We start from the raw sequence: 70,464 nt of genomic DNA, 5'->3' as shown, positions 1-70,464 counted from the left end.
AGGGCCTTGCTCAGGGACCCAGAGTGGCAATCTGTGGGATTGGAACCTGGCCCCTTGTGTCCCCTCTGGAACACAAACCTCTTGTTTTAACCACTAGGCCACCACTCCCACTAATGTGGACAGCTACAAGTATTTTCTTCCAGACTACTCAAGAACACAGTAGTTCTGCAGTTGAGACGGACCGTATGTGATGATGTCACAATTTCCCCTGGAGCTTCAGTAAATATTCCTGTTTTATACTAGAACTTCATTATTTATAGGAAAATACGCCTGCGCTCAGTTAAATCTTTACAGTAATGAGCTAAATATTATGACTGTTTGTCACTTTCAAAAATGTGTCTAAATTAGATTCACCTGTATAAATAAAGGTGAACTAAAATAAAGAATGGCATAGAGTATGAATAGACATGGCTGAACAGCAGAGTCTGGTGGGGAGGTGAGGAAACTGGCTGAACTACTGGGAGGACTGATGAGTGGGATGAGAACCTGGTGTGATCAATCAGGGGAATGTGGAGCAGCTGTGGAAGAGGAGCATCAGGACACAAAGGGAAGTTTACCAAGGCAACGTTCACACTGCAGGTCTTGATACTCAAATCTAATGTTTTTTCGCTGAAATCAAACTACTAATTAAATGCGACTGCCATCAAACGTTAGGCTGAGCACTACGACCCCTCTAGTGGAGTAGTGATGCTGCTGCTGTAGAGACGGGTGCTTGGTGGAACCGGGACGATGACGTACAAGCTAGCCCTTCTGACTGCGTATGCTTAACGAAACTAGCTGGGTACGTATCCGATTTAGAACCACAGCGGGTCCATTCTGACTGCCATAAAAAAGTTGAATGTGGGTCGCATTTGCCTGTAGTTTAGCCATCAAACATAGAAGGAACACAAAAGGGTCGGCACAAAGGTTTACTTTAAAAGCATCTAAAAGCAAACTGCTGCTTGGGATTTGATCGATACTTGGCCCAAAATGCTGATGGCTTCAGTTTCTGTTCATTGAATCATTTCCTGTTTGTGTGCATCACTTCCTGTTCAGGCGTATTAATTTCTCTCAGTGGTTCAGGGGGTTCGTCCTGTAACCGGTGGGTTGCCAGTTCGAGCCCCTGATCCTTCTGTCTTAATCTTTGTGTCCTTGGGCAAGACACTTCACCCACCTTGCCTGCTGATGGTGGTCAGCGGGCCCAGTGGTGCCGATTGTATGGCAGCCTCAGTTCGGTCAGTCTGGCCGAGCGCAGCTGTGGTTACAATGTAGCTCACCACTGTCATTGTGTGAATGGATGGATGAATGGATGGATGTAGTTTTAGGAGCTTTGGAGTCTCTGGGTACTTGATAAAGTGCTATACAAGTTCAGGCCATTTACCATTTCAGGTGAATCCAGGTGAACCATCTGATGTTGAACTACGGTAGAATATGTTAGCTGAGACTTTTGCTAACTCGCCTGTTTCAGTACGGCCGGTACCTGCAGTACGGCGCAGAGGAGTGTCTGCAGACCATTGGAGGAATGATGTGTCCTTCACCTGGCTGTGGGGCAGGGCTTCTCCCATCTGACGCCAGCAGGAGGGTGGAGTGTGACAGGCAGCTGGGCTGCGGCTTCGTCTTCTGCAGAGACTGCAGGGAGGGTTACCATGAGGGGCCATGTGAGATCCTTGTAGCCCCGCCCACAGGGGATGGCTCACAGGTGAGTCATAGCTGCAGAATGATGATGATGGTGATGCTGAAGAGGTTGACATGAGCCCCCACTCCTTAGGGTTTTGTGGTGGGGGAGGAGGCATCTCAGAGAGGGAGGTGGGAGCAGGCGTCTCTGCTCCTCATCCAGGAGTCGACCAAACGATGCCCTCGCTGTTTGGTTCCTGTGGAGAGAAACGGTAAGAACCACCACTGATCATCATCAGCACTACTCACAGACCAGGTGAGGACTGAAAGCAGTTTCTGTCTCCCCCTGCAGGCGGATGCATGCACATGCAGTGTTCTCTGTGCAGAGCAGAGTGGTGCTGGCTCTGTGGCGATCCCTGGAATAGGGAATGTATGGGAAACCACTGGTTTGGATAGATGCTATTGCAAGGATCTGCCCAGTTCTCACCGGGTGTTTCCTGGCTTGGCTCCAGAGACCTTGATCTGTTTAGACTGTGGAAAACACCCAGCATGCTCTGGATTTATCCCTAGTATAGTGTGAATTAAATCATTCAAATAATAAAATGTTTTAAGCTTAATGTCAGGTGTATTTTTCTTCTCTCAGGATCAAAAAGTTGTAATGGCTGCAGAGTTTGCAGACCTTAAACACAATTCAGTTGAGTCGTCTATAAAGACCTCAGGGTGCATTGCTGGTGGACACATCAACCCAATAATATTAATTATGGTTTGGTCCTCAGGCTTCCAGTATTTCTGCAGCACAGTGAACTTAGGTGCCTGAAGCTTCTAACCATCAGCAGCGGAATCTGGAAGGTCAGGGGTGAAGGTGTTCAACCCGCTGCTGTAATCTACTCTCTCATCAGTAACCTCATTCCTCAAACTAATGGGTTATGGAAGGGTGAGGGAATTATTGATGAGATTATGTCTGAATAGAATGAGGAGAACTGGCTGTCTGCTGTCTTCCTGATCAGATGGACCATGAGCTGTATCCATGTTTTAAAGGCTATTTTACTTCCTTATAAACATTTGGGAAAGGTCTATGGGCTACACAAAACATCTTACTTAATTTTTTCACACAAAATCATTCTCAGATGATGAGATTTCACCTCCTCGGTTTCCCCTTTTTTGAGCTCCTTTCAGAATGAGGTGTTTTAGGGCTCTGTCACTTTTATGCAAATTAGTTGTATCTGGCCACGCCCCCAACCAGTACCGTACGAGGAAACGAAACCGAAACTTATAAAAAGCAAAACCCAGGCCCTGTCCCAATACTCGCACTTCCACCCTTGTGTCTGTTCCCATTGATGGGTTTGAGTCCGTAGTGTTTCCCAATTCTCCAGAGTGGTCCTTAGCCCCGCCCCCTTTGTGCCCTCAATCCACACTTCGACGAAGTCCGCTTAGATGCGGGCTTCGCCGAAGTATATTACCCACAATTCACTGCTGCAGATGACGTTCTGAGCAAAAACCAATCACAACCGTCAATGTAATCAACCATCAAATCAGAATAACAAGATCTGCGTAAACTTTAGACAGCAAGCAGACAAATATATTTTTTACTGGTTTTCCAGGCTCAACATTGTAAGATACCACTGGCTATTAGAACAGGGCCATAGCTGCACACATCCTCGCGAACACGGAGCCACATAATAAACTGCTCGGCGGAAAAAAGTCTCGGTTTTAGATGTGACACTCTGCTCCAAGCAGCCGGTCGTTAGTAAACGCAGCAGTATCACGGCCATGCCCTGCCTCACACTGACGGGTATATTCCTCTTCGACATCCTGCAGTCGACCTAGCTTCCACTTCTAAACGACAGTCAAGCCAGTTCTCGCGGGGTTTTGTAGGTCAAGCTAATGGTGCATTCACAGCGAACGCTGATTCTGCGATAGGAGTGGCCGATTTACATGTTATCCCTATGTAGAGCCGCGTTCAGGAGCGGCGCCGAGCAAAGGAGACAAAGGACGCGATGGACGAGTTGAAAAATCGGAACTTTTTCCTAAATTTGCGTCGCGTCAACCAATCAGGGACTGGATGTGGCTGTGACGTAGGGTGAAGGACCGCAGCAGAGAAGAAGCGGTTGTCAGTGAAGATGGAGGACCAGATCATAGTGACAGTGTGCAGCAAGCCAGAGTTGTATGACTCAACTAATTACTTTTACCGAGACAAGTACAGAAAGGATCTGGCCTGGTTATGTTTAGGCACAAATATCTTATATTTAGGAGATGTGGACAATAAAAATCAGCTGTTTTTTTTATTGAACTGAGATTTATTTACTCACCAAAGACAGATGGACAGGCGTTCAGCAGCGGGGATATAGCGCCGGTAGTTGGCGTCCCGGAGGCCGATTCGTCTCCCAACGCGGGACAGCAGATCTTCGAACTGGGTCCTGGATAGACGGACGTACCGCTGAAATCGACCGTCATCCAGACGCAGCTCCTGGAATAAGTGGTGGTAATCTCCAAATTGTTCCCGTCCCTGAAGAATCTGGTGAACCCAGAGACGCTGACGTCGGCGGCGTTTTTCGGCTCTCCACAGGTAAAACACCGTAATTAGGTCCGTGAAATCCATGTCTGATGGAAGCTCCTCCTATTTGATTACGCGGCGAAGCGTTGCTGCTTGTTGCCAAATGGCAACGCGGAGTTGACATGGAATGTGAAGCGAGCAACAGCACACAAATGATGCGAAATATTCGCAGAATCCGCGTTCGGTGTGAACACACCATAACACAATGCATTATGGTAGTAGCCCGAAGAGGACATTTTAAAATAAAAGCAGTATGCTTTACATATATCGGCTAGAGTGGGTGGATGTCATTCTTGCTGCTCTGTTCTAATTTTATTTTTCATGTCCGACTGTGAAAATGGAAATATTTTATTTTTTCACTGCTTTATATGATTGTTGGTGTGTTCATCATTTTAGTGTCCATTTATTTTACATTAGATTTAATTAATACATTTTTTTTTACTTTTTGTTTCCAGCGACTGATTTCACTTCAGGATACTTCCAGATGCTGCTCACCAAAGTTCTCCAACATCTGATACGGAATTTCAAAATTAAATCCCCTCAAAGTCTGTATTTTTATAATTTATCCAAATAGCTGGGTTTAATTATTTACATGGTGACAACCTCTACCAATTTAAACAAAATATATCGGAAGACATTTCCAGCTGGTTTACCTCCCAACTTTCAGGACATCTTCCTCTAAGCCTGGGAACTGCTCATGGAACCATCACATGTGTCATTGCTAAGAAATTAAATTTAATGTCCCAATAAAACATACAATTACAAAAGGGTTCATGTCAAATATTTGCCTAAAACAGCACATCCAGCAACATACTAGCATATTGTCATTGTAAAACCCTCGATTATCTGCATTCCATCAAGGATTGTTAGAACTGTGCGCTATAAAAATCGTAGTGTATTTGCACTTTCACTATTGTTTGGATAAGTACCTCATAATAAACCTGTTAATGATGTCCCAGTGTACAAATGACAAAATAATATGTAATGATGTTAACCCGGGTATGCAATTGGAATTACAATATTTTAGCATTTTGTAAATATCAGTCAAGTTTCTCTGTCTCGCATGTTAGCATTTCCATTAGAACTCCTTTAAATGCATAAACAATCTGATTGTTCAAATTCCGGACTGCAGAAAAATGGTAGACCGCAAGCAATTTACTCACCCAATTTGTGATTGGAAGGCCTGTTCCTGGTTGCCATGGAACACATGGAGCAGTTGCTCCGTGAATCAAACACTTCAATGCAGCTTAAAGTTTGAATTTGTTTAAAACAGTAAGAAAAACTAAATGTTTAAAGCTCACACTAATACATCTGTATTTCAGAAAGGCTGCCTTACTTGAATTTTACTGTAATAGGTTAAACTACAATATACATTTTCATTGTGCATTTCAGAATTAGTTGCCAAATCAAGCAATATAATTTGAATTTAATTACAATTTATTCTGAAAGTGAAAATACAAATAGAAATACTCCTGCTGAGGCTAGAGCTGGCCAACATGGCAACTGTGATACAACAACGGCATTTCTCAATTAGCTTTCATCCAACCTAGTGCTTGACTAAGACAAGAGTTGACCTTGAAGGGCAACCCAACAGGCGTGGTTGAAAATCACTGGGAGGGCAGCCATGTTGTATGCTGAAAGCCAAACTTTTTTTGTCCCGCTATACCAATATGTGTTAGTGTGTTGGGACCACAGCCATGGTTACAACGTGAAAGGCCAGTATAGACTTTCCTGGAACTTTCAAAATAAATTGCATTAACCTACTTCCGGCACAGCTAGGAAACGGGGTAACTGGGGACTTCCTGTGATGTCACTGTCCAAATAAAATCACAGCTCTTGCTACATCCTGCCTCTTCCACACAGCCTCCAGAGGAACCGGATAGGGGGGGAACAGCTTGCTAATGTCTCTTTTCTGGCAAACAGACATAAACTCTTCAACTGGATCCGAGAGTGTCATAAGATCATCGATCATATGCACTAAAATAAGTACTGATGAGTTACTGTCTGTGTAACCGGTAGATTCATTCATGAACGGGAATTAAGGTACAAGCCTGGCTTGAATTTCTCTCTGAGGCCTGGAGAAACAAACTGTGTTCCCGATCGGAAGGAGGACCGCATCACCATGGTAACGTACAGCTTGGTTGCCCAGCCACTGCTCCAGAGGTTAGCTGGAAGCTAACCTTTGTTCACAGAGCTTTCTTCAAACTTCATCGTCGCCCGGACAACTCCTCCTCACTATGGGTCATGAGGATAGGGTTTGGGCAGAGAGCAGTAATTTAGGATGAAATGATCTAAACATTTTTCATTTTATGAAATTTGGTTTTGTTTGTGTAGAACTCAGCAATCTTGGTGCTAGCAGGCTATCTGCAGCACACGTGTTCAGCTTTGTGTCCTTTGTGTGTTTTTAAAGTTAAGACAAACTTTATTTAAAAGGTGATTTTAAACAGAAGATTGATCATAATGCACCGTCCACGCTTATGCATTTTAACCCTTTTATTGACGATATTTTAAAGGTGTGTGTTTGATTCTGGTGCTAAGCTAGCAGCTTTTTTTATTAGCTTAACTGCTAACAGCTAAGAACATGTGCTGCTACTAAATAATATTTACCCAGAAAGGTTTAGTTTTCAATCCAGTAAATAATGTGTCCCTAACATCATTTTACTAAATTTGATAACTAAGTAAACACCATTAAGCCCCATTTCTCCAGAAAGATTTGGCTCTTTCCAAAATATTCCCTTAAATATTTTACCATTTCTTTAATAATATTTATTTAAATATTATTTTAATGACTTTCTTCATGTTCAGGAGTTCATTTGGAGACCAGATACAGAGGTCTGGCAGAGGATTATGAAGACAGTGGAGATAAAAAGGACGAAACAGATACCACAACCAAAATGCAGCACCTGAATAAAAAACTGCCTGACCACTTCAGACAGCTGGCAGCCAGCAACCAGGACACTGACCAGGTGAGACTGACTGGGTTCAATTCAGTTTATTTCTATAGCGTCAATTCACAACACATGTCGACATGTCGTCTCAAGGCTCTTTACAAAGTCAATTTAGTTGAATCAGACTAATTCTAAGTCAGGTACATCCATCCGAATCACATCCTTATTATCAAACAGTTCAGTTAGATTCAGTTTATTATTCAAATTGGTTAAAAGTTTTTCAAAAAAGATCCTGTTCCTGAGTGGTTCGAGGATGAACCACTGCCTGATCCTGTTCCTAGTCTCGCCTCTGGGGGTCCTGCCGCCGCTGTCTCTGCTTCAGCCTCCAAAGGTTTGCCAGGCGCCATTTCTGTGAGGATCAAGGGTGATTGTCCTCCACATCATGTCTCTGCCAGCCTCCAGGTCTTGGTCTTAGCTGAAGTTGCCGGCCGCCCAGGCCTTTGAGTTAAGGGTTCTGGATTGCCCCTAAACTATGTGCCTGCACGGGACGAACCCGCCTAAACTCTGTGTTTTTGTTTCTTGGCCCTACTTCCGAGGCCCCCTCTGCCCACCTTTTTTTGGGTTGTTTTTTGGTTATTTTGGACTCTTGGGGTGCCTGGTATCCGCCTTTGGGAGCCACTTCCAAGATCTAACCTGACATTTTATATATGTAAAGCAGAGCATAATAGCGTGAGCCATAATGTTCAATTTGTGAAAGTAAATCTGTTGGGTTTTTTTCTTGGCAATTCTGAGTGCTAGTCTGCCGAAAAGGACACACAAAAAAAGTTGATATCCTGTACAATCAAAGCTCAACACACGAGTTGGATTTTGGTTGTACATCCGGGAGAGGAAAATAAATGGGTTATGGTTAATGTATACTGTAATTGGCACAGGACTGTATTGTCCATAAAAACATTAATTGATTGACTAAGCAGTTTCTTTTTTAAAGACTCCGGTCCAAAGATGACAACTTCTGTCTTGTCTGAATTTAGAAGCAGAAAATTTAAAGTCATCCAAGTTTTTATATCTTCAAGACATGCTTGTAGTCTATCTAACTGGTTGGGCTCATCAGGATTTATGGATAAGTAAAGCTGAGTATCATCAGCGTAACAGAGAACATTTATCCTATGCTGCCTGATAATTTGACCTATTGGAAGCATATATATAGTAAAGAGAATTGGCCCAAGTACTGAACCCTGTGGTACTCCACAATTAACCCTGGAGTTTAAAGATGATTTATCATTTACATGAACAAACTGGAATCTGTCAGACAGATAAGATTTAAACCAGCCTAGTGCTGTTCCCCTGATCCCTACAGCATATTCCAGCCTTTTTAAGAGAATATTATGGTCGACTGGATCAAATGCAGCACTGAGATCTAACAGAACCAGAACAGACACAAGTCCATTATCTGAGACCATAAGAATATCATAAGTGACTTTCAGCAGAGTTGTTTCAGTGCTATGATGAGCTCTGAAACCTGACTGAAACTCTTCAAACAGGTCATTACTGTATAAATGTTCACACATTTGATTAGCAACTATTTTCTCAAGAATTTTAGATAAGAATGGAAGATTGGATATAGGTCTGTAATTTATTAAATCATCTCAATCAAGCGAAGGTTTCTTAAGTAAAGGTTTAATTACAGCTAACTTATAAGCTTGTAGTTCGACATTGTTTTGGCAAACTTACACACCGAAGCAACACTAACTTTGGTGACCTCTGATTGACGTAACTGGGTGTCATTACCACCAGCGTGAAAAACAATCTTACTGTATTTACGCTTATCCTTAGCCAGCAGTTTCAGGTAGGATTTGATGTCGCCCGTTCTGGCCCCTGGCAGACATTTGACTATGGTCGCTGGTGTCTCTAGTGCCAGGTTTCTGACTATGAAGCTGCCAATTACCAGAGTTGGCTTCTCAGCGGGTGTGTCACTGAGCGGGGAAAATCTGTTAGAAACGCAGACGGGTTGGTGGTGACCTGTGGGCTGGGATCTAGGACTGCTTTCTACGTACCGTCACCCAGCCGGCCTGAGGCCCCGGCTGCGCGGGCTCTGCTGGAGGACTGCTACGGGGAGCTACCCTTGGTGGCTCCAATTCCGACACCCTCGCCTCCAAAGCAACAAAAATGCTACATTTATTACACGTCCAATTATCACTAAAGGAGGCAGAGGAGTAACTGAACATCTGACACAGAGAGCAGGAGAGAGGAGGAGACTCAGAAAGAGTAGGATAAACATCGGGAGAGACAGAACAATGCCAAAATTAAGACTATTGCACACCAAGCGGTGGCTACTTCCTTGTTGCAGAAGGCTATATCCATTCCGAAGCCAGCTACTGATCTGATTGATAGGCCGGCACCGGTAACTGAGCTGCCAGCGCTGGCTAATGAGAAGGAAGGTACTCGCTTTAGAAATGGAAAGGGTAGTGACTAGCATGCCTTTTTCCTCTCTTTTTTTAACAGTAGATGGCACACTTTCAGAACAACACTAAGCCCAATATTTATACCAGTATACTAATAATTTAAGAATTGAAATTGCTGTTGTAATGGCAATAGTTTGTGTAATTTCTCATACTGTTTTCATGGACTTTCCTGCTCAGTGTTTCATGGTAAAGTGCAATTTATGGTGTCATGTTTGAAAACAATGACACTGAGTGATGCAATATCACCATTCAATGTTATTTATGTTTGAGAACCAAGGATTATCTTGAGGAACCTGGAAATGAGGTTAGATTAGTCTTAGAACTAACTTAGAACAATAATTAGTATACCTTCAAACAACTAATCAAAATGCAGGATCAGAAGAGCAGATAAAACATTATTTTAATAAGGTGAAGTTTCTTGAGACTTAATGGAGGGTTCTGAAGAGCTAAGAGGTGGAGGGTGAGCAGGGTTCGCTTGACTGAGATCTAAGGAGTTGAAGGGCTTGGGCTGTCCACTGGAAATTGATCCAAAAATGATTCTTGAAGGCTTGACGTCTTGACTTTGGCAGGAGGCAGACTGAAGCTTGAAGCCAGCACTAGTAAGTCACAGGAGCTTGGAGCCAGGAGTTGAAAGTCACCTGAGAAGGAGCACACGAAGAGGTAAGTCAAACTAGAATCAAAAGCTAGACAAAGCAGAGATTCAGGCCAGGAGAAGTTACCACAAAGGCTAACACTCAGGCACTGGAGTGCAGACAGCCCACCCTTCTTGCACTCCTCCAGATGATTGTTGATAGGCAGCACCTGTTCCTCTCTGCACCAGTTCTTCACGGTACCAGAGGCTCTGGCGGCATCTAGTGGTGAATACATGTTAGCAGCAGGCAGAGAACAACACACTAAAATCCCAGACTCCGACACCAGGTAAGTCTGGCCTCAAACGACAAAAGCAAATGTAATATACAAAATATATTTTATTTACAATTCCTTACAATATTTAAAATAGATTATTACAATTTAAAAGCCAGCAACCACAGGCAAACCATAGCTGAAGTCACTGGGGCTTAAACAAACCACAAGAAACCAAATTAATAATACAAATAACAGAACCCAAATAAACAACAAGAAGAAGGGGAAAAAAAGAAAAATAATAAATCCCAAATTGCCTAAACCAAAGTCCTGTGGAACGGTATTAATCAGCAAATTTGTAAAAAGATGCAAAATGAAGTATAGTTATGGTTGGTAGCAACCTATAGAGTTCTAAAGTGCTGGTTCTAGGGGACGTGGTTCTAAAACGCAACAATCAGCCTAACACGAACTCTGAATCACCTCACAACAGATGAGTTTAAACAGGAGAGCATCTAAAGACCAAAAATGCACATAGGTGAGAGCATAACATGCAACAGCAGCAATCTGCTTTAAACAAACGGACTATTAATAAAGTGCCGGCTAACAATGAAAACAAAAAAAACCTATAAAGATAAGAAATAAAATATGTACCTGAATCAGTTGCAACCCCCACTAGCAGATGTATTCATGGACCTGACACGGGTGGGAATTCACAGCCACGTCTACATAAACACTGTTCTAACACTAATAAACCACCCAGTTACAAATGTTTATCGTTTGCAGTTATGTGCAGCACTTTGTTCCAGCTGCGGTTGTTTTAAAGCGCGTTATAAATAAAGCTGGTGAGGTAGATCAGAGGCTGAAGTTTCAAGAAATTCCCCCAATAATACCCCTTTTTATTAGTACCTATTCGGGTCGGGTTGCATCGGGTCAGTTTAACAGTTTGATTCATTTCCATTAGAATTGAGTGCCATCTCAATTGGGGCGGGATCATTAATAGCAACTTGGCATGTTGGTCCAAAGCAAAGTGATAGAGACCAGTGATGCCAAGTCCGCTCATCATGAGCGACTTTGGGCTTGTTTTTCTGTAAAGTCACTAGCAAAACCCGTGAGTCCCAGATACGCCCAGGCAGATAAACTGATATATCATAATTTTACGGATCTATACCCATAGATGGATAGAGAGATGGATGGATGGATGGAAACATAACAAAACATAAACACGTTTATACACACACACACACACACACACACATATATATACAGAGAGAGAGAGGCTACAGATGTAGCTATACTGTTCAACTTGTCAATGCACAGTCACATATTTATTATCATTTTCAGCATTTGACATCCCCAGCTATTAATTTCCTACAGTTGACAGACTTTCTGATAGTTTTTTTTTTTTTTTTGCACCGATTAACGCTTTATTGAACATGTACATAAAACACAATGAGCACAAAGCACATTTCCTTTGTGTTTGGAACATAGAACCACCAATATAACAACCTCCACCTGCAATTACTGTGAAAGACAAAAATATCTAGCTGATCACATTTTGCAACAGCACCATAGGATAAAGTATCCTCAACCACAGGTCAAACCAAGTACATTTCAGCAATCAACAGCATAAAGGTTAATTTTATGTCATTTCATGTAGAGGATCAGAGCTGTGAGCAGAAAATGCAGGCTATAACTCTGCTGCCACTTCAGAGGTACTTTCAGCCATTTCTGTTCAACAACTGAACGGCAGAAAATGAGCCACAGGCTGGTGCAGAGCAAGAACGTGCTTTAATGGGAAAAAGTGATTTATAGGTATGAGATACCCATTAGAGTGTGCTAATTGTTTCCACACCATTAGTGACAGTTATCTAATGAAGGATATTTAACCAGGCGCTGCAGTTTATCACTGCTCCTCATGGTTTAGAGGAGGAAGGCAGTGGACCTCGTTCTATATGCCCTTTTTCCAACCTACAGCAGGAAGATCCCTGGGCCATTTTTAGAGTATAAAAGAATGGAAAGCTTTCTTTTATGCATGCAAGCAAATATAAAAGCAACTTGTAAGAACACAAGCATTAATTTGAAGCCAAAGAACAGGCTGAATGATTTAATCATGTTTAAAAAGAAACACCTTTAAAACAATGTAAAGCAAAAAGGGATCAGCCTAAAGCCTGGAAGGAAACATTTGCATTGTAGGACGATTTAATTTGATCACAGATAAGACTGCAAATGGCATACAGGGCAATTATTTTCCACTGTTATAGCTTACAGTCAAAAACAATTAGCACTGAGAGCTTCAAACACAGTGAGCAATGTTGTGTATAAACTGGTCAGGAAGCTTGTCAGTCATCAGGGGTATCAGCAGTGGTTCCTCCTCCACTATTCACTTGCAGCTCTCTTCTTCCATATCCTTTTTCAAACTTTTCAGGTAAATGTTAAACGTGCACATTATCAAAGCCATGGTGTTTAGCAAGGTAGACTAACACTCCCGTGGCACATCGGCCTTCTCTGGCCCGACAAAGGCTGCAGTTACAGATCCCTCTGCAAGGCGGACACTGCCACTGTGGATTCAGTAGAGCATCTCGAACCTCCTCTCCGTATCGGTTATGGAGGCACGGGCCACAAAACTGCCCCCTCACCCCCATACACTCTGAATCACGGCAGTTGGTTTTGGTGTCGCTCGTCTTCTATCGGCACTGGTGGCAGGTGGAACCAGTGGAGCTATTGTAGACTTTCTCTCGGATGGTATAGCAGATTCTCTGAAGCTCCACCTCTGTAATTTCCTCCACAGGCCGCACCACATGAAGGATGGTATTGGGCTCATTGTACGATCGGCGATGCAGAGGTTCATCATCTTCTTCGTAGTATGGGCTTTTGTGAACCAGGCTGAATTTATCCTCGTTATCTTCCTCTGGTGGCAGGCTGGATGATCCATTCACCTGAGAGCGGGACCGTGTGAGGAGGGGGGTGAAGCGATCTGGGGTTCTCCAGTGAGCCCATTGTGCCTGAGGTGACCCTTGAGGCATCCGTCTTTGCCATTCGTTTTCCTGGAAGAAGTTTAGTTACTTTGTTCAACTCTGTCAAGAGCTTTGCAAGCATTTCTTTGTTCTCCTTAATATTCAGAGCTCGTTTGTTCATGGCGCTCTCCTCCTCCTCGTCCTCAGAGTCCTGCACTATAGGCTGAGGTAGTGGCACAGATGCAGGTCTCTTCCTGTCTTTCCTGGTGGGGAACGCCATGGCAACCTTTAGGAAATTCGACCTGCGGCCATTTTTAGGGGCCTTACTGTCCACTTTCATTCATTTGGTTTTCCCTTTGATCACATTCTCTTCAAACCCGTTGCACGTGTCCTCCTCCGACGTGGCTTTGAAACCCTTTGGTTTGTCTGCGGTCCTCCTCGTCTTTTTCAGGCTCCTCCTCGTATTTGCAAAGCCTCTGTCATAGCCGAAGCTGTTGCAGCTGTCATCAAAAGAGGAGGACGAGGTCTCCATGGGGACCAGCGGGACACTGCTAAAGCTCCTCAGGCTCATCCTAGTTGATGAAGACTTGGCGACCAGTTTCTGGGAGTGGGTGAGCGGCATGTTTCTCCTTTAAAAGTGGTCCAACCATGTAGCCAAAGAAAGTCACCGTGCAGCAGCTCTGCAGCGAACAAAGCAGGACCTGCAGCTGCAAGCAGCCGCACTCCGTTCATTTCCCGCGCCACCGGAAGGTCCTAGACTTCCTGATAGGTCTATGCACCACATAAGAACTTCCTCTCTCATAAAAAGAGGTAATGCATCTTAATGGCTCTATAGACCTGCTCAGATACTGTTCCCTCTGTATTAAACAGGGGAAACTGCATCTGATGGGTCTCCACACCCCGTCAGATGCAGTTCTCCCTGTATTCCCACTGTATTTTACCGCCTTGGCAGTTAGGAGATGCAGGGGGAACATTATCTGAAGCGCGAATCGACGAAACACCTGATCAAGCGGAAGGATACAAGCTGGAGGAGGGGTGAGGGGAAGCTAACACTGCCTAATGCTAGCTTTCTATGGTGCTCATAGACAGAATAAGCCCAGTGTAAACGATTTAATGGTTGAAAATATGTGTTACTACAATGTTCTGTGACTAAGGACTCCACCCCCTAACCAAGCAGTGACTGGCAGTCTTCTGACATCACGTTTTCACCACAACACGGAATGGTTGGAACCACAAACAAGTAGATCCTAAAAGCACGGAGCACGCGGTCCTTGCTGGTGGAGCTTGATGAGTGTACCTGTGCTTTTCTCCCATCTGCACCTGCTCCACAGGGAGCTGCTGTGCTTCTAACCAGGATCTGAAATACAGCACAAACAAGTCTTCAGACCTGACAATTCGAGAACAAACTACTGTGTTTTATAGTTTGTATCATGTTCTAACTGTTCTGTGTTCTACAACATTTCTACCATGTTCTCTGAAGTCTCTACCATGTTCTATAAGTGTTTGACCATGTTCATAATGTTTCTAGTGTGCTCTATACCGTTTCTACCATGTTGTAGAAAGTTTCTATTGTGTTCTACTGTGGACCCCAGTGTCCGAAGGTCTGTGCTGTTTGGTCTCTCCCATTATTAAAGGCCAAGTTGATCCAGACTGAGTGAAGGAGCTCAAAACACAACAGCTGCCACGAATTCAAGCTAAAGTTGTGTTTGATAGTTTGGTCCTGCAGCTGATACTGAGCCGTGCTGTTCTGCAGGTTGATGGGTCCGTTCATTGTCATGCTGGGGAACATTGTTGGGGATGTGATGTGTTTCCTGTTCCTGTTTGCTGAGATCTTCATCCCCTACACCTGCAGCTTCTGGATCATATTTGGAGGTTAGAACATCAGTGGTTAAGTCTTGAGGTCAGTGTTCAGCTCTGACGGAAACCATAATGTGTTTTCAGGGTACGTCCTCAGTTCCCAGCATGCAGTGTGTCTCAGGTCTACTCTACAGCCTGTACCGAATCACTCTGGTGGACGAGTATGAGTATGCTGCCATGGTAACAGTGGACAACGTCATGGCTCCTCTACTGTGTGGAACGTTCCTGGCAGCGTCCTCCATCTTGTGTGTCGACCTGCTGATCGCACTACTAACTGACACCTTCCAGAGGTCAGAGGTCATGTCTGGACTGGTTACAACACATGGTGTGGGACCTAAAATAACCTTAACCAAGACTTGGCCTGACATTTGGTCTCAGATCTGGACTATGTCCTGAACCAACAGCACAACAAATAATTGACCGATCGATTGATTGATTATATTTATACAGCACAGTTAACAACAACACAGTGTTGACCAACGTTTTTCACATAAAGTTAAATACAAACAACATAAATTCAGACGACAGCCATAAAATCAACAAATACAATAAAAATAGGATAAAAAGAAAGCTAAAATATTGAAACGTCACAGCAACTGGTCAAATGGAACTCAAACAGAACTTGAGTTAAAAGCCAAGTTTTCAGGAGGTATTTAAAAGACTGACCAGACTTAGGATTACAAACATCAAGAGCCGGTTTATTCCAGAGACCCGGAGCTGCCACAGCTGGAGGCCTTAATTTGGCCTTCGGCTGAACTAAGAGCATCTGGCTAGAAGATCTCAGGGGTCTTTTTGGGTAATAAAAGTTAAGAAGAACAGTTAAATACCTGAGTGCCAAACCATTTACTTTTTTAAAAGTAAGTAAAAGAATCTTAAAATCAATAAGAAAATGCACAGGCAGCCAGTGTAAATCTGCTAAAACTGGAGTGATGTGGTCATGCCTTCTGGTACCCGTCAGCAGTGGTGCTGTTCTAGACTACCTGTAAACAACAGAGAGATGATTTCTCAGATTAGAAATTGTTCCATAGTTAGAAAGAACATTGTAATTGATTGATTGGTTGATTTATTGTTTCAGGGTGCATGATAACTCACAGGCTAATGCGGTGATGCAGCAGGCTGCTGTCATCTTGCAGGTGGAAGAGTCCATGCCCTGCCTCCACCGTTTCTATGACAACAAGTACATCTCCAAACACTGCTCTCCACTGAGCGAGACCTGCGATAATATCACAGTAAGCTCCCATTACCGCCTATAGTTTGGACACATCACAGCACAGGTCAGGGTGTGAGTCAGAAGTTTCCTTTGGATGCAACTTTACTGGGGCATGATGGGATTGCTTGTCCTGCAGGAGACTCTGGACCAGTTTCTGGTCCTACAGAAGGCCATGGAGACAACCAGGAGTTCAAAGTGAGAACACCAGGACACAGAACAAGTTAGTGATAAAACTGTAAACAGCAAGTTTGACATGGACTTTTTCTACCAGAGTCCAGACGGAACAATACCAGCAGAACCAGCTTCAGGTCCAGGAGAACTATGAGCTTCAAGACTTGCCCATCCAAGAGTCACAAAAACCTCAGAAACAGGAACTTCAGGAACAAAAGAGCCATCACTATAAGGACCAAGAGAGCCCAGGGCAACAGAATCAGCAGGACCAGGATTCTCAGCACCTGCGACAGGAGCTCCAGGCCATACAAGCAGAGTTGAAAGAGCTTCGAACTTTGGTCCAGCAGCTGGTTCAGATCAGGAATGACTTTGTTTAAATAGACTAAGACCATCTTATACAAGTTCAGACCAGGTATCTGGATCTAGGTACCTTCAGATTCTTGAGAGCTTGCATACCTCTTAAAGTGGGGAGATGTTTACGGAGTTCGTGATGGACCCTGTAGGTACATGTGGATTTATTGATTTAAATATGTTTGACTTTAAATGGCGGAATAAAAAGTCCACCGCGTCATAAAGCATCTTTTGGGGGTTCAACGTGGTGTAACGTGTCAGCGCTGGGTCAGCATTGGCCACGCCCATCATAGCACCAGTCATCAGTTACCTTTAGCTTGCTGTACCAGCTGAGATATTTCTACTAAAACATGTTGACCTGCAGCTGAGTGGAACAGCAAGCATCAGGGAAATAGAACAGCTTCTCTTACAATGTCCCATGATGCTCCACATCTAGCATTACCTACGGGAAACACACCTGGAACCAGCAGGAAGGGTGTATATGTACAAAACTGTGGCATACAGCCTTTTCCACTCAACAGTTCAGATGTGTAAATGATGAAGTGACCATGGAAAGGTGCGCAGGTCCACAGCAGATTCTACAACCCCCAAAACACATAAAAATGCCTGAAAAATGCATGCCTGAATAAAATTAGATGCATTTCTTCAACCCTTTTTGAGCACATGTAGGAGCTTGGCCTGTTTTTAAAGGTAGCAGTCTGAATATTAAACCTGAGCCGTGAGACATGTTGCAACTCTAACTATTTTGTAGATATGGAAGATAAATTACAGTGAAATGTAACACTTTTCTTTCAATATGGACTCAGAAATCAAAGTGGGCATTAGATACACATTGAACCTATGACAAGTTCAAATTTGATAATAGCAAAACACCTGACTGTTCTAGGGAGGTTTTTCTGTGGGTATGTCCTTGCGGAAAAACCTCTATATATATTTGAACAACAGGCTGTAATTCCTGAATCCTTCAACATACAGTCATACAACTGAAGGTCCAAAAGGGTACAGCCTTGTACAGGTAAGCAAAGCACCTCTCCACCCCTCATGCGCACACACAGGTAAACACAAAACTCCCCACCGTGCACTCAAAGACTGATTTATTTGCTTGTTTTAAAATGGTAAACCACATGTAAACAAACCATAGCTTAAATAAAAGTTTTTTCCGGCCATTTGGCACACCACACCAGTCCAATCCTCCTCTAAAAATATGGTCACCTGAGACGATACATGGTGGATACGATTGGATCTGGAGAGACCATAGGTTGACACAATTGGTCATAATAGGTGTCATTATAAGAAGAGAAACTGGCAACTATTTTGACTCAGTGGCGTTAATAATTAGATTTTATCCTTTAAATGGTGAGGTTCTGAAAGCAAACATACATATTTTTGGACCCAGCGTGGGCCGCAGACCCATGCTTTTCCAGTTATATGAGCGTGTATAAAAGCATGCACACGGTGGTGCAAAAATTACATTTAACAAGAATGGTTTATTATTATTATCATCATAGGGTACTGTTGTAATTTTGAATCTGAGAATATTATTTAATATTAATATTTTATCAAATAATATTTGGGTCTGTTGAGGGTTGTCCTGTGAATACCAGCCCAGTAAGGCGATGGTATTAGGATAAAATAGAAAGGTGTGAGATGAGCTCTGACATTATTGAACAGCATAAACTCTGCACATATATGGAATAAATTCACACAATTTCTTAAAATACAAGAATTTATTAACAAAAATAAGTCAACTCAAAGTCAAACATATTTCAATCAACAAACTCTTTACTTTGCTAAAACAATCCAACTAAACTACCAAGCAGAATTAAAGAATAATGAAGACTAATGGACTATGTACAATATAAACAAGTTGATTAAAGATGGTTGGAAATTATGAACTGCATCAGAAAGTGCTTTCACAAAAAATAGGTAAACAAATATTATCACAACTTGCTGCACAAGACAGAATTAATCTTGTGAAGTAAACAAAAACATTCACCTTTGAAATAGACGGAGGGGCCCTCAGGAAAGACCGTGGGGCAGAAGAGGTGGATTCTGAAGCCACTGATTGTGGAGCCACAGGAGGAGGAGGAGGAGGCTGGAATGCAGGCTACCAAAACATATATATTTCTTTGTGTTAAAACCACTGTTCAACTGAATTGTGAAACACATGACAAAGCTGTAAAAGTGACTAATAAGTGACTATAATCAGATGTTATATTAAACCAGGTTACCTTGGCAGCATTCTTCACTTCATCCTCCGGCACCTGGACTCCACAGGAACCTACGCCAGGATCCTGTTTGTGGATTTCAGCTCTGCCTTCAACACCATCGTCCCAGTTCTGCTACAGGAGAAGCTCTCCCAGCTGAGTGTGCCCGACTCCACCTGCAGGTGGATCACTGACTTCCTGTCTGACAGGAAGCAGCGCGTGAGGCTGGGGAAGCACGTCTCTGACTCCCTGACCATCAGCACCGGTTCCCCCCAAGGCTGTGTTCTCTCTCCTCTGCTCTTCTCCCTGTACACCAACAGCTGCACCTCCAGTCACCAGTCTGTCAAGCTTCTGAAGTTTGCGGACGACACCACCCTGATCGGACTCATCTCTGATGGTGACGAGTCTGCGTACAGATGGGAGGTGGACCATCTGTTGGACGGGTGCAGCCAGAACAACCTTGAACTCAACGCTCTAAAGACAGTGGAGATGGTTGTGGACTTCAGGCAGAACCCAGCCCCACCTGCCCCCATCACCCTCTGTGACTCCACAATTGACACTGGGGAATCTTTCCGCTTCCTGGGAACCATCATCTCCCAGGATCTCAAGTGGGAGCCAAACATCAGCTCCCTCATCAAGAAAGCCCAGCAGAGGATGTTCTTCCTGCGGCAGCTGAATAAATTCAACCTGCCAAAGACTATGATGGTGCACTTCTACACAGCCATCATTGAGTCCATCTTCACCTCCTCCATCACCATCTGGTACGCCGCTGCTACAGCCAAGGATAAGGGCAGGCTGCAGCGTGTCATTCGGTCTGCTGAGAAGGTGATTGGCTGCAGTCTACTGTCGCTCCAGGAACTGTACACCTCCAGGACCCTGAAGCGGGCAGGGAAGATTCTGGCTGATCCCTCCCACCCTGGTCACAGACTCTTTGAGACTCTCCCCTCTGGCAGGAGGCTGCGGTCCATCCGGACCAAAACCTCACGCCACAAGAACAGTTTTTTCCCATCTGCCACCAGCCTGGTTAACAAAGCCCGGAAACCACACTGAAATTGAGAGCCTGATGCGTCATCTGCTGGGAGATTTGTTTTGCAGTGTGTGGCCGTGCAACCAGCTGCCGCTGCTAGCTGACAAATTCCTAGGGCCGGCCTACTTTATCGTGAATACACATCCTTCACACATGCCGGGGGAACACTGGCTAGCTCTGACATTGGATGAGAATGGTCAATCCAGCTTTTTTGACTCTTATGGATTCTCTCCGGATTTCGAGTTCTACCCGTCAAGCATCGTAACATTTTTAGAAGACAGATCCTCAAAAATATTGTATCATAATAATCAGCTTCAAAACACTCTGTCCACTGTGTGCGGTCACCATTGCATTTTTTATCTATGTCATAGAGCGTGCGGATTATCAATGCAGCAAGTGTTGTCGAAATACACCGGAGATGTGATTAAGAAAGATTTAATGGTATCTAACTTTGTGAAAAAATATCAGAAATGTGTCATTAATCAAAGTTGTACGTTTTATGCTCACGGAACATGCTCTTTGGAGATGTTTCTGGATTGTTATGGAATTTAAATTGTCTTTTTTTTTTTTTTCCATTGTTTGTTTTTTCTTATGATTTAATATTTGTGTAATGACATCATATGTTAGTGTGTGAAGTAGAGAACGAAGTTAGACTTGAAAAATATAATCAATAAATATTTTATTGAATAAAAGAAATAGACTACATGTTTCATTTTCTTATAACGGTTTATGGTGAAAATGTAATCCATCGGGGTGGTAGTGTCGTCTTACGAAGAGACCTTTTTGACTTCCCATCAGCATTTTTTGGATCTTCCAGCTCAGATCTCGACCAGTAGGGAGAATGAGTTATCTGCCTTCTTCTTCTTTTTCTTCTCTGCTTAACGCTGGGGGGTGTATCCCAATTTTCAATAGATGTACCCTCTGTTTTGAAACGTCTATATTCTTCACGAGCATAAGGGTTAATGACTGAAGATATAGGTATGTTTACCTCTGACAAGGTATGTAGAAAGTCTGACCACCCTTGGGGTAGCGGTGCTCCAGATTTTTTAAACGGTAGCATGAAATTTTTCAACAAGTCAATCATGTGGGACCCCTTTACAACATTCCCTTTATATACAAATTCACCTCGCGAAGTCCAACTCTCACTTCTTTCGGATAATTTCATTAAAATGTACTCGGCATTTTTACGGTTATGCTTCGGTAGGCTTTTCAGTACATCCGTAACAACCTGATCCTTAGGGGCCTCGTCCTGCCCCGGGCCTTGTTTTTCTTAGGACAGGTGCGTCCACCATACAGAGCATCCCGGGGGGATAGCGGTTCGGGTGCATTAACTTTCTCAAGAAAGCTGATCACCCCTGGGTCTGATTTTTTCATTTCAATCCACTCATGCTCCCATATGACTTCAAGACGAAGGCCGTACACAGTTTGTAACACCTTGCTTCTCTCAACAGTGGCTGCATAAAACTGTTCAAATGCGACCCCTCTCAACGGACACTTGTCATGAGGCATGTAACACTTCTTACAGCCGTGGAAAAAACAGCCGTAAAATTCAAACACTTTGACACCGTTAATCTCTGCATACCCATCCACTGAATATGGGCCGATTTTCTTTCCCCCATGTTTAATGCATGTTCGATGTCAATTTTTCTTATGTCTGAAATCCAGCCGAGCCATTGAATGGACGTGCTGGAAAACGTCTTACTACTACGTCTGTAGTCCAGAGATGAGGGGATGGCCAAGGTTTTAGGAGGAAGGAAATTGGTTACAAAAACCTTCATGCAGGCTGATGCTATCGTGACGCATTTAAGCGGATCCACACTTGTCTCCTTAAAGAACTCATTCCTGAATTTAACACAACCTTGAAATAGAACGTCCACATCATTTTTACAATAACGAAGAGCTTCCTTCTCAAAGTCAAAGACCCTTTTGTTCACTTCTCTGTACCAGCTGTTAAACACCTGTTGTTCTTGAAGACTCATGTGTTCTACAGCGTAGCAGGATGGAGGAGGAAAAGCCCCCACATACTGGAGATGTTGTTCAGAGGAGAATAGGCGGGGGAAAAAACCTTTGGTCTTATCACTAAAACCTAATACTTTTGGCATCGCACTAAGCTTCATACACATGAAGGACAGACTATCAATGTATTTTAACCTGTAATCAGGGTCGGTTAAACAGAGAACTTTACTTCCCTGCATGATGAGATGAGGTTTAATGCCTAACTGCAGCATAGCTGTGATAATCAGGTAGCTGTCATATCCACGTGCGTTATGAGCTATTAAGGTAAAGCCTCTGTACATCGGTCTCCTGAAATGGAAAATAAATTTTTGGGTGCAATTGAATCCATAAGCATGCCATTCCTCACCTTTCAGCGTTTTAACACAGACCAGATAGGGGATGTGCACACCGTTCTCGTCAATGAAGCATTCAAAATCATAAAAAACCAGTTTATCATCTAACTGATTATAGGCTTGGGTGGTTTGAACGTAACACAGATGACCATCGCACGTCACATCTAAATCAGGAGGTATATTCTCACCACAAATACGGCATTTTACACACGTGTGGTTTATCCTGCTTGCTGATTGGAATAATGTATATCCTTTTGCACACCTTGCACAGTTTTACCAACTCACAGTCACTCATGGGCCTGTCAGCACTAGGTCTTTTACGGGGTTCCTTGTGTCTACTGAAACAAGAAGAGTTACGACAGATTCTGTGACAACCTGCACAGGCGACAGGTTCGTTAATTTCACGCATACACTGGTATGAGTGACACACCGGACAATAGCCTTCACAATGGTGTGTCTGGCTTTTCATAGCTCCCGTAACAATATGCACAGATGTATCTCGATCCTATAAAACCCTTGAGATTTTTTATCCCATAGTAGTGACCTTGAAATAACAGCAGAAAGAGAGGGTTTGATCGATCAGGGAAACTGTCCTCAAATTTACACAGAGCTGCAGAGTCTGTAACGGTTCTGTGAAACACTACAATTTTTCTCTTTAGAATGTTTTCAAATTTACCAATGTCGCTGAAAGTTACTGCTGTCTGATCATCTAAACCTGTAAAAATATCCATCTAAATAACCTGTGTTAAAACAAAATGAATTTAATATTCTGTCAGGTTTTCTCTTTTTATCAGAATTTCGTCTGATGTGCCTGCATTAAATTTACTGTTCCTTTAAAGTGGAGAAACTACATGTTTTGTTTTTAGATGTAAAAAACATCTAAAAACATACAATTAGAAAGATTCGCTTCCTTGTAATGACAACATCCGATTAATGATGATATCTGGTTACGTCACAGGAAGGCCCAGCCACCGGAAGTCCCGCCCACCTGTCAAAATTTTCACACCTCGTTTGACTGAAGGATGTACATTTAGTCTCTGCTGGGGTTGGTTTGGACATAATTTTCACCTGTAAACTCACCCAGACCCTCAAAGACTGCTGGGTGCTGAGATTTCGGTTCCTCTTTAGCTGCTGGAAAGTGTCTCTATCTATTCCTTTAACCAGATCTAGCTTTTCCCAACCTTCTCTCCCCAGGATAGGGATTGAGGGCCGTTGGGATAATTAGCAGATGCGTCTGCTTTAAACATCTCAGGTGGAAAATGTTGGCCTCTGGTCTTGTGTCTGTTCAGACTTCATAGGCATGTTGTCAGTCTGAGTAACAGGAGTGCATCTGATGAGCAGGGCAGTTATTACCTCCATCACGAGGTCATATTTTCTTTGCAAAATATCTCAAAAGGTTCTGAACAGATTTGGATGAAAATTTCAGAGGTAAGGTAAGGTTATTTATATAGCGCCCTTCAGCAACGAGACACTCAAAGCGCTGTACATACAATTACAAAGAAAATAAACACAAATACAGACACAGAAAAACAAATGATAAAATCAAACAACAGAGGTAATTTAAAAAAGAAATAAAATAAAATAAAGAGAATAGAATGATGGATAAGAAAATGAAAGGAAAATTGAACTGAAAACGTAACCAATAATGTTTAGATGGCCCAGTCAAAGGCCGCTCTAAACATATAGGTTTTTAATCTTGATTTAAAGCAACTTAGGGTTTCTTTTACAGTTTTCTGGCAGTTTATTCCAGATTAGTGGAGCATAAGAACTAAAAGCTGCTTCTCCATGTTTGGTTCTGGTTCTGGTTCTGCAGAGTAGATTTGAGCCAGATGACCTGAGAGGTCTGGGTGGTTGATCCACTGACAACAAGTCTGTAATGTATTTTGGTGCTAAGCCATTCAGTGATTTATAGACTAACAGAAGTATTTTAAAGTCTATTCTCTGAGCTACAGGGAGCCAATGTAGGGACTTTAGAACCGGGCCGATGTGCTCCACTTTCTTAGTTCTAGTGAGGACGCGGGCAGCAGCGTTCTGGATCAACTGCAGCTGTCTGATCCACTTTTTAGGCAGACCTGTGAAGACACCGTTGCAGTAATCAATTCTACTAAAGATGAACGCATGAACGCACAGCGACCTGCAGGTCGCACAGCGCATGCTCGCCGACCAGATACTGAGTGTGGAGCGGACCAACCCGGACTCCTTAGTAATCGTCGTTGGCGACTTTAACAAAGGTAATCTGACCCACGAACTCCCCAAATACAGACAGTTTATAAAATGTCCGACCAGAGAGGACAACATTCTGGATCACTGTTACACCACCATCAGAGACGTTTATCACGCCGTCCCACGTGCTGCACTGGGCCAATCCGACCACATCATGGTCCACCTGATTCCTGCATACAGGCAGAAACTAAAGCTCTGCAAACCTGTTGTGAGGACGACAAGGAAGTGGAGCAGTGAGGCTGTGGAGAATCTCCAGGCGTGTTTAGGCTGTACAGACTGGGATGTGTTCAGGACTACTACCAACAGTCTGGACGAGTACACAGAGGCTGTGACTTCCTACATCAGCTTCTGTGAGGACAGCTGTGTACCATCATGCACCAGGGTGAGTTACAACAACAACAAACCCTGGTTCACAGCTAAACTCAGAAGGTTAAGACTGGATAAGGAAAAGGCCTTCAGGAGTGGGGACAAAGACATATACAGAGAGGCAAAGTACAAGTTTGGCAAGGCAGTGAAAGAGGCCAAACGACTGTACTCTGAGAAGCTCCAAAACCAGTTCTCAGCCAACGACTCTGCGTCTGTCTGGAAAGGGCTCAAGCAAATCACCAACTACAAGCCGAAAGCCCCCCACTCCATCAACGACCGACGCCTCGCCAACGACCTGAACGAGTTCTACTGCCGCTTTGAAAGACAAAGGGACAGTCCTGCAACCATCCCTCACGACGCCCCCCAACAGCTGCAGCCACAATCCACCACCCCCATCTCTCCAACCTCAAGAGGGGCCTTGGCACCTCCAACCCCCACCCTGAAGTTCCCCCCACCAGCCCCCTACCCACGCCGGGGACGGCTCTTTCCATCCAGGAGAGGGACGTCAACAAACTCTTCAGGAGACAGAACCCCCGGAAAGCTGCTGGTCCGGATTCTGTCTCACCAGCCAGCCTGAAGCACTGCGCTGATCAGCTGTCTCCAGTCTTCACAGACATTTTTAACACCTCACTGGAGACATGTCATGTGCCAGCCTGCTTCAAGTCCTCCACCATCGTCCCTGTTCCCAAGAAGCCAAGGACCACAGGGCTTAATGACTTCAGACCCGTCGCCCTGACCTCTGTGGTGATGAAGTCCTTTGAGCGCCTTGTGCTCTCACACCTAAAAGACATCACCGACCCCCTCCTTGACCCCCTGCAGTTTGCCTACAGAGCCAACAGGTCTGTAGATGATGCAGTCAACCTAGCCCTTCACTTCATCCTCCGGCACCTGGACTCCACAGGAACCTACGCCAGGATCCTGTTTGTGGATTTCAGCTCTGCCTTCAACACCATCGTCCCAGTTCTGCTACAGGAGAAGCTCTCCCAGCTGAGTGTGCCCGACTCCACCTGCAGGTGGATCACTGACTTCCTGTCTGACAGGAAGCAGCGCGTGAGGCTGGGGAAGCACGTCTCTGACTCCCTGACCATCAGCACCGGTTCCCCCCAAGGCTGTGTTCTCTCTCCTCTGCTCTTCTCCCTGTACACCAACAGCTGCACCTCCAGTCACCAGTCTGTCAAGCTTCTGAAGTTTGCGGACGACACCACCCTGATCGGACTCATCTCTGATGGTGATGAGTCTGCGTACAGATGGGAGGTGGACCGTCTGTTGGACGGGTGCAGCCAGAACAACCTTGAGCTCAACGCTCTAAAGACAGTGGAGATGGTTGTGAACTTCAGGCAGAACCCAGCACCACCTGCCCCCATCACCCTCTGTGACTCCACAATTGACACTGTGGAATCTTTCCGCTTCCTGGGAACCATCATCTCCCAGGATCTCAAGTGGGAGCCAAACATCAGCTCCCTCATCAAGAAAGCCCAGCAGAGGATGTTCTTCCTGCGGCAGCTGAATAAATTCAACCTGCCAAAGACTATGATGGTGCACTTCTACACAGCCATCATTGAGTCCATCCTCACCTCCTCCATCACCATCTGGTACGCCGCTGCTACAGCCAAGGATAAGGACAGGCTGCAGCGTGTCATTCGGTCTGCTGAGAAGGTGATTGGCTGCAGTCTACTGTCGCTCCAGGAACTGTACACCTCCAGGACCCTGAAGCGGGCAGGGAAGATTCTGGCTGATCCCTCCCACCCTGGTCACAGACTCTTTGAGACTCTCCCCTCTGGCAGGAGGCTGCGGTCCATCCGGACCAAAACCTCACGCCACAAGAACAGTTTTTTCCCATCTGCCACCAGCCTGGTTAACAAAGCCCGGAAACCACCCTGACACTGTCCCTTTCCCCCACACCCCCCCTTTTTTTGCTGACAGGACACCTGTAACCTGTAACTCTATGTGTTACATTAACGCTCAGCTTGGACTCCTGCTTTACTTGCACAATGATCACCTGCACTGTTGTATTGCTCTTGCATCTTATACTGCTCTATATTTACTCTCACTCACTTAAAACTGTGCACATATATTTATATTATATTGTAGATATGTTTATACTGTTTAATTTGTATTGTATTGCACCGACTACGCCAAAACAAATTCCTTGTATGTCCAAAAACGTACTTGGCAATAAAGCTTTTCTGATTCTGATTCTGATTCTGAATTAGTTTTTCAAGGTCCTGCTGAGACATTAGTCCTTTAATCCTGGAGATGTTCTTTAGGTGATAGAAGGATGACCTTGTTACTGTCTTTATGTTCCTCTGAAGGTTCAGGTCTGAGTCCATCACTACACCCAGGTTTCCAGCCTGACTGGTGGTTTCTAGCTGTATTAACTGAAGCTGTGTGCTAACTTTTAAACACTCTTCCTTTGGTCCAAAGATTATTACTTCAGTTTTGTTTTGATTCAGCTGAAGAAAATTTAGGCCCATCCATGCATTGATTTCTTCTAAGCATTTACCCAGCGCTTGAATGGGTTCATGGTCACCTGGTGACATCGTAACGTATAGCTGTGTGTCGTCTGCATAGTTATGATAACTTACGTTGTTGTTTATCAAAATCTGAGTTAGGGGGAGCATGTAGATATTGAATAGGAGGGGCCCTAAGATGAACCCTTGTGGAACGCCACATGTGATTTTTGTGTCTCTGATGTAAAGTTACCTACTGACACAAAAAAATCCCTGTCCTTCAAGTAGGATTTAAACCAGTTGAGTGATGTACCAGAAAGGCCGACCCAGTTTTCCAGGCGCTCTAATAAAATGGAGTGATCAACAGTGTCGAATGCTGAGGTGGGTTGTAGGACAAGGAACAGATGATGAGATGTTGGTGGTGATGTGAAGCACCATCTGGGTCCAGGAGTTTTTTGAAGGATCCTTCATCATTGCCAGACCATTGTGAGACAACTTAGTTCCCGCATGGTTCCTCACCTGTCAGCAGCTGACTTGCAGAGGCCAGAAGTCATCCAGATCAGACCTCCTCAGTATAGAAGCTGACATGGTCAATAACCCTGCTGCCTTGGTGGAGGTCTACCTTCTATCCATTGTCTTTTTCTATGTTTTTACAACTATTATCTATACATCTGAATGCACCCTTGGTGGTTGTGGTCAAATATAGAGTGCGGGTGGCAGTGGTTCTGGTCCATATGGAGTCCAGGTGGCAGTGTTTCTGGTCCATATGGAGTCCAGGTGGCAGTGGTTCTGGTCCATATGGAGTGCAGGTGGCAGTGTTTCTGGTCCATATGGAGTCCAGGTGGCAGTGTTTCTGGTCCATATGGAGTGCAGGTGGCAGTGTTTCTGGTCCATATGGAGTGCAGGTGGCAGTGGTTCTGGTCCATATGGAGTGCAGGTGGCAGTGTTTCTGGTCCATATGGAGTCCAGGTGGCAGTGTTTCTGGTCCATATGGAGTGCAGGTGGCAGTGTTTCTGGTCCATATGGAGTCCAGGTGGCAGTGGTTCTGGTCCATATGGAGTGCAGGTGGCAGTGTTTCTGGTCCATATGGAGTCCAGGTGGCAGTGTTTCTGGTCCATATGGAGTGCAGGTGGCAGTGTTTCTGGTCCATATGGAGTCCAGGTGGCAGTGTTTCTGGTCCATATGGAGTGCAGGTGGCAGTGTTTCTGGTCCATATGGAGTCCAGGTGGCAGTGTTTCTGGTCCATATGGAGTCCAGGTGGCAGTGGTTCTGGTCCATATGGAGTGCAGGTGGCAGTGTTTCTGGTCCATATGGAGTCCAGGTGGCAGTGTTTCTGGTCCATATGGAGTGCAGGTGGCAGTGTTTCTGGTCCATATGGAGTCCAGGTGGCAGTGGTTCTGGTCCATATGGAGTCCAGGTGGCAGTGGTTCTGGTCCATATGGAGTCCAGGTGGCAGTGGTTCTGGTCCATATGGAGTGCAGGTGGCAGTGTTTCTGGTCCATATGGAGTGCAGGTGGCAGTGTTTCTGGTCCATATGGAGTCCAGGTGGCAGTGGTTCTGGTCCATATGGAGTGCAGGTGGCAGTGGTTCTGGTCCATATGGAGTGCAGGTGGCAGTGGTTCTGGTCCATATGGAGTGCAGGTGGCAGTGGTTCTGGTCCATATGGAGTGCAGGTGGCAGTGGTTCTGGTCCATATGGAGTGTCAGTTTTTCTGGTCGTATTGCTGCTCAGCTTCTGATTTATTTATTTAATTTTTGTTTTTGTTTATCACTTTTTTTAATTAAATAAATAACCAAACATATAATGAATAACCACGCCCCGTTTTTGCATAAGCCCCGCCTTAATGTGATGGGGGCGGAGGGTGTAAATTACGATCCTCCTCCACCGTAACAGTTTCCGTTTCCGGTTGTTTTTCAACCAGAAAGAAGGAGGAAAGATGGCGGAGTGTGACAGAGATCCACCGTCCGCTCTGTGCGCTGACTTCATGAACTTTTCCCCCAAAGACACGGCCTCGGTGAGTGGCTCTAGAACCTGTGTGTCCCGCTGACTTGGTGCTGTCCTCCGGAGTGTTAGCCCGGGCTCACACCGCCGGTGTGGCTCCTGTTTCGGGTTAATCTCTCCCAGTTTGGCGTGTTTTCAGCTCAGGAGCTAACGCCGCTGAAACGGGAACATCTGGACAAACTGGTGGCAGTCAGCGCCAGATGTCCCTGACCGCAGCGGAGCTTCTTGCACACATTCAGGGGGAGGAAGGTTCTTATTTACGGCTCGGTGTGTTTGAACGGCAGGTGACGTCACACACAACGAAACTAACCTGTTCAGGTGTGAACCGTTTTACCTGTGGGCCAGATGTCAGTTACTATGGTAACACCTGTGAGTGACAACAAGCTGTGTTGCTGAGCACACCTTCCTTCAACCACCCCACAGTGTCCTAAGAGACTTTGGATCAGGGGGGAGTCGGTGGTTTGATCCCCAGGTCCCTCAGGGTCCCTCAGGGTTCCTCAGGGTCCCTCAGGGTCCCTCAGGGTTCCTCATGGTTCAGGTTTAGCAGACTCTGCTGGAATTGGACGAGGCCGGATGTCTGACCGGAGCTCCATCTGGGGTCCTGGATGTCGAAGTGTGCCTGACCCGTACCTGTGAGGTTCTATGAGTGATGGCTGTGGTGTTTGTTGGTGTGAGGGTTACGACAGGACAGGATATGTCAGTTATAGTGCGGGGTTCTGCAGGTTTTTCCTTGCTTGAACATATATGATTCTGCAGAACCTATCCAACAACTGGTGTGGACGTGGATCAGAATCAGAGGTGACATGCTGGTCTGGAGCTAGCGGTTATCAGGTGGTTACCTCAGAGCGCCGGCTGGATCCAGGTCAGTGTGTCACTGTGTGAACAGCTCTAAGCGGATTACTGAGCTGCTGATGGCCAGTTGAAGTTTGATGAAGCTCTGGAGCTTCATTTCTGGGAGTTTAAAAGCTTGGTAGTTTATTCATTGTCTCTAGCTAATCCCTGCCTTATCAATCTGACTGACCCAGAGCAGAAGACTGCAGAAGGACCTGGAGGAGAAGCTCAGGTGTTTGGTGCTGCTCATCAGAAGGGTCCTCAGACCTGAAGGTGCTCTAGCATTCTGAAGTTTAACTGCATTAAAGAAAGCAGTGTTGTAAATGTTTTCTGTCAGCTGTGGGACAGTCAAACTTTATTTATAGAGACCTTCTCATATAGTCAGGTGGACCTTTGACCTCTAAAATGATGAAGATCAAATCAAGTAAACGGATGAAACCATTAATTACTGGTTATGAAACAATCAGTTATAGTGGATGAGGAACTAAGAGCTGGTTGTGGAGATTAGCAAGGAAGCACTGGAGATAAATGGAGATAATTTAATCACGTCTCGCTGTCATTCTGGACCCAGCTCAGCTCACCTGAGTCCAGCTCTGTCTGCATCATCGAGTAGAGCTGCTGCAGTTCTGATTCATCTAGATCCAACAGAACCTTTTAACATTCCCTTCAGTGTATTTGTGAAGTCCATAAAAACCATCTGAAGACACTAGACAAGCTGGATGTGTTGATGTAATGCGGGGAACCTAACATTCTTACATGGAGTTCTCAACATGTTCCTCATGATTTTTGGTTTGTATCTGTGTGTCTCAGACTTCTGGGAGGTTTTAATTGTAATGCCCGTATCACTGATGTTCCTGTCATGCTTGTGACACCAGGAACAATGGTCTCTACTACGGTGGGGCCATAAATAAGCTAAACATGTGATTGATTAGCACACAGTCGGTCTCTACTTGTAACCTTTCTCCTGCTCCTCCTCAGCGGTGGCTGGCAGCTCCCGACCTGCAGAAGGAGGTCTACAACCACCTGGCCACCTACGTTCCCAGGATCCTCTGCCAGGGGCCTTGTGGAGGCAGTGGCAGCAGGGAGGAGCAGAGGGAGGAGCTAGCCTGTCAGCTGCTGCTCCTCGCTCCTCTGGAGTGGCTCCTGCTAGGGGACGAGCCAGCGGCCGGCCTGGCGCTCCTGCAGGAGAACAACCAGTCGTCTCCACTGTGTGGGCATGTGTTCAAGGTGGGAGAGCCCACCTACTCCTGCAGGTAACTGGGTGACCTAGACAAAGCACCTCTGACCAGATTAGAGACACACCTGTCCAGGTTAGAGATTTAATTCTGGGAATAACAAGAAGAACTTGAAGACCATACAGGCGATTCTGGAATATATTCTCAAAAACAGGAAGGGATCAGATCATTTAAAGCTTTTAAACCAACTGGTTAGATTTTTATAATCAACTCTATGTTTAACTGGAAGTCAGGTGGGAGTGATGTCCTCAGACCTTCAGACCTTCTGGTTTGGGTTAAAGTTTATTTAATGACTGTTCCAATGTTCCAGCAAAGAGTGTTTATCAGTAATCTAATCTACTCCAAGTCTAGGCATGAATTAGGTTATCACCAAGGATCTGACCTTGGATATGTTCCTAAAGTGATTAAATGCAGTATGTGAAATATGGATGTTTTTCTGAAAATAGAGGTCACAATGCAAAGTCATACCCAGTTATAACATGCTAGCGGGGTTAGCATGTTATAACTGGATTAACAACAGGGGACTGAAAAAAGGATACGTTGTTTTTGAGGTTATCCTAGAAAGAAAATCTCAGTTTTGTTCTCATTGCCAGACATGAGTGAAACTGTTCAAGGGGATTGTTCACAAGGTTAATGTCAGTGGGGACAGAAATGTACGGCTGTGTGTCATCAGCGTAGCCATAGGATACGCTATCCTGTCTAATGACAGAGCCTTATGCAGTCATAAATGAATTAAACTGAAGAAGACCAAAAACGTGTCCTTGTGGAACACCTTCAGCCACATGAACGTTATCAGGTTCAAAGTTACCATTAGAAACAGAAAACGTTCTACCAGTTAAACAGGAAGAGAAGCAAGCTAGCTAATGTTCACCAGGGTGCAGGAAAATCAGCTGTTTAAAGGACAGGACCTTCTATGGCGTCATGGACCACTCTGAGCCGGGCTGTCTCTGTGCTGTGGTTGGTTCTAAAACTGGACTGAGTGGTATCAAATCAACCATTTATCATAAAACATCATAAAAACCAAGGTAAAGGTAAGAATTGATGCTCGAGTTAAAATGTTTGTGTGTGAAATCATTTCCAGAACAGATATTTGGTCTTTTGATCAAATGTGTTTAATGTCAATTCTGAAAAATACAAAAATACTCCAACACCAACCTCATGCATTAGGAACTCTAGAAAAAATCTAGGTGATGAGTCCATCCATCGATTTGTTGTACCAAGTCAATTAATCGAGTTGAGATGGTATCAAATCAAAATGTGTTTAGACTTTCGATAAAAGTTCAAAAAATTCTGCTTGAAGTCCAGATAAACAAACTACTTGTCTTCAGAACTAGAGCTAAATACTCCAAAGTGGAGCAGGAACCAGTAAGAGACCTTTTATGATGGGGAAGCTGAGAAGATGGTAGTGTTGTCATCAAGTCTCAGCGAGGAGAACCGAGTCAAGCTTCTGGAATTTTCTGATCTCGATTAAAAATGATTTTATTATTGAGAGGGGCAACATTTAGAGACAACCCTGTCCAGTTGGAGATGGGCCGCTCCATCTTATGGACCCACCTGTGCAGCTGATGTGGTGCTGCTGTGTGCTCCGGACTGATCCAGAACCTCTTTGTGTGTTCAGGGAGTGTGCAGCTGACCCCACCTGTGTTCTGTGTATGCAGTGTTTCCTGGCCAGCGTTCACAAGCACCATCGATACAGAGTGAGTACACACACACACACACACACACACACACACAACTCTTCAGCCTGTTAGAAAGTCAGACATCAGACAACCAATCAGAAGCCTAGATCTGTAGCTGTTGATAACACAGAACCGACTGTAACCGGATCCAGAAACAAGGCGGACGTAGAAACGGACTGAGTGGAAGTCTTTCTGTTTCTCAGATGACCACATCAGGAGGTGGAGGTTTCTGTGACTGTGGAGACGCTGAGGCCTGGAAGACGGGTCCATACTGTCAGAAGCACATTCCTGCCGACCGGAACAGAGAGGCTGAGGAGGTAGGACTGCTGTTTATGCTACACTCAGGTGGTACCAGAAGATCTGCTCCTGGAACTGAACCTGTGTGACTTTAAATCAGGGCTTCAGTCTTCAGGTGGTCTTCAGTTTGTTCCTGTAAAGCAAGATTGTGTCATGGTAACATTTGAGGTGTTTGAGATGAAATCAGCTCCATCTCTGTCTTAGTCTCCTCTGTTCCTCTAGATGTTCCTCTCAGGGAGGATCTGCTCACATCTTTCCTTCATTTTAAGGAAACGAGGTTTATTCACTAATAGAAGAACAGACATGTTTTAGTTGAAGTGAACTATCAGAGTGCCATCTGCTGGAACATGAGCAAAACTACAGTCAGTAATTGAGTATTTGACCCGTTTTAGCCCAGATCACAGCATCATCTCAGCTTTTCACCCTGCTGCCTGTTTTTTAGGATCCTGTCTGTCTGCTGCCTCCTGACATGGTAGCAAGGAGTTACAGCATCTTCTCCATCATCCTGAAGTACGCCGTGGACCTGCTGACCTGGGATCAGGAAGACCAGCTGCCTGCAGGCCTGGAGCCCCCGTATGTTCACAAACACACCCAGCATTTAAGCAGTGTTCCTCTGAACAGGAAGCTGTTCTGTAATCAGCCCAATCAGAACCTGAGACCGAGGTCCACTCTGGTTCCTTTGTGGCCATCAAGGTGTTTTCTGTTACAGTCCACTCATGAGATGCTGTGCTGCTGGACCATGATCAGGGTTCTCTCTCCAGGTCAGAGATGATTAGGTACAGCTGGAGTGCAGCATTGGTTCAGAAGGAATGTCCATTGTTTAAACTGAACTCAAATGTCATTTATTACAAGCTCAGACAAAGAACTTCAGGGATAAATCCTGCAGCTGCATAGTTCAGGTACAACATAAAGGAGTAACGAAGCCTGCTTCCTTCAACATTCCTTTTGATGTGCAGCTAAATAGGTCCTGGTCCTCACTGAGCAGCAATGTTCTCTAGGAGTCAGTAGTTGGTTTCTACAGACCTCTATTCCCTGATGTCTCTCAGCAGAAGATGCCTAGTAATGTACTGGGTACTGGTTCAGTTTTTGGTATCTTAGTATGAGTACTGATTCTGACTATTTAAAACCCAGATTATATATTATCTAATAGACCAACTGCCAAGCACTGTACTACCGAATACAAATATGTAAATCAGGATGTTTGGAGGATTGCAAAATTGTGGAATCTGAGCCAGAAGACCTGAGAGGTCTGGATGGTTGATCCACTGACAACAAGTCTGTAATATATTTTGGTGCTAAGCCATTCAGTGATTTATAGACTAACAGAAGTATTTTAAAGTCTATTCTCTGAGCTACAGGGTTCTTGGTCTGTTGAGGCGCTTTTTCTCTGGCAGCTTAGGAGAAAACTGTTTAGAATGAAGGTTGTTCTCAAACCTTTTATTGTTCTCAGAAGATGGATCATTTTCCTGGTTTTCATTCTGTAGTGGAGCAAATATGTTCTGGAGGAGAACTCCATCATTTCCAGCTGTCTCACTCTTATCAGTTATTGTGACAGCAGCTCGCTGTCGAAGTCTCCTTTTCTCAGGGGAAATGGGGACATTTCTCTGTAATTCTGGCCATTTTAATTTATTTAATTGCTGAGATCTTCCAGTGAGTCGTCCACCTTGATTTTTTGGGGATCAATAAAGTATCTTTGAAAACATGCCAGGGGGGTCTGCTGGTTGGTTTATTCTCAGTGTTCTGATTGCCGGCTGAGTTGTTGAGCTGGATATCACTGTTTGGGATCACAGGCAGAGTTGAATCATCGCTGTACCTCATATTCACCTCCACATTCACTTCTAGTCCATGGATTTTCATCTCCAAAACAGACAATTTCTGTAAGAGTTTGTTGAAGTCCTTTGTGGTGAAGGGAGGCATCTTGTGCTGATTATCTGGCGTCAACTTGTCCTGCTTTCGAGTTTGATTCGAAATCCTTTAGGAAAAATTTTAATAAGAATAATCCTTGGGTTTTAGTCCAAATTTTGCATAATTTTGTCAAAGTGATAAAAAGTTAGGAGTAAAAGAGTGCAAGCTAGCAGAGAAGTGGAAGTAGAGTCTAGAGACTCAGCAGTATAGAAAACTACTACTGCCACAAATACAGTGAGGAGAACAAGTATTTGATACGCTGCTGATTGTGAAGGTTTTCCCTCCTCCAAATCCTGTAGAAGTCTTTCATTTTTCTCAGAGGTTCTCTTCAACTGTTAAGTCATTAATCAGCATTTTATTGCATGACATCAGTATTTGATCACTTCCAACCAGTTAGAACCCCGGCTTTCTCAGGCCTGTTGGTTCTTCTTTAAGAAGTCCTCCTGGTCTCCACTCGTTACCTGGATTAACTGCACTTGTTTGAACTCGTTATCTGTATAAAAGACACCTGTCCACACACTCAATCAAACTCCAACCTCTCCACAATGATCATGATCATGAGGAAGGTGAGGGATCAGCCCAGAACTACATGACAGGACCTTGTCAATGACCTGAAGAGAGCTGGAACCACAGTCTCAAAGAAGACCATCAGTAACACACTATACCACCATGGATTCAAATCCTGCAGCGCCGCAAGGTCCCCCTGCTCAAGCCAGCACATGTCCAGGCCCGTCTGACGTTAGCCAAGGACCATCTGGATCATCCAGAGGAGGAATGGGAGAAGGTCATGTGGTCCGATGAGACCAAAATAGAGCTTTTTGGTCTAAACTTGGCCAACAACCTCCTTCCCTCAGTAAGGGCATTGAAGATGGGTCATGGCTGGGTCTTCCAGGAGGACATCGACCGACCCGGAGCACACAGCCAGGGGGAAGCATCTCAAGGTCTACAGACCTGAACCCAATCAAAGATCTTTGGAGGGAGCTGAAAGTCCGTATTGCCCAGCGACGGCCCCGAAACCTGAAGGATCTGGAGAAGATCTATATGGAGGACTGGTCCACAATCCTTGCTGCAGTGAGTGCAAACCTGGTCAAACTACAGGAAACGTCTGATATCTGGAATGACAAACAAAGGTTTCTCCACCAAATATTAAGTTTTGTTTTTCTGATGTATCAAATACTGATGTCAAGAAATAAAATGCTAATTACTTACTTAAAAATCACACAATGTGATTTTCTGGATTTTTGTTTTAGATTCTGTGGCTCACAGTTGAAGATAATCTGTGAGAAGAATTAAAGATCTGCAGTTTATCAAATATTTGTTTTCCCCATTGTACACACATGTGCTTTAGACTTTTATATACCTAGTTCTGATATATTAAATGTGGGGCTTCCAACTAAGTTTGTTCAAAATGATAGCTAAAAATTTGGTCTCATAAACTCTTTAAATTCCAACTCTATTTATATGTAACCTTTAATTAATGGAGACTCGGTCACCAGCAAATATCATACTTTTTTTTTTCATTTAATTATATTTAATTTACTATCCTTTTAATATATTTAAGGAATATTAATTTAGATTTTCTTCTCTGTCTGATGTTCTGTATAGTTACTGTTATAAAATGATGACTTTTAGTTTGGCTTTCAGTAACTATTAATCATTATAATTAGTAATTATCAGAGTTTGAATATTTACAGTGTTGACTCTTTCAGTGTGTCAGGGACTGTCGGCCCAATGAGGTGGGATTATAGGACAAAATAAGCTCTGGCTGACCTGCACACATGTAGAATAAACACAACTTCTCTCCAAAATATAAGAATTTACAAAATAATTAAACTTCAAGTTGAAATACTTCAGTCTACAAACTCTTTAAACAGACTAGTAACACTCAACTTGACTACTAAGTAAAAATGAGAAGAAGGAGGAAAACTATAAAAAGGGAACCAAGAAATAAACCAGAACCAGTAAACTGGTGCAGTGATGGCCCGTTTCAATGTGAATAAAGAAGCAAGGGTTGTCTTGAGGAATTTGGAATGAGGTCAAACTAAGAACAACAGTTTGTCTGTTTTCAGCAACCAGTCACGGTGCGGATCAGAAGGGTAAATAAAATATTATTTTAATAAAATATGTAAAATTATGATTTTCTATAATTAGAAATTAATAACCCTTTGGCCAGTTCATGGGTTCCTGTTTTTCTTTCAGTGTGAATGACGTAGGCATTCACACTCATTGTGTTCCTATTTTTATTTTTTGTTTTATTCTTCTAGTTGCTCTGTTTTTTTGGATCGCTAACTACTTCTGCATACTTTGTGCTATTTCAACCGTTCAAATTTAACAATATTCTGCTCATTCTGCTCTTTTGGGGTATGAATTTTGGTATTTATACCTTTTATACTTTTTAAAATATTCCGCTTTATCTGCCGATTTTTGCCCCATTGAATGGATAACTTCAAAAATTCCGCTAAAACTTAACTGTTTTTACCATTTAACTACTTCTGCATACTTTCAGCTAGAAACACCATTCGACTTTTAAAATGCTTTCACAGGCTTCTGCTATTATTGTTTAATTCAACTTTTTGATATCTTTTATAGTTTTTCTACAATTCTGATTCAAATTTACAAAATAAAATTCAGATTTTCAGTTTTATAATGTAATCCAATGTCGGAATGTTTGTGCTGCTAGAGTGTACACTCTACGTTTTGAATAACCTGAGAAAAAACGAACAAACTCTCCTCATTTGCTCATCTTTCACTCTACCTATACAAATTATACATCAAAACTTAGGATTCTCTTTCGCGATTAAGAAAATGTCACTCTCATTGGCGTGGGACTAACAGTTTTCCGGCAACACAATTTAATTGAAAATTCAATTCAAAAATACTTTATTGATCCCCAAAGGGAAATTAGAATTCCAGTACACGCCCCAAAGCAGCGCAAAGTCAACACACCTTGAATTGGAAACGTATAGGAATTTCAGAAAAACTCGGAAGAAAAAATCCTTAAACTCACGTTTTCAAATCGCTGGCTCTCGTAAACCATTCAAGGTAGAGACATGAGCCTTGTGCAGATTTAGCTTAAATGTTAGCATTTACGTTAATTTTAACTGGTAGCACTAAATGAACATATTGAATGGAGTAAGTTAATGTTAGCCCACATGCTAATGTTAGCATTTAAGCTAACATTGGCTTTAAAGTAAGTTTAGCTTGTGAAGCTGATTTTACCTCATAGTCGTCCTATTTGAAAAATTCAGATGACCGCTTTTCTTGCTGATGTTTCTGCTATTTCTGATCATTTGTCCGATTACTCAGATTTTCTGCTGTCAACTTAAGCATCTTTCAGTAGTTTCATGTAGTTTTAGCTTTAGGGATACCAGAGGGGGGTTTTCATTGACATCACTGAGGCTCCAGGTCCGCCATCTTGGATGTCTCAGTGTTGCTTCACGTTCTTCACAACATTGCAACACTGCATGCTTCTTTTTCGACCATGGATAAGCATCTAGAGTCGTTACAGCCTCCTGATAAGACCATGTACCCCAAGAACATTGCGGTCATCAACAAGGTGGATCCAGATGTACTGCTTGTTGGCTTGTTTAGTGCAAACGATTGGCTGCACAACAATTTTTTCATAGCCACAACACAGACAAAAATCCATGTTAAGTTCAATATTGCCCTTTATTGCATAGTAGTTACATTACTAGATAATACATTTACAGTATAACAGTAAAGGTAAAGTGCAGCCTACATCTAGCTGGTCAAGGCTTGAGAGCGCAGCTTACTGAAGTAAGTCACAATGCTGAGTGCTGCTCAGCTCAGAATCAACCGATCAGCTCACAGTCTTGGCAGACCACTTTCCAGAATATTATTACAATAATAATATTTATTTACCCGTCACAAAATGTGCACTGCACACTCGGATGTGAGTGAGGTTCAGGCCATCCAAATCCGCCCTCGATATCCGATTCAGCCGCAGTAGTCAGCGTTGTGTACTCAGTATTTTTGTTTTCTCACACTTTCTATCACAGCTGACAGATGGTAATGAACATCGGTCTTGACCCACAGGTGCAGCTCAACCCACAACTAAGCAGGTTTTCTCCATAGTTAAATTAAATGGTCCAGAGTTTTGCTTCACTGATCAGCTTAAACAACGAAAACAGGCTGCAGATGCCACCCAAGATGGCGATCGTGAAGTGTGGTCACGTGACCACGACGTCATGTGAACCCCCCTATTTAGCATGCTTACAAAAGGAAAGGCTACACAGACCTATTTAATATAGGTTAGGAAGAGGAGATAAAATGAAGCAACCGTATGTTTCTACACCATCAGCGTTTAAACTACTCATTGAAATAAAGTTTGTTTTAACTTTAAAAACACAAACCAAACGAAAACAAATAAACTGGCCTGGAGGCTTTATAGCACTCATGCAGTTGAACACCACAAATCAAACACAGTAAAATAAACAATATTTAAACTGTTTAATTCTAAACCAATTTTCTCTGCCCAGACACAACCTCTTATGTGAACCGTTCTGAAGAACAGGAGGTCCAAAGGGGCGATGAGTTGCGTGGCGGCTGCTCTGAGTAGCAGCTGAAAAGGGGGGGGCTGCTGTTCCTTGTGTCTTTTCTCGAGGGGGAAAAAGCCACGTCGTCGATGTGATCAGAGATGCCTCTCCACTGGGAAATCTCTGGCCCAGATCCGTTTTCTGCAGGAGCTTCGACAGAATGGTTTAAGACCGCTGGTCACTAACTTCAGCTGGTTTACGGTTATCAGATGCACAATCAAAGACCGTACCTAACTTTTTGGGATACACGGGGATTCCAGCTGTGACTCCTCCTTCCTGTGAGCTATGCAGGAGGATGGGTAAAAACTGTCATTCAGGGATTCAGAGTTTTTACCAGTCTTTTGTTCTTGGTGTGAGTAGTTCAGTGGTGTTTCCATCCCATGTCTGGCACAACAATTACTTCTACTTGTTATTTAATTCATTCATTGTATTATGTTTCTTATTTATCACCTTTATGTTCAGCACTTTCAGTTCTCATTGATTTTAAAGTGCTTTATGAATAAAGTTGGCTTGAACAGCAACTAACTTAAATGCTGTTTTTTTTGGTGTGTGTGTGTGTGTGTGTGTGTGTGTGTGTGGGCACAGGGAACGAGAAGACACCTACTACTGCATGCTGTTCAATGATGAAGTCCATACGTATGAGCAGGTGATCTACACGCTGCAAAAAGCTGTCAACTGCAGCCAGAAGGAAGCAGTCAGCTTTGCCACCACCGTCGACAGAGATGTCAGTACTACACCTGTACCACATCTGTGCCACACTTGTTATAAACCTGTAATACATCTGTACCAGACCTGTACCACATGTCCACTACACATGCTACACCTTCTCACACGTAATAGACAGGAAGTGGAGGGGAACAACGGGCCTATGATCTTTCTGAATCTCAGATAACAAATAACCTGTGGCCCAGTTTGGACCGAAATGTGGCATTCGGCCCACATACCTTGATTAATGATTAACGGCTCGTTAGCAGGTCTCTGCAGCAGAAGTGGACAGTCAGGTCCTGAAAGTAAAAACCCTGCCTAGTTTTTCTTCATCCTGTTCACCTAACCAGGTGATAAGTCCCTGTCTGTGTTGTGGAGATGGAAATGTAAACGGTTGGCACTAATCTCTGTACAGGCTTTTCAATTTCTAGACCTGAAATGTCCACCTCTGCCCTACAGAACTGAGTGACTGCTGCTGAGGGAGTTCAGGTGTGTTGGAGCAGGATAGTAGCTCTGGAGGACTGGACCTGGACACCCCTGATATAACACAAACATATTCACTCAACCAACCTGAACAACAAGCTGGAAACATAACATCTGAAGTAAACTAAGCTTACTGTTGCACAAGATGGAGGAGTCTTATCCAGGACTTCAGGACAAAACTGGTTCCGGTTGGAGAAGGGAGTCTATGTTCATTCTCCTTCTGTGTTTAAAGGCGACCTTTAATATTTCCTTAGAAACATTTTGGACAGGTCTATGGCTGTTCAAGACATGTTAATTACATTTTTCATACAAATCATTCTTGGATCTCTGAGATTTCACCTCCTCAGTGTCCCCTTTTTTGAGTTCCTCATATGTGACACACTGCTCCGAGCAGCCAGTCACGAGTACTTGCAACGTCACGGCCACTCTCTGCCTCGCACTGACGGGTGTGTTCCTCTTCTCAGTCCCTAGTCTGGTTTAATGACCTTTGAAACCTTCTTTTCTTGTTGTTTTTCCAAAGCTACACAGAACATTAGCTCTGCCTCCCCGTCTGATGACGCCATGGCAGAAAGTGTGGGAAATGTAGGAATGTGTCACCAGAAATCTAGGAAATTGGTACGTTCGACAAGGAGTCCGTGCTGCTGATTGTTGCCCGACTATGTTCTGCCCTTAAGACACAACAATAAGTACTTACATTTCTGTCATCTGCGGATTTGCACAGGTTTTAAAACCATGCGTTTTCTAGAAAATTAACACATTTATAACCAAAAAACGTCTGAATGTTCTTTTTTTTAACTGATTGTTTTTATACTGCCATTTGGGTCACTAATGCTTCTACAATCCAAAAGTAAATGTTGTATAATAGGTCCCCTTTAAATGACAGTGAGGAAACCAACCCAATGATTGGTGTAATGATCTAGATTTGACCCAAACACGGAACCTGGCCCTCAGAGCTCATCCATATTCCATGTTTCACTCAGGCCAAATGTGACCCAGAGAGAACCTGTTTATTATGAGTGAGTTATGATACCACACACATATGATGCCATAACTCAACATACAACTGGAATGAGGTGTGTGGGTCACATCTGGCCCATATGAATTTAGCCATATCCAGAACTGGGACAGATGTAAGGTCCAAATGTCCAAATGAAACAGTGTGGGTTTAACGTCTCTCTGTGTGTCTGCAGGGCAGGAAGTCGGTTCGGTTCGGAGACCATCAGTTCTGTGAACAGGCCAAGTCCATCATTGTGGTGAGTTCCAGATCCCAGACAAGCAGCCTCTTGAATGAAATGTGCACAATCATCTATGCTGGTTTCCTGCACACTTCAGGATGACTCTAGTGTAGAGCTCTGTGGGTGGAGCCAGAGGCTCCTTTCTGGACTCACTAGCACCAGATCAGAGTTAAGTTTCTGGCCTCAAACCCAGTTACTGTCTGATTCATGTGATCAGGGTTCTGGTAAACTTTAGAAAACCAGTGGCATCACCACTACACCTCATTCCTAAATGTTGCTGCCTCGCCTGGTTTCAGTTCTGACCCAGTCTGACCCACTTCCAGTGTCAACCTGTTCTTCTCTGTACTTCTACCTCTGTATGTTTACAGAAGATGGACAGGTTCTGTAGTGTAAAAGCAGTGCAGGCTCTTCATTTTGGGGATTCTGGGTCTAGTGTCATGGTAATGAGCAGGTTCTAGTCACTGACCTCTGATCCTTGACCCTCAGAGGAACACCAGCCGCCAGTCCAAGCCTCTGCGGGTGCAGGTGATGCACTCATCTGTGGTGGCTCATCAGTGTTTCGCTCTGAAGGCTCTCAGCTGGTTGGGACAGATCATCCAGTATTCTGGTATGTCTGGACTTCATTACCCACAATGCCCCCCGCTGCAAGCATTGGTTCTGCTGACTGTTGGGTCTTTCAGATGGTCTGAAGAGGATCCTGTGCCAGGTGGGCCTACAGAAAGGGCCAGAAGGAGAGAACTCCTCGCTTGTTAACCGACTGATGCTCAACGACTCCAAGATGTGGAAAGGTAAGAGTTTTTGGTCAACACAACCAGAACCCATGGCACAAACAAAAAAGAACTGGACCAAGAGTGCTATTAATGGAAACAGAACCAGAGTCCACACACTTTACCATGTAAATTAGGTCAGAAGGTCCGATAGTTCTGAAAGAGGAGCCGAGGTAACATCATGTATGATTCTGCAGGGGCTCGGAACATCTACCACCAGCTCCTCATGAACAGCCTCCTCATGGACCTCAAGTTCAAGAAGATCTTTGCCATCCAGTTTGCCAAGGTAACTGACCCGACCCAAACCTTATCCACATCCAGGTCCAAAACCATGTTCAGATCCCATTTTTTAGACCCATTTTAGAGTCAGATCCAGGTCAAGATTTAGGTCCAAACACAGGGCTAGAGTCAAGGCCACATTCAGATCAAGAACCTAGGATGTTCTGCTCAGAGAAATCCTGTTCCATGTAGGGTAATCCAGTCCTTGGCATCCCATTGAATTGGTGAAATGCCCCTTTAACACAGTTGCATGAGAGGCTGCTGGAGTGTTCTGCTCTGGGTTCTGAGGGGAACATCAGGATGATCAATCCTGAGAGTTAAGCAGCAAATGTTTTCTTCCTGACTGTCCAGAGACCCAGGAACCAATCTGATAATAAAACTGGTACCTGCAGGCTGGTTCTCTGCACTTGATGTTCTTAGAACCACCAAATGGTGATGACACAATAAAAGCCTGTTTTCTGGTTGATCTGTGGGGAACGGATCCCTGCCCGACCTGCTGGTTTGTGTTAGGTCAGACTGATTGGTGATCAGCGGCCTTGTGTACGAAGCGTGCGTACGCACGAAAACCTCGTGGTGCATCGTTTTACGCACAACTCAGCATGTACTAAAATGAACGCTGCATGAAAATGTGCCAAAATCCACGCAAACGTTTTCAATCAACAATAATATGCTACAGAGAACTAAACCTCCCCTAAAATACTGAAAACAAATCACTGAAATATGACTCCATTCAGTTTAATTCATGGAGCATCAAACCTGATGTTTCTTCATGAGCTTTTATGGTTTAAACCAGAGCGATGAAACTGAATCACATTCAGCCTCAATAACGTCACACACCTCAGAAAATGATGGAAACAACCTGATGGAAATGCTCCTCGGTCTGAGCACTGAGAAGCAGAAAATGCATGAGAATCATCTGAGGGACACTTTCATTCTCACTGAGAAGAAAACGGTGTCAGATCAGCAGATTAACTCCTAACAAGTCAGGTTTGATGGTTCCTAAGGTGGACCAGCTGGAGACAATCAAACATGTCCAGAAATAGCTGCTAGTTTGCTCATGATTCCTTTATACAATAATAATAATTATAATAACTATTCTAACTCTAATAGTTGTGTTGGGGCCAAACCTCCATCAGGCTCCTGAGTGATGGAGGCTTCTAGGTCATTATTGACGTGACGTCTTAAATGGTTTTAATGGTTTAAGTTCTTCTCATAGTGTGTTTTCTTCCTCATGGAAATATAGGAGACATGTTCACCTCATTATAATAATCAGCATTGAGCTATGATTGAGCTCGGTACAGCAGCTAGATGGCGCTGTTTGGATCCACTGCAGACATTGTAGAACTAAATGGGTTCGGGCCGACAATGATATGTAGATAAGTCTTTCTTAATGTTTTTCCACCAAAAGGAACTGGATCTTTCACTGTCACAGCACCGTTGCCATGGTTATTTGGACATGTGGTGGGTAACTTTTTGTGACACTAGTGGCATTTATTTGATCAGTATTTGACAGTAAGCAGACAGGAAGTGGTGGAAATAGTGGGGGAAGGGAGCGCAGAAAACGAAACGTCGCAGGGGCTGGGATTCAATCCCACTACAGCCCGCGTCGAGGACTAATGCCTCCATACATGGGTCGCATGCGTAAACCCTTACACCACCAGCGCTGCACCCTTTGCATATGAATTTTAGGGGGGGGGGGGCGGTCAGTCCAAGCGCCATGTGCAGTTACGCAGAATTCACTGCAGATTGGGATATTTGAAGGCTACGTGTGAGGTGACATGTCTACGCACGGTTTCCACATCTGAATGTGTTTGTGCACCGCAAGTTTCAGAATTTCTCTACTGCCAACTTTTAGTACAAAGGCTGTGAACTCTTCAGGCTATGAGACCCCTGAACTTCAGGAAGACTCCGCTGCAGCAGGTTTTTATCTCAGTCGAACAGGTGTTCTTCTGTGGAGGAACTGTTTGATGTTAGCTGAGCTCTGATTGGTTGCTGTGATCAGGAACAGGAAGCTATTGTTTTAGCTGTTTTTAGAAGAGGTAGGGTTATGAGCTTGGCAACACAGCAGTGACCTCTGACCCAGAGGTAACATGTCCTCCCCCTTTAGAACTACAGACAGCTGCAGACAGATTTTATGGAGGATGATCACGAGCGAGTGGTGTCAGTGACGTCGCTGTCTGTTCAGCTCTTCACCGTCCCAACCGTGGTGAGTACTGGTCTTCTTCTTCTGTACCCCCACACACCGCTGTCTCTCTGTCCCCCCCATTCTTGTAGAACTATGAACGGTTGCAGAACGACTACATCAGAGATGACCATGACCGCGAGTTCTCTATCACCGACCTGTCGGTGCAGATGTTCACCGTGCCCTCGCTGGTGAGTTCCTGTCGGACCAGACTGATGCCCGCCTCCTGACATTATCAGCACCTCAGATGGCTTTAAGCTGTTTGATCCAAAGTCCTGAGTTCTACTCTGTTGTGGTGGGTATTTATCCAACACACTGAGGAAGAAACTCTAAGTGGAAAGCTGTAAGAATATGTCGTGATTATGAATATATATTTTTTATATCAGTATTTTAATATTTTATTAAATAATATTTCGGTCTGTTAAGGGTTGTCCTGTGAATACCAGCCCAATACAAAATTGAAAGGGATGAGCCAATCTCTGACGTTATTGAACAGCAAACCTCTGAACACAAACAGAATTAATTCACACAATTTCTTAAAATACAAGAATTTATTAACAAAAATAAGTCAACTCAAAGTCAAACATATTTCAATCAACAAACTCTTTACTTTGCTAAAACAATCCAACTAAACTACCAAGCAGAATTAAAGAATAATGAAGACTAATGAGCTATGTAATTCAATTCAGTTTATTTCTATAGCTCCAATTCACAACACACGTCGTCTCAAGGTTCTTCACAACAGTCAGGTTCATACATTCCAATTAATCGTAACCATTGAACAGTTCAGTCAGATTCAGTTATTTATTCAAATTGAATAAAAAGTTTTTCTATCTAAGGAAACCCAGCAGATTGCATCCAGTCAGCGCCCCCTACCGAACAAGATGGGTAGCTCGGTCAGCAGGGAGCTGAGGAAGAGCGGCTGCTGACGTCACTCTGCGGCTGCGCAGCTCGGAATGCTTTTTCGTTTTCGAGTTCTGGGCAGTACTTTGCGGGCAGACCACGAAAACAAAAAAGCAATGTGTGCTTTGTTTTCTTTTTCATTACGGCATAAAATGTGAAGTCATGAAGAAGAAAATGCAAATAGGATGATTGATTACTAATTTTATTTATGGGTCAAATAATGCAGCTGCATTCTTAAAATGAAAAAGCATTTCTGAAAATGCTTTTTCATTTGAAATATGGTAACAATTTGCTTCCATACATCCAGGTTAAGTGATTGACTAAGCAGTTTCTTTTTTAAAGACTCCGGTCCAAAGATGACAACTTCTGTCTTGTCTGAATTTAGAAGCAGAAAATTTAAAGTCATCCAAGTTTTTATATCTTCAAGACATGCTTGTAGTCTATCTAACTGGTTGGGTTCATCAGGATTCATGGATAAGTAAAGCTGAGTATCATCAGCGTAACAGTGAAAATTTATCCCATGCTGCCTGATAATTTGACCTATTGGAAGCATATATATAGTAAAGAGAATTGGACCAAGTACTGAACCCTGTGGTACTCCACAATTAACCCTGGAGTTTAAAGATGATTTATCATTTACATGAACAAACTGGAATCTGTCAGACAGATAAGATTTAAACCAGCCTAGCGCTGTTCCCCTGATCCCTACAGCATATTCCAGCCTTTCTAAGAGAATATTATGATCAACTGGATCAAATGTAGCACTGAGATCTAACAGAACCAGAACAGACACAAGTCCATTATCTGAGGCCATAAGAATATCATTAGTGACTTTCAGCAGAGCTGTTTTAGTGCTATGATGAGCTCTGAAACCTGACTGAAACTCTTCAAACTGGTCATTGCTGTATAAATGTTCACACATTTGATTAGCAACTATTTTCTCAAGAATTTTAGATAAGAATGGAAGATTGGATATAGGTCTGTAATTTATTAAATCATCTCGATCAAGCGAAGGTTTCTTAAGTAAAGGTTTAATTACAGCTAACTTAAAAGCCTGTGGTTCTGATCCATTTACTAAAGATAGATTAATCATATTAATCATGTACAATATAAACAAGTTTATTAAAGATGATTGGAAATCATGACCAAAAGAGTGATGCAACATTACCTAACTGGCAATAATTGATATACCTTTAAACAACCATTCACAATGCAAGATCAGATAAAATATTATTTTAATAGAATAACATTCTATTAATATAATAGATAGAATAATATACCCCTCCTTGAACCGCCACCTTAACGTGGTGGAGGGGTTTGAGTGCTCAAATGATCCTAGAGGCTATGTTGTCTGGGGCCTAAATGCCCCTGGTAGGGTCTCCCATGGCAAACAGGTTCTAGGTGATGGGTCAGACAAAGAGTGGTTCAAGAATCCCTCACAAGGACCAAAATATCGAGGCACGTGACGTTGCCCGGTACGGCGGAGCCGGGGTCCCACCCTGGAGCCAGGCCTGGGGTCGGGACTCGTCGGAGAGCGCCTGGTGGCCGGGTTGCTCCTCGCGGGACCCGGCTGGGCCAAGCCCGAAAGAGAGACGCGAGGCCATCCCCCAGTGGGCCCACCACCTGCAGGGGGAACCGTGAGGGACCGGTGCAAAGAGGATTGGGTGGCGGATGAAGGTGGAGACCTCAGCGGCCCAATCCCCAGATGCTTAGGCTGGCTCTAGGGACGTGGAATGTCACCTCTCTGGGGGGGAAGGAGCCTGAGCTTGTGCGGGAGGTCGAGAAATATCGACTAGAAATAGTCGGGCTCGCCTCCACGCACAACGTGGGCTCTGGAACCCATCTCCTTGAGAGGGGTTGGACTCTCTTCTACTCTGGAGTGGCCCACGGGGAGAGGCAGCAGGCTGGTGTGGGTTTGCTTGTTGCCCCCCAGCTCAGCCGTCTCGTGTTGGGGTTTACCCCAGTGGATGAGAGGGTTGTATCCCTGCGCCTTCGGGTTGGGGAGAGGTCTCTGACTATCATTTCAGCCTACGGGCCGAGTGGTAGTGCAGAGTACCCTGCCTTCTTGGCGTCCCTGTCGGGGGTGCTGGATAGTGCCCCTCCCGGGGACTCCATTATTCTGCTGGGGGACTTCGACGCCCACGTGGGGAACGACAGTGACACCTGGAGAGGCGTGATTGGGAGGAATGGCTTCCCAGATCTGAATCCGAGTGGTGTTTTGTTATTGGACTTCTGTGCTAGTCACGGATTGTCCATAATGAACACCATGTTCAAACATAAGGATGTCCATCAGTGCACTTGGCACCAGGACACCCTAGGCAGGAGGTCGATGATCGACTTTGTTGTCGTATCATCAGACCTTCAGCCGCATGTTTTGAACACTCGGGTGAAGAGAGGGGCTGAGCTGTCCACTGATCATCACCTGGTGGTGAGTTGGATCTACTGAAGGAGTAGAAAGCCGGACAGACTTGGCAGGCCCAAGCGCATCGTGAGGGTCTGCTGGGAACGCCTGGCGGAGCCCTCGGCCAGGGATGTATTCAACTCCCACCTCCGGGAAAGCTTCGACCAGATCCAGGGGGATGTTGGAGACATAGAGTCCGAGTGGACCATGTTCTCCGCATCTATTGTCGATGCTGCTGCCCGTAGCTGCGGCCGTAAGGTCTGCAGTGCCTGTCGCGGCGGCAATCCCAGAACCCGGTGGTGGACACCGGCAGTAAGGGATGCTGTCAAGGTGAAGAAGGGGTCCTATCGGCTGCGGTTGGCTTGTGGGACTTCTGAGGCGGCTGACGGGTACCGTGAGGCCAAGCGTGCTGCGGCCCGGGCTGTGGCAGAGGCAAAAACACGGGCCTGGGAGGAGTTCGGTGAGGCCATGGAGAAGGACTACCGGTTGGCCTCGAAGCGATTCTGGCAAACTGTCCGGCGCCTCAGGAGGGGGAAGCAGTGCTTTGCCAACACTGTTTATAGTGGGGGGGGGGCTGCTGACCTCGACTGAGGACATTATCGGGCGGTGGAAGGAGTACTTCGAGGATCTCCTCAATCCTGCCATCACGCATTCCCTGGTGGAAACAGAGGCTGGGGACTCGGGGTTGGACTCTTTCATCACCCAGGCTGAAGTCACCAAGGTGGTTAAAAAGCTCCGTGGTGGCAAGGCTTCGGGGGTGGATGAGATCCACCCTGAGTACCTCAAGTCTCTGGATATTGTAGGGCTGTCATGGTTGACACGCCTCTTCAACATTGCGTGGCGGTCGGGGACAGTGCCTCTGGACTGGCAGACTGGGGTGGTGGTCCCCCTTCATAAGAAGGGGGGACTGGAGGGTGTGTTCCAACTACAGGGGGATCACACTCCTCCACACGCCAGGGTATTGGAGAGGAGAGTCCGGCCGATAGTCGAACCTCGGCTTCAGGAGGAGCAGTGTGGTTTTGGTCCCGGCCGTGGAACACTGGACCAGCTCTATACCCTCTACAGGGTACTCGAGGGTTCATGGGAGTTTGCCCAACCGCTTCACATGTGTTTTGTGGACCTGGAGAAGGCATTCGACTGTGTCCCTCGTGATGCCCTGTGGGGGGTGCTCCAGGAGTATGGAATCGGGGGCCCTTTATTAGGGGCCATTCGGTCTCTGTACGAGCGGAGCAGAAGTTTGGTCCGCATTGCCGGCACTAAGTCGGACCTGTTCCCGGTGCATGTTGGACTCCGGCAGGGCTGCCCTTTGTCACCGGTCCTGTTCATAACTTTTATGGACAGGATTTCTAGACGCAGCCAAGGGCCGGAGGGGGTCTGGTTTGGGGACCAGTGGATTTCGTCTCTTCTTTTTGCAGATGACGTGGTCCTGCTGGCCCCCTCTAGCCAAGACCTACAGTATGCACTGTGGCGGTTCACAGCCGAGTGTGAAGCGGCTGGGATGAAGATCAGCTCTTCCAAGTCCGAGGCCATGGTTCTCGACCGGAAAAGGGTGGCTGGTCCTCTTCAGGTTGGAGGGGAGTTCCTGCCTCAAGTGGAGGAGTTTAAGTATCTCGGGGTCTTGTTCACAAGTGAGGGAAGAATGGAGCGGGAGATCGACAGACGGATCGGTGCGGCTGCCGCAGTAATGGGGGCGCTGTGCCGGTCCGTTGTGGTGAAGAGAGAGCTGAGCCGAAAAGCAAAGCTCTCAATTTACCGGTCGGTCTACGTTCCTACCCTCACCTATGGTCATGAACTTTGGGTCATGACCGAAAGAACGAGATCCCGGATACAAGCGGCTGAAATGAGCTTCCTCCGTAGGGTGGATGGGCACTCCCTTAGAGATAGGGTGAGGAGCTCGGCCATCCGGGAGGAGCTCGGAGTAGAGCTGCTGCTCCTCCACATCGAGAGGAGCCAGTTGAAGTGGCTCGGGCATCTATACCGGATGCCTCCTGAACGCCTTCCTCGGGAGGTGTTCCAGGCACGTCCCACCGGGAGGAGGCCCAGGGGACGGCCCAAGACACGCTGGAGGGACTACGTCTCTCGGCTGGCCTGGGAACGCCTTGGGCTCCACCCGGAGGAGCTGGAGGAGGTGTCTGGAGAGAGAGACGTCTGGGCGTCTCTGCTGAGTCTGCTGCCCCTGCGACCCGGTCCCGGATAAGTGGAAGATGACGAGTACGAGTAGAATAATATTTTAAAGAATGATCTGCTGAATAAAATCAACCTTCTGGATGACTAATTCTCAATGGTGTTTAATTAGCTGCCTTTATTTATTAAAATAATATTTAAGGAAATATTATTTTGAATAAGAACCAAACCTTTTGGATAAATGGGTTTTAATGGTTCTTAATTATGTATCATATTTAGTAAAATAATATTTAGGGAAATATTATTTCCTAGATTGGAAACTAACAACCTTTCTGGATAAATTATCTTCAGCTGACTCATAAAGTGAGCGAGCACGTGTTCCTAGCAGTTAGCGGTTGGATCTAACAAAAGAAGCTTATAGCTGGTTTCCAAAATCAAACACATACCTTTTAAAATACCACTAAAAAAAGGATTGAAATGCATAAGCGTGGACGGCGCGTTATGGCTGATCTTCTGTGGTTAAAAACCACCCTTTAAATAAAGTTTGTCTTAACTTTAAAAACACAAACACAGAACACAACCTTAGCTGAGTGCTACTCTGCTAGCACTTACTGTAGCTGAGTTTGTCAACACAAACAACAACAAACGTCATTAAACAAACATTATTTAGCTTAAACTAATCTTCTCTGCCCAAACATCACCTCTTAAGTGAACTGTGCCGAGGAGAACTTGTCCTAAGTGTTGAGGAAAACATCCACGTGTGGGTAAACAAAGGGTTAGCTTGCAGCTAACCTTCTTAGTCATGGCAAAGGGCTTTTAGCTGGCCTGGCTGAACCGTACAACAAAGGCACGTTTGGCTCCTCAAGTGGCCGCGATGCGGCGGGGTAACTGTCGCTACCTGGATGTACAAGCAGGAAGCCGTGCGATGCGGTCCAGACCCTCTTTTCCAGGCCATGAGGTTAAATCCGCTTCAATTAGGGCTGCTTCTGGAAACCTCAGAAGAAAAGCCAAGTCAAGCTTGTCTCATTAAACTCTTTAAATGAATGAATGCCGGATACTCGAACAGCAACTCATTACTTACCTTTGTTGCATGTGATCGTATGACATTCTTGGATCCAGTTTGAAGAGTTATGTCTGCTTGCCAGCTAGGGGACATAAGCGTGCCACTCCTGTTCTTTTCCCCTATGGAATTTGCATGGAAAAAGGTCTGTTTGTTGGAATGCGGGGTTTTTATACAGACAGTGACACTACGGGAAGTCCACTGTTACTTCTGTTCCTGGCTGAGCTGGAAGTAGGTTACTGTGATTTATTTTGAAATTCCAGAAAAGAGCCTTTAAATATTGTAATCTATGGCTGGACCCCCATGGATTGCAACATGTTGCAGACACCGGAACCTGTTCACAGCCTGGAATCAGGAACCTGTTTACAGCCTGGAATCAGGAACCAGTTCACAGCCTGGAATCAGGAACCTGTTCACAGCCTGGAATCAGGAACCTGTTTACAGCCTGGAATCAGGAACCTGTTTACAGTCTGGAATCAGGAACCTGTTTACAGTCTGGAATCAGGAACCTGTTTACAGCCTGGAATCAGGAACCTGTTTACAGCCTGGAATCAGGAACCTGTTTACAGTCTGGAATCAGGAACCTGTTCACAGTCTGGAATCAGGAACCTGTTCACAGTCTGGAATCAGGAACCAGTTCACAGTCTGGAATCAGGAACCTGTTTACAGTCTGGAATCAGGAACCTGTTTACAGTCTGGAATCAGGAACCAGTTCACAGTCTGGAATCAGGAACCTGTTCACAGTCTGAAACCGGAACCTGTTCACAGTCTGGAATCAGGAACCAGTTCACAGTCTGGAATCAGGAACCAGTTCACCGTCTGGAATCAGGAACCTGTTCACAGACTGGAATCAGGAACCAGTTCACAGTCTGGAATCAGGAACCTGTTCACAGCCTGGAATCAGGAACCTGTTCACAGCCTGGAATCAGGAACCTGTTCACAGCCTGGAATCAGGAACCTGTTCACAGCCTGGAATCAGGAACCTGTTCACAGCCTGGAATCAGGAACCTGTTCACAGCCTGGAATCAGGAATCTGTTTACAGTCTGGAATCAGGAACCTGTTCACAGCCTGGAATCAGGAACCTGTTTACAGCCTGGAATTAGGAACCAGTTCACAGCCTGGAATCAGGAACCTGTTTACAGTCTGGAATCAGGAACCAGTTCACAGCCTGGAATCAGGAACCTGTTCACAGCCTGGAATCAGGAACCTGTTCACAGCCTGGAATCAGGAACCTGTTCACAGCCTGGAATCAGGAACCTGTTCACAGCCTGGAATCAGGAACCTGTTCACAGCCTGGAATCAGGAACCTGTTCACAGCCTGGAATCAGGAACCTGTTCACAGTCTGGAATCAGGAACCAGTTCACAGTCTGGAATCAGGAACCAGTTCACAGTCTGGAATCAGGAATCTGTTCACAGCCTGGAATCAGGAACCTGTTTACAGCCTGGAATCAGGAACCTGTTTACAGCCTGGAATCAGGAACCTGTTTACAGCCTGGAATCAGGAACCAGTTCACAGTCTGGAATCAGGAACCTGTTTACAGCCTGGAATCAGGAACCTGTTTACAGCCTGGAATTAGGAACCAGTTCACAGTCTGGAATCAGGAACCCGTTCACAGCCTGGAATCAGGAACCTGTTTACAGCCTGGAATCAGGAACCTGTTTACAGCCTGGAATCAGGAACCTGTTTACAGCCTGGAATCAGGAACCAGTTCACAGTCTGGAATCAGGAACCTGTTTACAGCCTGGAATCAGGAACCTGTTTACAGCCTGGAATCAGGAACCAGTTCACAGCCTGGAATCAGGAACCTGTTTACAGCCTGGAACCGGAACCTGTTCACAGTCTGGAATCAGGAACCTGTTCACTGCCTGGAATCAGGAAGTGGAACCTGTTCGTTCTACGTTTTCAGATAAGATATCTGGGACATTTTCTGCCCAGGGTTATGTCAGGAACTGGAAGTCCAGCTACAATTATAGCTTTGGTCGGACTTGGCCAACTGAACCTTATGGCCCAATCCAGAAACACAACTCTGTCTGTGCACTGCAGGCCCGTATGCTAATGGTGGAGGAAAACCTGATGATGACAATCATCAGAACCTTTGTGGACCACCTTCGTCATAGAGACCCTCAGGGACGCTTCCAGTTTGACCGCTATACCGCCCAGCAAGCCTTCAAGTTTGGGAGGGTCCAGAGCCTCATCGGAGACCTCAAGTGAGGATCAGTTAGAGTCCAGTTCCAGGTACCAGAGCGGTTCTCCCAGTTAAACCAAATGTGTTGTGTCAGCAGGTACGTCCTGATCAGTCCTCCTCCTGAGTGGTGTGACCAGCTCAGACTTAAGTTTCTGGATGGCTTTGATGCATTTCTGGACCTGCTGAGGTGTATGCAGGTAACTTGGACTCACAGTGATCATTTACCTGCTCAGGTCCAGCACTTTCTGTCTTTTTTCACCTGTCTGGGTGTCTGTGACAGGGTATGGACCCCGTGGTGAGACAAGTGGGCCAGCACATCGAGATGGAGCCTGAGTGGGAGGCAGCATTCACCCTGCAGATGAAACTGACCCACATAATCTCCATGATCCAGGAGTGGTGCTGCACTGACGTGAGCCTGCAGCTTGCATATGTTACAACATCTGATCCCCGACATATACCTTACCTGATGCTGCAGATAACGCCTAACATACAGTCTGTTGTCATTGGTCGGATGTTTGTTAGATGATTGGCCCTGTGGGCTGGGGATGGCATGGTTATGTGTTAGCACCTCATGTTGTTACTCTCTTGTTCTGGATGGATTGATCATTTGATCGTTCTGTTTGGGTTTTAAGGAGCGTGTGCTGATCGAGGCATACAAGAAGTGTCTGAGTATGCTCAATCAGTGCCAAGATGGCCTGTCTGACGGCGAGCAGCCTCTCAGCTTGAGCCTGGCAGGTCACTCCGTGGACACGTTCAGGTACCAGGTGTCTCAGGAGAAGGTGTCCATCCACCTGCCCGTGTGCAGGCTGCTTGCAGGTAATCAGGCATATGCAGAAGAACATCCATGTTGTCTGCTGCAGGCTTCTTTACGCTGGGTGTGTTTTCCTCTTAGGGCTCCACGTTCTTCTCAGCAGGACGGAGGTGGCATCTCGCTTCCCCGAGCAGCTGCCACTGGTCAGTAACATGGACCCTTGTTAATCTCATGATCAGTTATTGATGCTGTGAGGTGGAACAGCCTCTGACTCAGATGATCAGCTGACTGACTCTGACCAGTCACATGACTTGATTACCTGTCTCTACTTCCTCAGGGAGAGCTCAGCCCCCACCTCCTGATAGAGCTCCCCCTGCGCTGCCTCGTGCTCTGTGCACAGGTGCATGCTGGGATGTGGAGGAGGAACGGTTTCTCACTTATAAACCAGGTGAGTGTTTCTGCTTGGACCAGAACTTCAGATCTGCAGAAGCTCAGCCAGCAGGGAACACCTGATGATGTCTCCTGTGTTCCAGATCTATTATTACCACAACGTCAAGTGCAGAGTGGAGATGTTCGACAAGGACGTCATCATGCTGCAGGTACACACTCTGGACTCTGCTGCAGGTTCCAATCAGCTCTGGTTGTTCTGTTGTGATTCCACTGACAGCTGGTGGTATATTGCTGCAGGTGGGGGCCTCCATGATGGATCCAAACCACTTCCTTATGATCGTTTTGAACCGATTTGAGCTCTTCCACATCTTCAGTTCGGTAGACATCAGGAAGAGATACAGAGAGGCCAATAAGGTTAGAACCCAGTCTGTCCATGTCCTCATAATCTGCTGAAGCTGACATCAGAACCGTTCAGATGATTTGATGTTCAATACGCCGCAGGACGTGGCCCAGCAGAACACCCTGATAGAAGAGATGCTGCACCTCATCATCATGGTTGTGGGTGAGTCTAAAAACCGAAGGTCAGCCAACAGGTGTGGCTTCTGCAGGTGAGGTTATCTGCAGTGTGTTTGTGCCTTCCAGGTGAGCGTTATGTTCCTGGCATCGGCCAGGTGGAGCCACTCGATGAGGTCAGGAGAGAAATCCTCCACCAGCTCTCCATCAGACCCATGGCTCACAGTGAGCTGGTCAAAGCTCTGCCTGAGAACGTAAGAGACGTCTCTGTTCACCTGATTGCCTGTCAGTCTACCTGTCTCTGTGTACCTGTCCTATTACCTGAATACTCTGGGGCTGTTGTTGTCTTTCAGGGCAATAGGGAGACTGGTCTAGAGAGAGTCATCGACAGCGTTGCATCGTTCAAGTCAGTCTGATGTTTCTTAGCCATCCATCTGATAACATTCGGATTATGAAAAGCCGTCGGCGCTAGCAGTGGTGTTGTTCTGTGTTAACAGGAAGCCAGGTGTGACGGGGCGGGGCCTGTATGAGCTGCGTCCTGAGTGGAACAAACACTTCAACCTTTACTTCCATCACTATAGCAGAGCAGATCAGTCCAAGGTAATTGGATCAGAACCCAGGGTATTGCTCAGGTGGTGATGTATATTGTTATGGTGACCGGGTTATTTTTTCAGGCTGAGGAGGCTCAGAGGAAGCTGAGGAGACAGAACGCCGAGGACACAGGTGAACGCAGCTTCCAGTGACATCAGTCCTGTTCAGTGACTCACCTGGTCACCATGGTAACATGCATGTGCATTTTATAGCCCTGCCCCCGCCCCTCCCTCCCCTTCTCTGTCCACTTTTCGGCAGTCTGGTGAACGTGCTGCAGTGTGACGTGCTGCTGGCTGTAGAGGGCGCTGTCCTCCAGTGGGCTGTGGAGCCAAGCGGAGGCGGCTGGACCGAGTCCATGCTGCAGAGGGTGAGCTCTGATGACTGTAGCAGAACCTGTCAGTCATCTCAGGTGCTGCACGAGCTTTATCCGACTGACAAGTGTGTTGTTTCCACACCTGTAGGTGCTCCACCTGGTGGGTATGGCTCTGCTGGAGGAGCAGCAGCAGCTGGAGAACAGCAGTGGAGACGATGACGTTACCTTAAAATACAGCAGCAAGATCACACGTCAGTACATGCATTCATTCACTTTACGCTGGTATTCAGGTATCTATGAACATGACTGTCGTATCACGTGTTCAGGTCCAGGTGAAGCTCCCAGCACCTCAGGAAGTGTCCTGGCTCTGTTAGAAAGTCTACAGAATGCTCCTCATCTGGAGGTCCACAAAGACATGATCACCTGGATTCTCAAGGTACCTGCTGGTGTCACTTTGTTTAATTTTTTCTGGTTTTAAGCTTCAGTGTTTCTGCTCTGTGATCATTTGTTGTTTCAACCCTAATGTTTGTGGTGGTGTTGGTGTGCAGATGGTTGGAAACATCAAAATGATGCGAGAACGAACATCATCCAGCTCCAGCATCAACATTAACCAGGAGCCAGGACTAGAGGAGGTAAGACCTTCAGAGAACATCCTGTCTTACTGAAGCCGATGAGATGTTCTGACTGATTAAGGTGATTGTTGGGCGGTGCCATTTTCTGCAGACGGTGAGGGACAAAGACAAGGCAGAGAGGAAGAGGAAAGCTGAGATGGCCCGTCTCCGCAGGGAGAAGATCATGGCCCAAATGTCTGAGATGCAGAAACACTTCATCAATGAGAACAAAGAGCTGTTTCAGCAGAGCATGGAGGAGCTGGAGGCTTCCACATCTGCTGCAGAGCACAGGTACATCTCCACACACCTGATCCCATCTTTTTGCTCTGGCTCACACCATTATACAGGTCCTTCTCAAAATATTAGCATATTGTGATAAAGTTCATTATTTTCCATAATGTCATGATGAAAATGTAACATTCATATATTTTAGATTCATTGCACACTAACTGAAATATTTCAGGTCTTTTATTGTCTTAATACGGATGATTTTGGCATACATCTCATGAAAACCCAAAATTCCTATCTCACAAAATTAGCATATCATTAAAAGGGTCTCTAAACGAGCTATGAACCTAATCATCTGAATCAACGAGTTAACTCTAAACACCTGCAAAAGATTCCTGAGGCCTTTAAAACTCCCAGCCTGGTTCATCACTCAAAACCCCAATCATGGGTAAGACTGCCGACCTGACTGCTGTCCAGAAGGCCACTATTGACACCCTCAAGCAAGAGGGTAAGACACAGAAAGACATTTCTGAACGAATAGGCTGTTCCCAGAGTGCTGTATCAAGGCACCTCAGTGGGAAGTCTGTGGGAAGGAAAAAGTGTGGCAGAAAACGCTGCACAACGAGAAGAGGTGACCGGACCCTGAGGAAGATTGTGGAGAAGGGCCGATTCCAGACCTTGGGGGACCTGCGGAAGCAGTGGACTGAGTCTGGAGTAGAAACATCCAGAGCCACCGTGCACAGGCGTGTGCAGGAAATGGGCTACAGGTGCCGCATTCCCCAGGTCAAGCCACTTTTGAACCAGAAACAGCGGCAGAAGCGCCTGACCTGGGCTACAGAGAAGCAGCACTGGACTGTGGCTCAGTGGTCCAAAGTACTTTTTTTGGATGAAAGCAAATTCTGCATGTCATTCAGAAATCAAGGTGCCAGAGTCTGGAGGAAGACTGGGGAGAAGGAAATGCCAGAAGTCCAGTGTCAAGTACCCACAGTCAGTGATGGTCTGGGGTGCCGTGTCAGCTGCTGGTGTTGGTCCACTGTGTTTTATCAAGGGCAGGGTCAATGCAGCTAGCTATCAGGAGATTTTGGAGCACTTCATGCTTCCATCTGCTGAAAAGCTTTATGGAGATGAAGATTTCATTTTTCAGCACGACCTGGCACCTGCTCACAGTGCCAAAACCACTGGTAAATGGTTTACTGACCATGGTATCACTGTGCTCAATTGGCCTGCCAACTCTCCTGACCTGAACCCCATAGAGAATCTGTGGGATATTGTGAAGAGAACGTTGAGAGACTCAAGACCCAACACTCTGGATGAGCTAAAGGCCGCTATCGAAGCATCCTGGGCCTCCATAAGACCTCAGCAGTGCCACAGGCTGATTGCCTCCATGCCACGCCGCATTGAAGCAGTCATTTCTGCCAAAGGATTCCTGACCAAGTATTGAGTGCATAACTGTACATGATTATTTGAAGGTTGACGTTTTTTGTATTAAAAACACTTTTCTTTTATTGGTCGGATGAAATATGCTAATTTTGTGAGATAGGAATTTTGGGTTTTCATGAGCTGTATGCCAAAATCATCCGTATTAAGACAATAAAAGACCTGAAATATTTCAGTTAGTGTGCAATGAATCTAAAATATATGAATGTTAAATTTTCACCATGACATTATGGAAAATAATGAACTTTATCACAATATGCTAATATTTTGAGAAGGACCTGTACATGAGTGTATTCTTGCTCATACCTGCTCACACATTACACCTGTTCATATCTGCACATACTTGGAACACATTTCGATATTTTCCCAGTGTTCCTTTCCATCTTCTCTGGTACTCACTGAAAAGTATTCATCTTCTCTCTTCCAGTCCTTCCAGTTCAGAGCTCACCTGTGCCTCTCAGATATGTGTTGGTCCAAAGAGGGTGGATGTGGCTGATCGCCGTCAGCTGGTTACCTGCATCCTATGTCAAGAGGAGCAGGAGGTCAGGGGTCTTGGTAGAGCGATGGTGCTGGCAGCCTTCACCCAGAGATCCACCGTTTTATCAAAAAATCGCAGCCGCAGCTTTCCTGACCCAGGTGGCTTCAGCCATGCTCTACAGTCCAGTTTCGAATATGTCCTGTCAGTGATTTGTTGTTGCTGAAGATGTATGATTTTGTTCCAGAACATCACGGCCCTCTGTTCATGCACCCTGACCTCTCAATGGGGATCCATACGGCTAGTTGTGGACATATAATGCATGCCACTTGCTGGCAGAGGTAATACCCTGCAGCTTACTCTATCCAATGAGCAGCTCACAGGACTACACTGACCACACTGCACCTGTGTTTATTCAGGTACTTTGAAGCGGTCCAGCAGAAAGAGCAGAGACGTCAGCAGCGTCTGAGAGGTCACACCAGCTACGACGTGGAGAACGGAGAGTTTCTGTGTCCGCTGTGCGAGTGTCTGAGCAACACTGTGATCCCTCTGCTGCCACACACCCCCTCACCTGATCGCAGGTACCTGCACACACAGCTGGGTCACACACCTGACCTCAGCTACACGCATTGGTCCTGGAGTTACCTGACAGGTTATTTTGTCTCCTCAGTGTGGACCATCCCTCTCTAGAGGCGTGGCTAAAGAGAACCAGTCAGCAGATCGCAGTGCTAAACTCCACCCACAGGAAACAGTCACATGGTCAGTCACCTGTCAGAGAGCAGAGGCATATGCTTATGTGTGTTGTCAGGTATTCAGGTGGGGTGTGTGTGTTGCAGGTGCAGCACAGGAGGTGGAGCCAGTTGTTCCTGACGGATTCAGAGTTAACTTTATTCCCCCGTAAGTTTGAGCACTGGAACAACTCGAAGGGGTGGGGCAGAAGTTGGTGTTAATGAGGCCAACAGTGATGTCACTTCCTCCCACAGGACTCCATTTTCCAGCAGTGTCATTGAGATGATGAACACCTTCAGCATGTCGGCCTACAAGGTGGGCTTAAAAGTGAACCCAAATGAGCAGGACCCAAGAGTCCCGGTGTTGAGCTGGTCCACCTGCGCCTACACCATGCAGAGTATAGGTACGGACACACCTGACAGGTACACCCTTACCAGGATTTAGAATGTGAGTGCTCCTGAGTTGTACTTGGCCCCAGTGGCCCAGAGATTTCTTCTGTCTTCTCATGACATCACAAATCTGTCCTGATTAATCAGATCATTCTGGAGAACCTAAACACGAGCAGAGAACATCTCTGTGAAGCCTCTCCGAAAGGTTTCTTTTACATTTTATTCAACCCATTTAATAAAAGGTTCCCTGTTAGACCTTTAGCCAGGAGACATCTGACATTAGGAGGCCTCCAGGCCGTATCTCCTCACCCACGCGCTCGGAGACTCTCCTCATTGGGACCTGCAGTGTGATGTTCTGTGAAGGACGAAGGTGTCCACCCTCACCATATTTCAGCTACAGGCTCTCTTGTAGTCCAGTAATTAGAACCACTAAAACTGTTCAGAAAGTGGAACTTCTCACACAGGTAAAACTCTGATGTGGACGTTCGGTGTAAAATTATTCTGGTGCCTCTCATCGAAGAGTCATCAGAATCAAAGCAGCGTTCAGAGTGACCCTGCTTGACCCGATCTCTGAGTGGTTACAGAGAAGCACAATATGTGAGCCGCCATACAAAGATTCATTTAAGCTAACCTCCTTGTCCAGTCCATGTCCACTGGTTGGCCGGGTCTGTCTGGTGGCCTCCGGAGAACAAACGTCAACATCTGCTTGATAAAAGCCTCCGTCAGTCATGGTGCGATCTGCACCATCTGTCGTCTCCCTCTAGCTGACACCTCCAGAAAAGCCCCCAGCTTCATTCTGAGACTCCATATCTTGAGTGGTGTCATTGCCATAAATTGTCTTCAGAAGCTCCAACATTGTAAGTTCCAGTAGAAGTGCTGGAAACAGATCCTTCAGCGAAGTTCCTGACCTGTCATCCTGAAGCGAGCACTGAGCTGACAGGTGGACCTTCTTGTTAGGACAGGTGCATTGATCCAGTGGCAGATCTCATCTCCTTTATCCTGTCGTTGTTTTTTGCAGAGCGCCTACTGATGGATGAGAAGAAGCCATTGTTTGGAAGTTTACCTTGCCGTCAGGTTAGATCATCTGATAAGGAAAGGCCTTTGGTGCTCCAAGTGGCCATCGGTGGTATTACACCGTGTAGTTCATGGTCATATCTGTTTGTGATGTTTTTCAGGATGACTGTCTGAGTTCTCTGACCAGATTCAGTTCAGCCTGCTGGACTTCAGCTCCTATAAGAACCGTTCACAGTCATTTCATCAGACTGCTTGCAGGTAAACCCACACACAGAAACGTCAAACAACAGTCAGTTTCTACCACTAACTGGTTTGTTTGCTTTGTGATCCAGTTCTGGTTCCGGACTCGCAGGTGGAAGGTACTCCCTGTATCCTCAACACTGACATGTTTCACCTGCTGGTGAGTCAGCTGGAGTCCAGTTTAAATCCAGTCTGACCAGTGTGCCTCAAGGTAACTTATTGTTCTTCTCTCTGCAGGTATATAGTGTGTTATCCTATAGCTCACTTCGTAGTCTGGACCAATCAGGACGAAGCTCTGTGGATTCAGCCCATCTTCACCTGCTTCATGTGGTCACTGTGGCTCACCTGGTTCAGATCCTGCTCACCTTCACAATAGGTGGGACAAACACAAAGAGACTGAAGGCAGCTCTGTGATGTGTCAGTTTATGACCCATGTGCCCCTTACCTGTCTGTCCTCAGAGGAGCTGTCTATGGATCAGGATGGTGAAGAATCAGAGGAGGAGCAGCTCACCTTTCAGCTTTACAGCACCCTGAGGGAACACCTGGGCAGGTGTGATGGTGGATCAGATTAGGTGTAAATTATATTGATTGATAATTTTGATGTTAGTTTCAACCTGTCTGTGTTGATCAGTGCATTACCTGAAGTGTCCTCTGGGTGGCAGCTGTGGAGATATGTTAAAGTAGGCATCCTGCCATTCCTCCGAACCACTGCCCTCTTCTTCCATTACCTAAACTCTTCAGTGCCCCCTGCTGACCTGCTTGGTAATAACAACAGCAAAGACTCAACAGCTCAACTCGTGAGAACTATGCTTGAACTGTGTATTCTTGGTTGAAGGTACAGGACCTGGTCAATGGGAGGCGCTTTGCAGCTACCTCAGTTTGCCCTCCAACCTGCTGCTGCTTTACCAGAGCCACCGGCCACTGCTGGAGCCACTTATTTACAGGTAACACACCTGTACTCACCTGTACTCGGCTGAAGCCAACATACCTGTGAATTTCTCAAGTCTTTATATGTGAGCTATGACAGATAATATATCATGATATGGTATGCTGTGATATATGATATATCATATGATATGATGATATGACAACACATTTATTTTAACAAATGCAATTATTAAGAAAGAACTTAGCTTATCGTCCGATCATTTTTACCATCACTTTGATGACAATGGCTGCAGTTTGTGATTCTCCTCTGTGTGTTGGTCCAGGTGGTGCTGCCATCCAGGTGTGGGACAGATGCTACAGGGGGGTGGAGTCTTGGTACAATTCCCCAGAGAGTCGAACAGACTGATCAACCTGCCAGAAGATTACAGCATCCTGATCAACCAGGCATCCAGTTTCACGTCAGTACACACCGTCTCAGGGTGGAGGGCCAACTGAACAACCCAGACTGATCTATAGCTGATCAATACCGGATCAGGACCTTCTGATTTGAATGCTGAAACAGAGTTGAATCTGTGTATATCACAGAATGTATTTATATGTGATGCCACAGAATTTCAGGTGGTTTAATGTAGGCATAAAAAAGGTGTAACCTCTCCGGTCGCCTGAATCCAGCTCCTCTTACCTGTTCTCAGGTGGCCCTCTGCAGGTTAGGTCTGGGGCGTTTCCACCAAGGAAGGTCCGGTTCTTAACCAGGGGTAGTTCTAGAGCCAGTTCTAATCTGGTTCTGGAAATAAGCATAAACATGAAGGATCATAGAGCATGGAGACAATGTAACCGTATCTATCACATCTGCCAGAAGCTGTAATATCACCTCATTAGTTTATTAGCATTGTTCAAATCAAGCAGCGGTGCTGGCTGGGTTTCCTGAAAACATCCTTCCTTATTAGGTCTTAAACTACATGAACTTGACCCCTAAATTGGTTTGCTTGTTTATGGATTCAGTGGCTGCTGGAATATTTCTTATTTATTGCTGTGATCAAAATACTTCGCCCATGAAGCAAGAAATTAGCATAAAGCCTTTGCTCCTGAAGCAGGTTTCTCGTTTGTTTCGGGCAGACATGTCGAGCTCCATGGTGGTTCCGGTCCAGGCTCGAGCCCACAGCTGGAGACACATTTAAGCAGAACAGGTCCGAAAAAAAGATGGATCCTGAAAACAGGTTTTGATGCAGAACTTAAATGGGACACAGGTTGCACCCACCTGATCAGATATCAGCTGATCAGGACGGTCAAACACTGTTTGAACATGGCGCTTACAGCGTTTTGATTGGCTGTTCCCTGTGACCTCACCTCCAGCTCCTGATGGTTCTTTCCTCTGGTCCAGCAGCAAACTGGTTCTGGGATAGTACCGGTGAGCTCTAGCATCAGTTTAGCACTGGAACCAGTTTGATGAAAACCCCCTCAGTCTTCCTGCATCTTTCTGGCTCCTTCAGGGTTAATGCCATGTCAGTTCGTTGCCGCTGATGCTACCTGTGTTACCTGTGCAGGTGTCCGCGCTCAGGTGGGGATAAGTCCCGTGCTCCCACTCTGTGTCTGGTCTGCGGCTGCATGCTGTGCTCTCAGAGCTACTGCTGTCAGACGGAGGTGGATGGAGAGGACGTCGGAGCCTGCACCGCCCACACCTTCACCTGTGGAGCGGGCGTCGGCCTCTTCCTCAGGTAACACACCTGCCTCTGTGTGTGGTATGATTTTACATGCTCATGGGTTCAGCCTACAGCAGTAAAAGCTGTGTGTGTGTGTGTGTGTGTGTGTGTGTGTGTGCGCAGGGTCAGAGAGAGTCAGGTGTTGTTTGTTGCAGGTAAAACTAAGGGCTGTTTCTATCCTCCGCCATACCTGGACGACTACGGAGAAACGGACCAAGGCCTCAAGTACGTCTTTGGGTTTACTGTGGGATACCTGGTTGTCATGGTAACTGAAATGTTTCATCTCTTCCTGCGTCGGTAAAAAAACCTCCAATATCATCTGGAGGAACCTTCAGGTGGTTCCTCTAAAGCAGGAACCAGAAGCTGCTAGGGAGAGAAAGACAAACACCAGAACAAAGTTAGCAGGTTGTCCTCTTTCACAAGCCTGAAGAGTAAAGTGAACGTATCTAAAGCATCTTCTTTCAGAGACTAGTGCGTAGCGTCTTCCCAGGAGCTGGAGCAGGATTTCATGAACCTGATCCATTCACTCAGTAAGGCTTGGTGGTTCGGGTCGGTATTACTTCTACAAGCCAGCAACAATATTTTCCACAGGTACCGATCTCTGATATGAATAATATGTTTAACATTAACACTATGTTCTTCCCACCATTTCAACAAGAATCCCATTTACTGAGGAAACATCAGAAGTAAATCAGTCCATCCCTTAATGGCTCATTTGGTTACTCTGAAGGTGGACCTGGACCTGGACCTGGCCAGAGACAAATCAGAACATATGGACACTAAAACACTTAACCAGGAGCACCAACTGTGGAACAAAATCAACCAAACCAAACTGTTAATGACAGAAATGGAGCCTGGTTTTATATTTTGCTTCCACTGAAGTGCAGCAGGTTGAAGGCAGCCTGAATACCTGCGACTGCAGTTAGGGTCAGACTTTATTATTTGACAAAAGTAAAGTGATTAAATAGATGGTTGAGGTGTTCCTCTGTGTTGGGCTTCTCAGGTGGGCTGTCCCGACTCTTGCAGGCAACCAGCTTCTCCACGCGATATTCCTGAACCGCTGAGAATGGACACGTGGAAGAAAACGGTCCAGGATGTAATTTAGTGCTGAATAATATCCTGATGACACTGGAGAAGAAAAAAGGATTTCATTGTAGATGATCCAGTGTCTGGCTGGACTTAAAACAGCCGTAAAAATCTGAGTAGAAGCGCAGCAGGTGGAGATACCTCGGCTGGTGCTGAATGGGCCGCACCCATTTTAAATACGTTCTGTGGTTCCTGCGCAGAATTTGGTCCAAACCCCTGGAGATGAGGTGAAGGCCAGTTTGGAGTAGAGCTGCTGCTCCTCCACATCCACGGAGTCAGCTGAGGAGGATCATCTGATCCAGATGACTCCTTAGCGCCTCCCTCTGGGGATTTTCTGGCCACATCTTTTTGAGAGGTGATTCTAGAGAGATTCAGAACATCCCGGAGGTACTATGCATGGATGAATTTTAAATCCATAGTTCTCAAAGCAACCCTAAGCTGTGTGTACATCTTCACTACCTTGTTTGTTTGCCTCTAGGCGGGGGAACCCCCTCCACCTCTGTTCGGAGCGTTACATGAAGATCGAGCGTCTGTGGCGGCAGCATGGCATCGCTGAGGTCATAGGTCATGCTCAGGAGGCCAATCAGACGTTGGTTGCCATCGACTGGCAGCACCTGTGATCATGGACTGGCCCCACCCACGCTCACTGACCTGCAGCCTTGGCACCACCTGCTAATGAACCTCTCCTTTGAACCAATCAGCTTGCAGCAGCTGCATGCTGAGGTCAGGACAGCTTTCAGGGAATATTTTTCAGGATGTTTGACTCCTGACCTTTGACCTCTGACTGTCCCCTCCCCTCAGTCCTCCGATCAGAGGCAGCAAAACATCATCTGTGTTTACAATTAAGGCCGCTGTACCTGCTACACCTGAGACATGCTGTGATTGCTTAGGAGGTGAGGTGACCTTTCAATCAGATGTTACATTTTGATAGATTCTGTCTCCATGGCAACACAGGAGAGGGAGAGTAATCCGATTACTCTGCAGGTGTTACTGAGAAGTTCATTATGAAAATGTCTCAATTAATGTGCTGCAGAATTCAGCCAATCAGCTGTCAGAACTTGGCCGTCCTTATGTTTATTGATCACCTGAGTCAGCTGTTCCTATAGAAAAGGTTCTGTTAGCCGATTGGTCAATTTGATCAATAGTGGCTGCTGTCTCCGTGGCAACAGAGTTCAATCAGCTGTCATATCTGATGTGTGTATTGATTAGGAAGTGTTTGTGGGTTTTAGCTCAATTCTGCTTTAACATTTTATTTAATGAGGTGATTGTGCGACATCACTTCCTGTTTGTGTGTTTGAGTTGGAAAACTGGGCCGACAGAACCAGTCTGGGCTCGGCTGACCGCTCCATCACTTTAACGTCACTTTAACCTGTGAATTCCTGTACAGATAAGTTGGTCTTATATAAGAAAAAGAACCAATAAAATGGACTTTAAAAAACTTTTGAGTTGATTCATTGATTTAAAAAACCTGACCTGATGGGACAGAGCAGAGCCAGAGTCCAATCATCTCCTGGTCCCGGTCCACGCCATGCTGGACTCAGAATAAAAACCGATGTTCAGTACCACAGTACCTCCTGCCTCTCAGGATCCCAGAACAAATGCTTCAACTTCAGAGAGTATCCTGGTCCTGAGAGATGGCAGGGTGGAACGGGACATGGTTGGACGGATCCGAGCTTTATCTGCAGTAAGGTGGACAATATGAAGGAGCTGAGACGAAAGGAGAGGCTCTGGGTTCACCGCTCTATCTACGTTCCAGCGCTCACCTATGGTCCTGAGATGGATCATGGCTGAAAGAACCAGATACTGGATCCAGCAGAAATGGGCTTCAAATGAACCGTTGCCGGGCTCTGCCTCTGAGGTGAGAGGAGCTCCATCATCTAGGAGGAGCTCATAGCCGAGCGGCTGCTCCTCCACATCTAAATGAGACACCTGAGGAGGTTCAGTTGATCAGGATGAGTCCTGGACGTCTCCATCTGGAGGTTTTACCAACTTGTCCCACTGTGAGGAGAGCCTGGATCAGAACCAGAACTGACCCAAAAAGTTTTTTTTTCTCTTTGACATAAAATCAGACCAAACATTTCCTGTTTCAATGTCGGAATAGTGATGAGGAGTCAGACGTTTACATACACTAAGATCACTATCCTTTTTAACACTTTGGGTGGGCCCAGATGATGATGTCATCGCTCTGTACTGTTCTGATTGCCTAATTAACCCTTTGAGTTAACTAGAGGAACACCTTGAATGCTCTGCTCCTTCTGTGACATCATGGGAGTATCAGAAGAAATCAGCCAACATATGAGGAGAACTGGACCTCCACTAGTCTGGTTCCTCCTTGGGTCTAACGTTCAGGTGCCAATGTCCACCCACCATACAGTTCAGATCCTCTACCTGCACTAAAGATCTCTGAGGAAGATGTAAACAGCTCTTTCAGCGCATGAAAACAAAGAAAGCTGGAGGACCTGATAACATCTCCCCATCATGCCTGAAAGCCTGCGCAAATCAACTCGCTCCGATCTTCACAAGGATCTTCAACAAGTCACTGGAGAAATGTGAGGTCCCCTCCTGCCTCAAACGATCCACCATCATCCCGGTTCCCAAGAAACCCACCATCCTAGGATTAAATGACTACAGGCCTGTAGTCCTGACGTCTGTGGTCATGAAATCCTTTGAGCGGCTGGTGTTGAAGCACCTGAAAGACATCACAGGCCCCCTGCTGGACCCCCTGGAGTTTTCTTACCGAGCAAACAAGTCGGCAGATGATGCTGTTAACTTAGGTCTACACTTCATCCTGCAACACCTCGACCGTCCAGGGACGTACGCCAGGATCCTGTTTGTAGACTTCAGCTCGTCCTTCAACACCATCATACCAGACATCCTCCACCAGAAGCTCACCCAGTTCAACGTCCCAGCCTCCACCTGTCAGTGGATCAACAGCTTCCTGATGGACCGACCGCAGCAGGTGAGACTGGGGAGCATCTTCTCCCGATCCAGATCAATAAGTACTGGTGCCCCCCAGGGGTGTGTTCTATCCCCACTCCTCTTCTCTCTGTACACAAATGACTGCACCTCATTGGACTCGTCCGTGAAACTCCTGAAGTTTGCAGACGACACCACTGTCATTGGACTGATCCAGGACGGTGATGAGTCTGCATACAGACAGCAGGTGGATCGGCTGGTACACTGGTGCGGTCAGAACTACCTGGAACTCAACCCACTCAAGACTGTGGAAATGGTGGTGGACTTTAGGAGAACACCACCCCCATACACCCCCCTCACCATCCTCAACAACACTGTATCGGCCCTGGACCACTTCAGGTTCCTAGGAACCACCATCTCTGAGGACCTGAGATGGTCTTCACACATAGACACTGTTCTAAAGAAGGCCCAGCAGAGACTGAACTTCCTGAGGCAACTCAAGAAGTTCAACCTTCCACAGGAGCTGCTGGTCATCTTCTACACTGCCATCATTCAGTCTGTCCTGTCTTCATCCATCTCAGTGTGGTTTGGATCATCCACCAAACAGGACAGGTCCAGACTGCAACGAATAATCAGGACTGCAGAGAGAATAATCAGAGCTGACCTTCCCTCCATCCAGGACTTATACAGGTCAAGGGTCAAGAAAAGAGCAGCTAACATCTCTGCAGACCCCACACACCCTGCACATAAACTGTTCAGAGTTTTACCTTCAGGTGGCGCTACAGAGCACTGTTCACTAAAACCAGCCGCCACAGAGACAGTTTCTTCCTCCAGGCTGTTTCTCTGTTGAACATTTAATAGAGTACAAAACAACAGCATACAGATGTTGCAAATGTACCTTTTTATTATATATGTGTATATTGTACATTGTAAATATATACAGTACAGACCAAAGGTTTGGACACACCTTCTCATTCAAAGAGTTTTCTTTATTTTCATGACTATGAATATTGTAGCTTCACACTGAAGGCATCAAAACTATGAATTAACACATGAGGAATTATATACTGAACAAAAGAGTATGAAACAACTGAAAATATGGTACAGTACACAGCTGATAGTCCTACTGAATAGACTGTTAGAATTTGTATTATGGCAAGAAAAAAGCAGCTAAGTGAAGAAAAACGAGTGGCCATCATTACTTTAAGAAATGAAGGTCAGTCAGTCCGAACAATTGGGAAAACTTTGAAAGTGTCCCCAAGTGAAGTCGCAAAAACCATCAAGCGCTACAAAGAAACTGGATCACATGAGGACCGCCCCAGGAAAGGAAGACCAAGAGTCACCTCTGCTGTGGACGATAAGTTCATCTGAGTCACCAGCCTCAGAAATCGCAGGTTAACAGCAGCTCAGATTAGAGAACAGGTCAATACCACACAGAGTTCTAGCAGCAGACACATCTCTAGAACAACTGTTAAGAGGAGACTGTGTGAATCAGGCCTTCATGGTAAAATAGCTGCTAGGAAACCACTGCTGAGGACAGGCAACAAGCAGAAGAGACTTGTTTGGGCTAAAGAACACAAGGAATGGACATTAGACCAGTGGAAATCTGTGCTTTGGTCTGATGAGTCCAAGTTTGAGATCTTTGGTTCCAACCACCGTGTCTTTGTGTGGCGCAGAAGAGGTGAACGGATGGACCCGACCTGCCTTGTTCCCACCGTGAAGCATGGAGGAGGAGGTGTGATGGTGTGGGGGTGCTTTGCTGGTGACACTGTTGGGGATTTATTCAAAATTGAAGGCATACTGAACCAGCATGGCTACCACAGCATCTTGTAGCGGCATGCTATTCCATCTGGTTTGG

The 70,464-nt window shown here is 45.4% G+C and overlaps 3 protein-coding genes and 1 pseudogene across 12 annotated transcripts in view; 3 read left to right on the top strand and 1 right to left on the bottom strand.

Moving 5' to 3' along the window:
* The window catches only part of prkn (parkin RBR E3 ubiquitin protein ligase), a 19,362-nt gene extending 14,447 nt beyond the window's left edge, over window positions 1-4,915 (top strand). For 3 of the 4 annotated variants that reach the window (XM_047352465.1, XM_047352462.1, XM_047352464.1), the window contains 3 exons: window positions 1,448-1,678; window positions 1,748-1,865; window positions 4,603-4,915. In XM_047352465.1, coding sequence (XP_047208421.1) covers window positions 1,448-1,678; window positions 1,748-1,865; window positions 4,603-4,721 — 468 coding nt within the window. In that variant the 3' untranslated portion in view covers window positions 4,722-4,915. Of the gene's footprint in view, window positions 1-1,447; window positions 1,679-1,747; window positions 1,866-1,945; window positions 2,211-4,602 lie in introns of those variants that run through there. The other variant, XM_047352463.1, reaches the window with a different exon arrangement.
* Window positions 4,916-6,814: 1,899 nt separating this feature from the next.
* Window positions 6,815-17,607, top strand: si:ch73-193i2.2. 3 transcript variants are annotated; one of them, XM_047350846.1, is made up of 7 exons: window positions 6,815-7,113; window positions 10,067-10,157; window positions 15,048-15,166; window positions 15,236-15,441; window positions 16,227-16,380; window positions 16,498-16,556; window positions 16,633-17,607. In XM_047350846.1, exons 4-7 carry the CDS (start codon window positions 15,257-15,259, stop codon window positions 16,907-16,909), a joined length of 675 nt encoding a protein of 224 aa, XP_047206802.1. In that variant the 5' UTR covers window positions 6,815-7,113; window positions 10,067-10,157; window positions 15,048-15,166; window positions 15,236-15,256; the 3' UTR covers window positions 16,910-17,607. The 3 variants fall into 3 exon arrangements, with proteins under 3 accessions (XP_047206802.1, XP_047206803.1, XP_047206804.1); XM_047350847.1 differs by lacking the exon at window positions 10,067-10,157; XM_047350848.1 differs by lacking the exon at window positions 6,815-7,113 and having other exon boundaries at window positions 9,254-10,157.
* On the bottom strand, window positions 11,734-15,052 carry LOC124858703 (annotated as a pseudogene).
* An 11,796-nt stretch (window positions 17,608-29,403) lies between the features above and the next one.
* On the top strand, window positions 29,404-67,144 carry ubr2 (ubiquitin protein ligase E3 component n-recognin 2). 5 transcript variants are annotated; one of them, XM_047351407.1, is made up of 46 exons: window positions 29,404-29,518; window positions 31,315-31,589; window positions 33,190-33,268; window positions 33,454-33,567; window positions 33,990-34,120; window positions 40,594-40,732; window positions 42,387-42,449; window positions 42,918-43,038; window positions 43,112-43,219; window positions 43,396-43,484; window positions 45,752-45,850; window positions 54,194-54,357; window positions 54,433-54,532; window positions 54,616-54,744; window positions 54,968-55,151; window positions 55,228-55,289; window positions 55,424-55,534; window positions 55,620-55,685; window positions 55,774-55,890; window positions 55,978-56,038; window positions 56,119-56,243; window positions 56,343-56,395; window positions 56,487-56,589; window positions 56,664-56,712; window positions 56,793-56,947; window positions 57,042-57,144; window positions 57,220-57,329; window positions 57,442-57,525; window positions 57,617-57,795; window positions 59,597-59,805; window positions 59,892-59,985; window positions 60,064-60,225; window positions 60,315-60,403; window positions 60,481-60,541; window positions 60,628-60,776; window positions 61,781-61,836; window positions 61,938-62,034; window positions 62,109-62,176; window positions 62,254-62,392; window positions 62,476-62,566; window positions 62,648-62,778; window positions 62,852-62,960; window positions 63,228-63,362; window positions 64,449-64,619; window positions 64,728-64,829; window positions 66,169-67,144. In XM_047351407.1, the coding sequence occupies exons 1-46, from the start codon at window positions 29,441-29,443 to the stop codon at window positions 66,308-66,310; spliced, it is 5,256 nt and encodes a 1,751-aa protein (XP_047207363.1). In that variant the 5' UTR covers window positions 29,404-29,440; the 3' UTR covers window positions 66,311-67,144. The 5 variants fall into 5 exon arrangements, with proteins under 5 accessions (XP_047207363.1, XP_047207360.1, XP_047207364.1 ...); XM_047351404.1 differs by having other exon boundaries at window positions 54,430-54,532; XM_047351408.1 differs by lacking the exon at window positions 45,752-45,850 and adding an exon at window positions 45,585-45,683.
* The last annotated feature ends 3,320 nt before the right edge of the window (window positions 67,145-70,464 follow it).

Source organism: Girardinichthys multiradiatus, chromosome 22 (assembly GCF_021462225.1).
Source record: "Girardinichthys multiradiatus isolate DD_20200921_A chromosome 22, DD_fGirMul_XY1, whole genome shotgun sequence".
NCBI lineage: Eukaryota > Metazoa > Chordata > Actinopteri > Cyprinodontiformes > Goodeidae > Girardinichthys > Girardinichthys multiradiatus.
This window is presented reverse-complemented; position numbering and strand designations above follow the sequence as displayed.

Excerpts from the sequence above, each read along its gene's own strand:
- si:ch73-193i2.2 (XM_047350847.1), top strand. The coding sequence starts at position 15,257 with ATGCAGTGTGTCTCAGGTCTACTCTACAGCCTGTACCGAATCACTCTG. Across the intron at positions 15,442-16,226 it reads CTAACTGACACCTTCCAGAG|GGTGCATGATAACTCACAGG; the intron begins GTCAGAGGTCAT and ends TTATTGTTTCAG. Across the intron at positions 16,557-16,632 it reads GAGACAACCAGGAGTTCAAA|AGTCCAGACGGAACAATACC; the intron begins GTGAGAACACCA and ends TTTTTCTACCAG.
- ubr2 (XM_047351404.1), top strand. The coding sequence starts at position 29,441 with ATGGCGGAGTGTGACAGAGATCCACCGTCCGCTCTGTGCGCTGACTTC. Across the intron at positions 34,121-40,593 it reads CCTGCAGGCCTGGAGCCCCC|GGAACGAGAAGACACCTACT; the intron begins GTATGTTCACAA and ends GTGTGGGCACAG. Across the intron at positions 56,948-57,041 it reads CCGAGTCCATGCTGCAGAGG|GTGCTCCACCTGGTGGGTAT; the intron begins GTGAGCTCTGAT and ends CCACACCTGTAG.